This window comes from Pristis pectinata, chromosome 5 (assembly GCF_009764475.1).
Source record: "Pristis pectinata isolate sPriPec2 chromosome 5, sPriPec2.1.pri, whole genome shotgun sequence".
Lineage (NCBI taxonomy): Eukaryota > Metazoa > Chordata > Chondrichthyes > Rhinopristiformes > Pristidae > Pristis > Pristis pectinata.
The window spans coordinates 59,320,819-59,392,907 of NC_067409.1; positions in this window are offsets into that span (position 1 = coordinate 59,320,819).

Here is a 72,089-nt window from a genome sequence, read left to right on the forward strand (position 1 = left end):
GTTGATCTGGGCAGAGGACTCAATAACTGATCTGTGCTGTCCGTGAATCACCAGGCACATTTTTATGAGTGCCCATATCAGCGTCAGAATTGGGTGATGGCATTTGGGTGGTACATTGGCACAGCTAGTGGAGACCCAGGGTTGATCCTGACCTCCGGTGTCATCTGTGTGGGGATTACATGTTCCCCTGTGACCACACTGTTTCCTCCGGATGCTCCAGTTTCCTCCCGCGTTCTAAAAATGTGCAGGTTGGTAAATTGATTGACCACTGTAAATTACCCCTTGTGTGCAGATGAGTGGTAGAATCTAGTAGGGAGCTAATGGGAATGTGAGGAGAATAAAATGGGTTAGGGTACGATTAATGTATATAAATTAGTGCTTGAGGGTCAACATGGTCTCAATGGGCCAAAGGGCCTGCTTCGGTGCTGTATCACTCTATGTCTCAACGAACCCGACAGAATCTTACAAGAAGTCCAGGTATGACCTACAGAAGGCCATCGTAAGAGCGAAAAGGTAATTCCGTGTGAAGTTATAGACACAATTGGATGCACGACAGCTGTGGCAGGGTTTGCGTGCCATTACTTCCTATAGGGCAAAACCAAACAGCATAAATTACAGTGATGCTTCATTCCCCGATGAGCTCAATGCCTTTATGCATGCTTTGATAGGGAGAATAACACTACGCCTGTGCAAATCCCCACAGCATCTGATGACCCTGTGATCTGTCTAGGAGGCCAATGTCAGAACATCCTTCAAGAGGGTGAATCGTTGCAAGGCAACACGCCCCAACGGTGTACCTGGCAGGGTACTGAAAATCTGTGCTGACCAACTGGCTGGAGTGTTCAAGGACATCTTCAACCTCTCACTGCTGCAGTCTGAGGTTCCCACTTGCTTCAAAAGGGCCACAATCATAGCGGTGCCCAAGAAGAGCAGGGTGAGCTGCCTCAACAACTATCACCCTGTAGCACTCATAACTACTGTGATGAAGTGCTTTGAGAGGTTGGTTATGGCTAGAATTAACTCCTGCATGAGCAAGGACCTGGACCCGCTGCATTTTGCCTACTGCCACAACAGGTCTACAGTGGGCATAATCTCACTGGCTCTCCGCTCGGCTTTGGAGCACGTAGACAACTGCAAGACATATGTCAGGCTGCTGCTTATCGATTACAGCTTGGGATTCAACACCATCATCCCCTCAGTATTAATTAACGAGCTTCAAAACCTGGGCCTCTCTTCCTCCCTCTGCAACTGGATCCTCGAATTCCTTATCGAGAGACCACAGTCAGTGCCGATCAGTAATAACATCTCCTCTTCACTGACAATCAACATAGGTGCACCTCAAGGATGCGTGCTTAGCCCACTGCTCTGCTCTCTCTATACTCATGACTGTGTGGCTAGGCACAGCTCGAACACTATATAATTTCGCTGATGACACCACTGTTGTTGGTAGAATCTCAGACGGCGATGAGGAGATGTACAGAAGTGAGATAGATTGGCTAGTTGAGTGGTGTTGCAACAACGACCTCGTGCTCAATGTCAGCAAGAGCAGGGAACTGATTGTAGACTTCAGGAAGGGGAAGTTGGGAGAACACACGCTTGTCATCATTGAGTGGTCAGTAGTGGAAAGGGTGAGCAGTTTCAAGTTCCTGGGTGTCAACATCTCGGAGGATCTGTCCTGGGCCCAACACATTGATACAATCACGAAGGAGGAATGTCAGCGGCTCTACTTTGTTAGGAGTTTGAGGAGATTTGTATGGCACCAAAGACTCTTGCAGATTTCCATAGATGTACGGTGGAGAGCATTCTGACCGGTTGCATCACAGCTTGGTATGGAAGTTCCAATGCACAGGATCACAAGAGGCTGTAGAGGGTTGTAGACTCAGCTAGCTCCTTCATGGGCACAACCCTCCCCCACCGTCGAGGACATCCTCAAGGCAACGGCATCCATCACTAAGGACCCTCACCATCCAGGACATGCCCTCTTCTCATTACTACCATCGGTGAGGAGGTACAGGAGCCTGAAGACCCACACTCAATAATTTTGGAACAGCTTCTTACCCTCCGCCATCGGATTTCTGAATGGTCCATGAATTCATGAACACTATTTCATTATTCCTTTTTTTGCACTCTTTATTTATTCTGTAACTTATAGTAATTTTATGTCTTTGCACTGTACATACCGAGTTTTTTCCAAACCAGGAGCCCTGGAGGAACCAGGACATTCGCAGTCTGCTGAGGCCTAGATCAGTGGTGTTCAAGACTGGCGATCCAGAACCCTACAAGAAATCCAGGTATGACCTAACGAAGGCCATCGTGAGAGCGAAAAGGCAATTCCGTGTGAAGTTATAGACACAATTGGATGCACGACAGCTGTGGCAGGGTTTGCGTGCCATTACTTCCTATAAGGCAAAACCTAACAGCATAAATGGAAGTGATGCTTCACTCCCCGATGAGCTCAACACCTTTATGCACGCTTTGAAAGGGAGAATAACTCTACACCTGTGTGAATCCCCACACCATCCAGAGACCCTGTGACCTCTGTGTCAGAGGCTGATATCAGACCGTCCTTCAAGAGGATGAACCCTCGCAAGGCGTCAGACCCCAACGGTGTACATGGCTGGGTACTGAAAATCTGTGCCGACCAACTGACTGGAGTGTTCAAGGACATCTTCAACCTCTCACTGCTGCAGTCTGAGGTTCCCACCTGCTTCAAAAGGGCAGCAATCATGCTGGTGCCCAAGAAGAGCAGGATGAGCTGCCTCAAAGACTATCGACCAGTAGCACTCACATCTACTCTAATGAAGTGGTTTGAGAGGTTGGTTACGGCTAGAATTAACTCCTGCCTGAGCAAAGACCTGGACCCGCTGCAATTTGCCTACCGCCGCAATAGGTCTACAGCGGACGCAATCTCACTGGCTCTCCACTCTGCTTTGGGGCACCTAGACAACAGCAAAACATACGTCAGGCTGCTGTTTATCGATTACAGCTCAGCGTTCAACACGATCATCCTCTCAGTATTAATCACTAAGCTTCCAAACCTGGGCCTCTGTACCTCCTTCTGCAGTTGGATCCTCGACTTCCTCATCAGGACATCACAGTCAGTACGGATCAGTGATAACATCTCCTCCTCACTGACAATCAACACAGGCACACCTCAAGAATGCTTAGCCCACTGCTCTACTCTCTCTACACTCATGACTGTGTGGCTAGGCACAGCTCAAACACCATTTCGAAATTCTCAGATGACAACACTGTGTTGGTAAAATCTCAGATGGCGATGAGGAGATGTACAGGAGTGAGATAAATCAGCTGGTTGAGTGGTGTCACAACAACAACTTCGCTCTCAAGATTAGCAAGACCAAGGAATTGATTGTGGACTTCAGGAAGGGGAAGTCGGGAGAACACACACCAGTCCTCATTGAGGGGTCAGAAGTGGAAAGGGTGAGCAGTTTTAAGTTCCTGGGTGTCAACATCTTGGAGGATCTGTCCTGGGCCCAACACATTGATGCAATCACGATGAAAGCATGCCAGTAGCTCTACTTCATTAGGAGTTTGAGGAGATTTGGTATGGCACCAAAGACTCTTGCAAATTTCTGTAGATATACGGTGGAGAACATTTTGACTGGTTGCATCACAGCATCACTCCAATGCACAGGATCGCAAGAGGCTGCAGAGGGTTGTAGACTCAGCCAGCTCCATCAAGGGCACAAGCTTCCCCACCATTGAGGACATCTTCAATTGGCGGTGCTTCAAGAAGGCGGTATCCATCACTAAGGACCATCACCATCCAGGACGTGCCCTCTTCTTGTTACTGCCATCAGGGAAGAGGTACAGGAGCCTGAAGACCCACACTCAATGATTCAGAAACAGCTTCTTCCCCTCCGCCATCAGATTTCTGAACGGTCCATGAACCCATAAACACTTACTCATTATTGCTTTTTTTTGCACTATTTAATTATTTTGTAATTTATGGTGATTTTATGCCTTTGCACTGTACTGTTGCCGCAAAACAACAAAATTCGCATCATAAGACAGTGATTATAAATCTGATTCTGAAATCTATATTTCCAGTTTTTCACACACTTTATATGTCTTCTTGAACTTTACTTCTATTTCCTGGTTACCAGTTGTCACAGTTTCTGTGGTTCTTGCTGATGTAACATTATAACAGAAGCAAATTTCCCAGACACCGTGAAGTGCAGTAGTACTTACGTAGAATTTTTAATTTTCTAATTTCTATTGAGGAACCAATACTTTGATACCTCTGGAAGACCACTTCAAAGCTCACAAATGGAAGGGGAAGGATTACTTTTGGGATAGTCTCATGTATATAGGGAGATAGAACCCCTGGAAATAATATGGCAAACTGCCTGTTATGATGCTTCATTAGGACTTTAATATCAAAAGAAAATAGAAAAACAAAAACTTTGAGACAACGATGCAGAAGCTCCTCCCCCCCCGGTCACCATCCCCCTAGCCCTACACCCCCCCCCCCCCCCCCCACACACACACACAAACACACTTTATGTACACAAGGAAGTGTGAGTGTTAAACTCTGGTTAATACAATGGCAGTTAGGCAGCTCTAAGCCATTACCTCATTCTACAAGCATATGTCCTCACAGTACCTTTCCACATCTCAGCAAGGAACAATGCTTAACAAAGGCTGAAATTCAGCTGGGTAGCAATAAGACAATTTTGTACCTTGCTGGGGGTTGACCTTCATTCCACCTCAGAAGGCACTACTAGTGCCTGCAAACATCACTTTACCATTGAATTCTCATGCCAGAGTAAATGTCAGAGGTATATCATCAACGTAACTAGCATGGGTTGGTCAGCAGAGGATCTAGCGGATGATAGATATTTCATCCTCCAGGTTAGCTGAAACATTAAATTCCCTGAGGATACTATTGAGCAATAAGCAAGGGCATTAGGTTGTTATCACCTTGCTGCATTCCCAAACTTCAAGGAGTAATTGATGAGACACCTGTTGCCCTCTTTGGTGCTGCTGAGAGAAGTGTCCTTGATTTGAACATAAAGGAATGTTACTTTATCATTGTCCAGTTGGCATGCTTTTTCTTCTTAGACAGCCCTTTGGGATTGAGGATGAATCATTTCCATTCCGGTGGGAAGTACAGACTTTTCCACAGAAAGGTCGGCTGGGTGTACGGTTTATGAGGTGGTCCATGCCTGTTTGCGCAAAACCTCTCTGTATGTTTTTGATGCATGGCTTTGAAGTTCTCAATACCATTCCAAATGCTCATTCTCCACTCTGAGTGGTGATAGACCAGGCATTCCCAGGAGTCATTTCTTCAAAGAGGCTTTGAACATGTCCTTGAATCTTTTCCTCTGTCTACCTGGTAATCCCTTCCCATGACAGAACTCTAAATTGAGTGCCTGTTTTGAGAATCTGATGTTGGGCATGGGAATAACTTTGTCCAATCTAGCCAATTGAGTGCAACGAGTGTCAGTGTTGGGGATGTTGGCCTGGGAGAGGACAGTGATGTTGGGTTGCTTATCCTTCCAGTGAATTTGAAGGATTTTGCAGAGATAGTGTTGGTGATATTTTTCCAGTGCCTTGAGGTGCCTGCTGTAGTAAGGCCAGGTCTCAGAAGCACATGGGGGGGGGGGGGGGAGGGGTGCAGGAAGCAGGGATCACAGCCAGATAATGAACTTCATGCCAGGTCAATTGTGCTGGTGCATTTAAAACAGGTGAATTATATCATCGATGACTGTCTTGATGCGAGCTCCCTTGATTCTATCCCACATTAGTCTATTTGAACCAGCCTGGTTGCCACTCCTGACCAACAAGATGTAGAGAAGGCCAGTTCCCAGCTCAAAAAATAAATAGGTCTCAAGAGCTGATGGTATTCCTACTGAAATCACAAATGCGCAGTCTCATCACCACAGCTAGAAGTGGAGGTTATTCCAGGGAACTCAGGAATGTTGTGATCTGAGCTGACATGCAACTACGCCATTACTAATGCTGCCAATGTGAGACTCACTGCACCCCTGCAGTGTACATTCTCAACCGATCTACAGCAGGCAGCACCTTGATTCAAAAATGTGCAGAAAGCAGCACATCTCTTGGATCATTATCGTGGCTCAGGTAGGCTTACATCTCCCTGTAGGGCCTTTCCACTGCAGGAAGAAACAGGTTAGTTAAAGTCCAGTCAGCTACACGTTACAGGATTTAATCCCATTGGATACCTCACCCACCCAGGCTGGGAATTCCAATATAATCCTGGTAATGTGACTCATCAGAAAAATAGTGAATTGTAAAGACTAGTGCAGGATTGACCACTGTCTAATTTAATATTGTTTGTAATGAATAGAAATAAGTATCGCAATTTGGCAAATTATATGTTAAGTAAAATACACAAACACACACATATGTTAAGTGACCCATGTTTATATTTTCAAACCCTTACATGACCAAATGAAAATTGTTAATTTTTGTCATTGGCATTCCCTTTTGGTTATTTGATCAAAAATTAGCTTGGGCATTAAATGATCGAAATAAGTAATTAAAACTATCCTGCCTTAAGGAAGCACCAATTCAGTTCCCAATGGCCAATGCCTACAGAATGAAAGTCCCCATCTGATCCCCACTGAAAGTAGACAACCTAATGTGAAACGTGGAAATATTTAGTCTGTGTGGTTTTCTGAGGTTAGCATAAAAGGACACACAGGAGAAGATCTGAGAGAAGCTTGTTATAGATTTAGCTATCATATTGCCTTACCTGGAGGATCTTAGAAATTTATGTTTGATTTTTAGGTTGTTTACTTTCAGTGGGGATCAGATTTTCCATTATGTTGAATTTATATTAATACTGTGGTTAGCAGGCTGTGCTATATATGGCAAAATAGACGTTTATGATTAGCTTAATTATGGGTAAAAAGGAAAAGTGCAGAGGGACTCGGCCTTTTGCCAGTAACAGATATTTGTGAGTTGCATAATTTATTGCTGTCAAATTATATATAGCAGCAATTAATTCAAAAATCTAGTCCCCAAGTGCATTCAGAAAGAAAAGTGTAATAAAATACAAAGAAATTTAAAAGAAGTCTCAATACATACAGGAAGTTTACCAAAACCCTCCCTTGTTCTCTAATATCAAAAATAACAAATAATTTACTTCATGCAAATGAAAATATAATTTCACCTTGACAAATGCTTGAACCATTTGGTGATCAAAATGTATGCAGCAAAACATCTCAAATTTCTAAATTTAATGTTTTGGCCTTTTTCAGCCTAAAATTGAGTATTGTCTTACATACAAAGAAAAAGAGGTAATTACTATCAATCAGTGACTAAGCAACAGATTGAAGTCTTTGAAAGGCTCATTCATACACAGATTTTCTGCAGAGTGCAGCTCTTCTGATTAGAATCTGTAGATTTTAAATTGTGGCTAATTAGGCTGTCATAGGTTCATTACCGGCTCTACTGATTCAGCACTCTCTCACCTGCATGCATATTAAAACTCATTAGCTTTCTTGTCTAAAATACCACCTGCATTAATTGCAACTGATGCTTTGCTCCACTTCACAGGGATCCTCCTGACAACCAGGCTACTCATTTGTTCAGGACTAACCTTCCTTGGTACTGAAGTGCTACCTTCTTGTTAAGTTCACATGTGGAGTCATGGCAGAACCAGGTGGAATGTTACTGACTCTGCATGCTGTTGCTTTTGGGTCACTTGTTCAACCTGCGAAGATGAAAATCATAAACAAAACCTGTGGATACTGCAAATTTGAAATTAAAACAGAGATTCTTGGAAATACTTAACAGCTCAGATAGCCCCCATGGAAAGTGAAAGAAGTGCAGTTGATGAATGTCCTTCTGAATTGTCCAGTTCTGATACATTGTGGATGACACCAAAATTGGTGTATAGTAGACAGTGAAAAAGTTATCTAGATTGCAACAGGGTCTAGATCAATTGGGAAAGTGGGCCAAAGAATGGCAGATGATGTCTAACCTGGTAAGTGTGAAGGGATGCACTTTGGGATGTTAAATCAGGGTAGGACTTCCACAGTAAGTGGCAAGGCCGTGGAGAGTGTTGTAAAACAGGCTTTGGGGTATGAGTACCTAGTTCTCTGAAAGTGATGACACAGATAGACAGGGTGGTGAGGAAGCTGTTTTGCATGCTTGCCTTCATTGGTCAGGGTATTGAGTACAAGAGTTGAAGCATCATGTTACAACTGTACATGTTACAACCCATTTGGAGTATTGTGGTTCTGGTCACCTAACTATGGGAAAGATGCTATTAAATTGGAAATGGTGCAGAAAAGATTAACAAGCATGTTGCCAGGACTGGAGGGCTTGAGTTATAAGGATAGGCTGGGGCTGTTTTCCCTCGGGTGTAGGAGGCTGAGGGTTGACCTTGTATAGGTGTACAAGATCATGTGGGGCATGGATAAGGTGAATGTTCACCATTTTTTTCCCCCAGGGTAGTGGAGTCTAAAACTAGAGGGCATAGGTTTGTGAGAGGGGAAAAACTTAAAGGGACCCTGGGGGACAAGTTTTTGACACAGGGTGGTGGGTATATGGAATAAGCTGCCAGAGGAAGTGGTAAATGTAGATACAATTACAACGTTCAAAAGACATTTAGACAGGTACATGGATAGGAAATGTTTAGAGAGATATACTGCAGGCCAAATGCTGGTAAATGAGACTAACTTGGGTGGGCATCTTGGTTGGTATGGTTGAGTTGGGCCTGTTTTTGCACTATATAACTATGACAAACTGGAAAGGCTGGTTATCAAAAATTGAGTTTTGAGAGTTATAATGTACCTAGTTGGAAGAAGAGATATTAATCTTTGAGGTTGCATTGGATGCTGTTGGAACAGTGTATTAAGCCAAAGACAGAAATGACCGAGAGAGGGATGGAGTATTAAAGTGACAGGCTGCTTGAAGCTCAGGATCACCCTTGGAGATAAACAGAAGTGTCTGGTTTCTGTGTTGTGGAGACCACATTGAGAGCAGTGAATGCAGTTTATTAAATCAAGTAAATTGCTGCTTCCTCTTTAAGGAGTATCTGGGTTCCTACATGGTGGGAAAGGAAGCGGTGAAAGGGCAGGTGTTGCCTCTGTTGTGATTGCATGGTAAAGTTCTGTGAGAAGGGGAATGGGTGTTGGTAGGGACGGCAGAATGACCAAAAGAATGATAAAGGGAATGGTTGCTTCAGAATACAGAATGGGTAGGAATGGGCAAGGTTTGTCTGGTGACGGCATAATGCTGATAGGGATTATGGAAGATGTGAAGAATGATGAGGTGGGTCGTGAGGACAAGACCAACCATACCTGTCCTCTGTATGAGTGGAAAGGGAGTGGGAGCAGAAGTGCAAGAAATAGAACTGACACAGTTCAGAGCCCAATCAGCAATGATGGAAGGAAAGCCATAAATAAGGAAGGCAGAAGCAAAAAGGTCCCCATTCCTAGATCTGATGAAAGATCATTGGCCTGAAATGTTTTCCTTTCTATGTAGACACTGCCTGAACTGCTGAGTGTTTCCAGCATTGCTGTTTTAACTTGAAATTTTAGTGTGCACATTTGTCCAATTTGAACATTATTTAATTTGACAAGAAGGCAGTTCAATTGTTTTAAAAAGCATCAAAAATGATAAGCCAAAATTTAGAGTGAGAGGCAAATGAATGTGTCTCTTCCCACATACTTCCTGAGCTTTGTACCTTGAAGCTGCTGCAAGTCAGAGACTGATACTGTGCAGTCACCTCTAAAAGGCAGCAGGGATCTAACCTGGGCAAGCAAACATTCACCTTCTTAGCCAATAAAATTGAAAAATTTTTAATGAACAGCATAGAGTCTGGGCTGGAGTGTAAGTTAGAGTAATTAATTCAATGTTAAAAGATATAGGAAACACTGGACTGGATTTTAAAATTTACCCATTTGCTTAAAAGCTGAAGGTATGAGACATCAGAATTCTAAAAATTAATGGTTAGTCCAAGAGTGTGATGGTAATTATGTCTTATCATTCCCATTAAGTGGGGCATTTGGGCAGAAATGGATAAGTCCTAATCGTCATACAAAGCAAAATGCTGTGGATGCTGGAAATCTCCTTTTAAAGGAAAGATTCAGCAGGTCAGGCAATAGAGGTCGAGAGAGAAAAGGTGTTTCGGGTTGATGATCTTTCAGAATGTTAGGTAATGGCTTGAAATGCTAACACTTTCTCTGATGATTGATGCTGCCTGACTTGCTAAGTATTTCTAGCATTTTTGTTTTTAACCTTTCGTGGCAAGGCTACTTGAAAACTACACAACATAGTACTGCAACTTCACACTGTTCAGTGCATTTCATTACAGCTGGATGTTTTCTCTGTGATGCTGATGGCTGAGCAATACAGCAGGGACAATTTCCAGAGTTTTGTGTTCAACCTTGTTTCTAGCTTTGTCTGAAGCTATTGAGCAACTTGCACATAATTAATAAGAGATGCCATTGAGTTTTTTTTAAAGAAATCTGTCTCAGTGTTTTACTACTGCAGTGTGGGTTTTGAAGAAGCAGTTTCCTCTTACATTTGGCTTCTGTCGATCCAAAGAAAATCTGTGTTAATGAAGTGAACAGCAGTCTCAAAATATATTTGCACTCTATTTTTGTTCATGTAGTGTGAGATTGAGCTCTGTTTCAAATTAGTACTCTATCTATAGATTCTAGATTTTAAAATAGGTTTGCTCATTTGCATGGGGCCCATGTCATCTCCCGACTGTCCGCTCGCCTGTGATTCTGAACAATCTGGCATTCTGTGCAACATCCATACATACTGAGAGAAAGTACACTAAAACTATAATAATTTGGCACACATACGACTTTGATGCTGGACCAGCAGATTTTCTGAACTATTGAATGTTAATTCTATTAATACTCCTCCAAACATTTAACTGACTTTATTTTACAGGTTGCATGGTATTACAATACATTTTCCAGTGAACCAGTTAAGTTGAAAGGGAGCATGAGAACTGTGGCCTGGTGAGTGGAAATGTAACATGGGAACTGGAGGTCCAGTGAGTGGGAAGAGAGTGCAGCAAACATCACCTGGTGAGTCAGATGCTGAACCATTGAGACGTCCCAATCGTTGGATAGTGGAATATCGAAGTTTTACTGTTTTACTCTTCTAGGGCTATTTGTCATACTAAACCCATCATGGCCCAGAGAACTGAGGGATTCTTGGGTGGGGCGATGTACCCTTAGCTCACCCCTTCATGATTGTGGTCTAGTCGTGGGTGAGGAAGTGAATATTCCCAAACTAAGGATGAGTGACATTGTCTATAGACCCAGCCATTTTTCAAGCTGAAAACTGGGCTTTTGTTGGAACCAGGTTAGGAACTTCAAAGAATGGCTGAAGGAAATCGACCCCCATCTACTTTTAAGATTCAGCATTGCTCCAGTGTTTATGTGCTAAGCTGGAATATATATAGGTTGAAGCTCTCTAGTCTGGCATTTTGTGGTCCAACAACTTCCATGGTTTGGCATGTATTGAATTGTAATACAGATCTATACTTATTGACTAATTCTAACTAAGATATAAAATTAACTAAGACCTATGCTAATCTGTAGCTAATTAAACTACCAGCGCAATTTTTGTGATCACAGCTAAAAGTGATCTCAGCCAACAGTGTTTCCAACTTATGGAAACTTCAGGTCACAGATAGTTAGTAGAACCCTTATGTGATCCCGGTAGTGTCTATACTTAAAAAGAACAGTTCTCCTGCTCAGGGGAAGATAATGGGGGGCATTTTCTGCGGTCTGGCACCAGGCAAGTCCCAAGGGTGCTGGACTAATGAGTTTTAACATGTACAACTCAAATTTCTTTGCTTTCTACAGCCAAAATGAATACAACTTAAATGCACTGTTTACACTGATATTGCATTAAGTTTGAGATGTTTTCATTATTTTACAAAATCTTTTCACATACTCCATTATGAGATTAAAAACAATTGAATCAAACGAAGTTAGATACACTCAAAGACCACATAAAGATTAAAAGAGAATCAAACGCCTGTCCAGATTTCAACAAGCTGAGTGCCTTATTTCCTTTCAAGATTGAGTAAGAGCATTGATTGTGCCATAAAAAAAATTTGGCTAGAAATTGTTAGGTGCCTGCATTTCACAATTGGTTTGTGGTGAAAATCCTCAAAAATAAGGGAAGGCTCTGATTGAGACCAGGGATAGGGGCTATTGCAAGGCACTGCATCTCGGTTGAGGCTCGGGAATCAGGACTCTGATTCGGGAGTGATCGATGGGTAGACAGATCGGGATTGTGATTGGTTGCTGGGGTTGGGGCTAGTAGCTGGAGATAGGATTGGGAGTTGGGTAGATAAGCTTGTTAGTCCTAGGTAAAAATTGGAAGTTATAGGGTGAGGCTGATGGATGAGTACAACCGGTGGTCAAGAGGTTTATGGGTCAGTGATTGGAGGAGAGGTTGGTGGTTGCGTATTTGATGGTTGGGGAATGTATTTGATGGTTGGGTGGCATTGTTGATTAGGAGTTCAGTGGCTTATGGATGGAGGTTGTTGGTAAGTGGTGAGTGTTCGCACTTGGAGGGCGCATTGGCAGTCAGATATAAGTTCAGTGGTCCGGTGGTGGGCAGGTACTGTTGATGGACAGGATGTGCCAAGCTGGGTGCCTAATTCTATAGGTGGGTGGAGTTGTTATTGGGTTGGCGTCGCAAATTTATGGGTCGCAGAGGCTATTGAGTGAGGATTGTGTGTTAGAAGGCTGTTAGTTCCTCCAGGCATGTGGCAGTGGGGGTTGGGGGTGGTGATGTGAAGGGCAGTAAGTGAGCTGGGTAAATATCTACTTTCAAAGGGGACCGATGTGAGCTGAGTTTCCAGCGCTGACTCGGAAACAGTTCAGGTCCCTATGAGTGCCTTTGAGTCTCATTGATGCAGCTTTCATAGGAGCTGTGAAAGCCTCCTTCTAAATGATTGGTCTGTGGATGGTGCAGCCATGTAAGTGTGAACATAAATGGCATCCAGTGTTGTAGAATGCCATTACATGTATCCAGAGTCCTCCATGCAGTAGTACATCAAATTAGAACAAGAATTGCAGACTGCAACTCAATAAAGTCTTGATTTTCAATCATGTTTGATTTTTCATTCAACCTGGGTTTGCACTGCACATCAAAATGCAACCCGACTTCTAGACAATTTTGTAAGAAGAATTGTGCCTCTTTAACTGAGCTGTTTTATTCTTCTGAAATTCTGCTCGGGACCTACTTTAGCAATAGGTTCTGTCTTAGATTAATTACCCTGATCTAATTCATTTAGGATAGGACAGCTGTGGTACGTGGGTTGCCCACTGATGTATTGTGTTAAATGACTGCCATCTGTCATCATAGCATATCAGCATGGATTCAGTGTCAACCACTTCATTGACTCTGCAGAGAAGTGAAGTGCTGGTACAATGTTTACTACCATCGCTAATTTAATATCTACACATCTAATAACCTGATTGCTGTCAGTCCCCGAACAATGATACATGATACATAGCACAAAGCAAGATAGAAGACATTAACCGGACGAGAGTTCAGACCACTCTGTAAAAGCTAATTAGAAATCTGTTCAGCAAACTCATGATCTCAGGCCATCCATGGTCATTCTTTTCTTTTTAAAAAATGGTTGTCATTTTATTACGTCTTCTGACTTTCCACTTTTTTTCAGGGATTGTCTGGGTCAAGGTTTCAGTCACAATTGCCTTCATGAAGGCAGTATCAGTTAGTAAATGGTACTATTGTGTGGTGGGATAAGCCTTTTTATCAATGCAATCCTCTCCCATATCAATAACACATCACTGAGAGTGACATGGATGACACTCTGCAAAGTCTTTATAAGACTAAGAATAACCCAAGAATAAAAAAGGCACAGATGCCGTGACTTCTGAAGTGTAGTGTAGTTCATCCAGTACTTCTCCAACATAAAAACCACTCAGGTTATTTCGTCCATCAATCAACTTTCTTTTGAGCTACTATATTTTATCATATTCCATCTGCTTGAATTTTCCTAACAATAGTTAGGAACATCTAATCAATTGACCTGAAAGCTCTACAGACGAACAAGTCATTTGGCTCTGTAGTGTCATTTGGGCATTAAATTGCCTAATTGATTCTAAACTGGCATCTAATGCATGGACAAATTGGATGTCCTCATATTAGGAAGGGTACCAGCACATGTGATGATCTTACACAGCAGAAGCAGCAGAGTACACTGATTGTGATATCACTCTGTGCCCAGTGCTGATTTAATGTTAGTATTGCTATATTAGTCATCAGATTAGTCATCACCAACATTTAATGTCATGAAGAGAGGATGCAGTACTCACACAGGATCACACAGGAACATTAGAGAAGGTGTAGGCTGTATGGTCATCAACCCTTCTAACAATTTGATGACATCTAGGCAGACCTGTGACCAAACTCCATGTAGCTGACTCTTATAAATACATCCTAACACCTTTGATTCTCAAAGACCTTCCAATCTCTGATGTAAAACTAACAATTGACTCAGTACCAATTGCTCCTCATGGAAGAAAAATATTCTAACTTCCTAACTTCCTAATTTCCGAACTTCATCATTCAGATGAGATGCTAAGTCGATGCTCTCTCAGATGCATGCAAATGATCTCACAATACAAATACACTGAAAAAGACAAGAGTTTTCTGATTATTCTGTTCCATATTTGTTCCTCAATCATTAAAACCAAATCATCTGGTCACAATCATTCTGTTGTTGTGGAAGCTTGGTGTATTGTACTCCCTCAGTTTTGCCTGGGTTGTCAGCTGGTTCATAGCTGGATAACAGTTTCCAATGAAGAAATGCATACTTTTTGCAGCTGCTTTTGAAGCAGAAGATGAGAGGATATAGTCTTGAAGTAATTGTCAAAAGAACCAAAGACAGGATGGGGAGACTTTTGTTTTAATGCAGGATAATGCCACGGTGTGGAGCGTACCGCTTGAAATCACGGTGGATCAAGATTTCATTTTACATTTCAAAAGGGAATTAAGTGCTTGAAGAGGAAGAATTTTCTAGGCAATAGAAAGTGGAATTAATAGGATAGCTCTTTCAAAGAGCTGACATAGCCGTGAAGGTTTGTAGGCTCTTCCATTTTACATCACCTCATGGATGTGGTGCTGGGTTGCTCTACAGTTCTACCAGCAGGGTCTGCAATGTGCATGTAGGATTGGAAGAGTTGCATTGCAGCATAAGGGCTCTCTTGCCTGCACCATCAGCAATCTGCATTACTATGAAGTCTGCAATGCTGCCGCCAGGAGACCTGCATGGCAGACTGTTTCACTTCTTTGGGGTGTTGCATTAAAACTGGCATCATTAGCTTGAATATACAGATAGAACAGGTTGGTGCTGACAGCTTCTAAATCATTCCCAACAACCTACTCTCATCTGTGATATAAAACAGATAGATATACCTCAGATGAACATCTAACTGTACTATCCTATGTCTCAGAAATGTCTTGATAATGTGTTCAAGTTCATTGCAATAGTTGGAAAAGAGCAGCATCTAAAACAAGACTTTCTACAACAGGCATGTCTGTTTTGCCATCACATCAGACCATTGGTCATTGGATTGGGGCTCAAATAAAGTTCTATTCTTAGCTGCATCTCCATCAAAAGATTGTGTGGCATCTGCACCTTCACATTTTTGATTTCAATGAGGATAGAATCCCTAATATTAACAAATGCTGTGCTATAATCATGTTCATTTATTTTCTGGCTTAAGTGTTGGTACATAATTAAGCATCTGCGTTTACCAGTAAAATAAATTAGCTCAATATGTTCAGTTATGTTCTACCTTAGCAAGTCTTTAACATTTTCCTGCAGTTTTGGGGTTGAAATAGTTAATTACTATTAATCACTACCTCAGGCCAGTAAGTCAGTGGGTCAGTCAATATCTGCAGAGAAAACAGATGAACTGACACATCTGACAATGAACTTTTTGCTATAATGAATGGGGAAAAAGATGAGCTGACATTTTAACCTAATTAGAATAAAGGGAAAAGGGAGTTAAAGGGCCTAAGGTGGAAATAAGTGGAGTCACCAACACAGAGTTGGGAAGCAAGAGAGGTGATAAGTGGATGGCCAAGGTGATCTTTATGTCTGACAGATGTATAAGCAGTGAAAATGGAAAAACTTAGAGGAAGAAATATGTCGAGAGAGGCACACCCAAGTGAGAAAAGCCAGTAAAAGCTACATATGCTGGAGGTAGACAGCAGGGCAGGCAGCATCTGTGGAGAGAGAAAGATCACTGATCTGAAACATTAATTCTCTTTGTCTCACAAGATACCCTACCTGGCTTGCTCAGCCTCTGCATAACTTCTTGCTTTTGTAATGCCCAACAGAATGTCTATTTGATGAAGATCAAGTATAATCACTGAATTTTTATCACCAAACACCAGGTTCACCCTATTGGTTTTGTGGAATCCTGATGTGTGCAAAATGAGTTTCACAAATGCCTACTTGACAACCTTGTATGTGAATTGCTTTGAGACATACCTGAGAGATATGATCAGGCACTATATATATATAAAATATTCATTGCTTCATCTGTTGTGTTACAAGGATCATTAATATAAAATTGTCACCAAGAGATTGAAGAGAGAGGGGAGGAGAACTTATTTACATAAATCTTGTCAGAGCATGGAATGCTCTGCCACTTGAAGCAGATGCCATTACATCCACAGAGATATTAAAAATTTAAAGCAGCAGAAGGGAAAGGAAAGCTGGAGTGGTGTGAGTAGTTTTTCATTGCACTGGCAGAAAGCTGGCACAGATATAATGGGCCAAATGGTCTCCCTCTATGATTTAAACACCCACAGTTCTCTGATTTTTGCCAACCCTCAATCTCCAGGGTGCATTTGCATTCACTGATAAAGCAGCACTTTCATTTTATTCATTTGTTCACTATTTTGTCATATTACAAACAAATTGTTTTATATGCAATATATTTCATATGAAACTATTACACACATCAATCCACTGTATTCTCTGGGTTGTGAATTCTATCAGTGTGACTTGCATGAAACTAATTTCAGTTGCATCTTTATGTGGGATACTTGGCAGTGCTGAATGTAGTGTTCCTGCTGTTTGACACATCGGTCTAAAGCACACCCTATGACTAGGCCTTTTGCCCCATTCATATCAAGCAGGTGATCTGCAGCTGGATGTCCTCTGGCACCTATCAAGGGCCTCTGCACCCCTAGCAGTAGCTTCAAGGTAGTACTTGGAGAATGTAAAGAGGAAAGGGAGGTGTGATCAGATGGAAGGGGAGCTGATGAAGGCTGATGTGTGATTGGGTTGGAAGGGTAGTTAGGGGAAGAAATGTGATCTAGTGGAGGGAAATCAGCAGGAAACGTTTAACTAAGACCAGGAGAAAGGGAAATCATAAGGGAGAAGATTTTGACCGGGAGAATGGGGAGGCGAGCATGGTTGTAGAGAGATTGGGTGTAATGTGGCTAACCTGGTAGTGGCTGGGAAAATCAACATCAATTTCAGAAAGATGAGCTCAAATATAACTATCTGAATGTACAATGCATATAAATACTCTTTCAGCTATTGGGCCTCAATCCATCTTTTAATGTCTCCATCACTAAAGTTGCAATAATTTTCCAACCCAGAATGTGAGTCCACACTGTCTTCTGAATTTTAGCACCATCTAACTTCTAGATTTTATTTCCACAGCATGAGTACAACATCTCTAAATGCAATCCGAAATTCAGAGAATGAGATGAAATCAGGGTGTAAAACACTTAAATTGGGTTCACAAGTAAGATCCAGAGTACATACACTCTTGCTTAGGAAGTATATCAAATTCTGTCTTACTAAAGGGATTCTTGGGTACCTGAAATGAAAAAAAAGGCACAAGGTTGGGTTGTTATGGAAGGAGAGGAAAAAAATAAGAAATGCTTGCTTAATCCATCTGTAGTTTCTAAATCAGAAGAGATTGTGGGATGAGTGCAAAGTGGGTTGAAAAGAGGAAGGATTAGGTAAGCAGATACCCAGATGTCCTCATCATTGTTTGCTTCACTCTGCGAGAAGCAATGGCCTCAACGCTGTACTCTCTCGAGCAGTTAAGCCTCACAGCTCAGAGAGACTTCTAACGATAAACATCGCTTCTTACAGAGACTATGTAGCTCTCCTTGAAAAAGTGCCAATTAACATTGTGCATCAATAATTGTACCCTTAAGTGGACTTTGGATACTGCTGGAGTGTTGGTAAATTTTATTTCCAATAACAGTTAAGGGCATAGAAGCTTTAAACAAAGGGTGTTTATTTTAACTGAAACAGTAAGGAAATCTCTACATGTGGTGCTAACATCCTATCCATGTGACGATGCTATTGCATCCTCTGAAAACTTGACTTAGTTATGCGTAATACAGAAATATACCACGCCAGTTGATTCACAAGATCACACAAGACAAGGGAGCAGAATTAGGCCATTTGGCCCATCGAGTCTGCTCCAAAGAAAAGAAAGGGAAAAAGAAAAAGAAATGAGAAATGGGGGAACGTCCATGAGAAAAAAAACTATTCCTTTCTAGCCCCAGTTTCCGGCCTTATCCCCATATCCCTTGATATCTTGACTAATTAGATAACTACCTATCTCCCCCTTAAATGCCTCCAATGATTGGGCCTCCACTGCTGTATGTGGCAAAGAATTCCATAAATTCACTACCCTCTGGCTAAAGAAATTTCTCCTCAACTCTGTTTTAAACCTCTACCCTCTAATTCTAAGATTGTGCCCTCTGGTCCTGGACTCACCCACCAAGGGAAACAGCTTGGCCACATCTACTCTGTCTATTCCTTTCAACATTCTGAATGTCTCTATGAGGTCCCCTCTCATTCTTCTGTACTCCAGTGAGTACAGTCCAAGAGCCGACAAACGTTGATCATATGTAAGCCCTTTCATTCTGGGAATCATCCTCGTAAATCCCCTCTGAACCCTCTCCAACATCGGCACATTCTTCCTAAGATATGGGGCCCAAAACTGTACACAATATTCCAAATGAGGCCTCACTAGTACCCCGTAGAGCCTCATCAACACCTCCCTACTTTTATACACTATACCTCTCGAAATGAATGCCAACATAGCATTTGCTTTCCTTACTGCCGATCCAATCTGGTGGTTAACCTTTAGGGTATCCTGCACGAGAACCCTCAAGTCCCTTTGTAGTTCTGTACTTTGAATTTTCTCCCCTTCTAGATAATAATCTGCCCGTTTATTTCTGTTCCCAAAGTGTAGAATGGCACATTTCTCAACATTGAATCTCATCTGCCATTTCCTTGCCCATTCTCCTAAACTATCTAGATCTCTCTGCAACCTTCCTGTCTCCTCAATGCTCCCTACTCATCCACCTATCTTGGTGTCATCTGCAAACTTAGCCGCAAAGTCATTTACTCCATCATCTAAATCGTTAATGAACAAAGTAAAAAGAAGCGGCCCCAACACTGACCCTTGCGGAACACCACTAATAACCAGTAGCCAACCGGAACAGGATCCTTTTATTCCCACCCTTTGCTTTCTGCCAACCAGCCAATGATCCACCCATTCAAATATCCTACCTGTAATTCCATGACCTCTCATCTTATTAATCAGCCTCTTGTGCGGCACCTTGTCGAAGGCCTTTTGAAAGTCTAAATACACAACATCTACCGCCTCTCCCTTATCCACCCTACCTGAGATTTCCTCAAAAAACTCCAATAGGTTGGTCAGGCAGGATCTTCCCTTCACGAAACCAGGCTGGCTTGGACCTATCTTGCCTTGCACCTCTAGGTATTCCATAACCTCATCCTTGAGGATCCATTCTAATAGCTTTCCCACCACCAATGTCAGACTAATAGGTCTGTAATTTCCTTTATGCTGCCTCCCACCTTTCTTATACAGCGGAACTACATTTGCGACCCTCCAGTCCTCTGGAACCATGTCGAGGTCTATGGATTCCTGGAAAATTATCACCAGTTCTTCCGCAATCTCTAAAGCCGCCTCCTTCAGAACCCTGGGATGCACCTCATCCGGTCCTGGAGACTTATCTGTCTTTAGTCCATTTAGCTTTCCTAGCACCTTCTTTCTAGTAATCTTAACTGAACTCAGTTCCATTCCTTGAGACCCCTGACTATCTGGTATATTGCTGATGTCCTCCACGGTGAAGACCGATGCAAAATACTCATTTAGTTCCTCTGCCATCTCTTTATCATCCATTATAATCTCTCCCGCACCGTTATCGATTGGTCCCATATCAACCCCTGTCTCTCTTTTACTCCTTATATATTTAAAAAAACTCTTAGTATCCTTTCAAATGTTATCTGCCAACTTCCTTTCATAATTTATCTTTTCTTTCCTAATGACCTTCTTAGTTTCTTTCTGCAGGTTTTTAAAAGTTTCCCAGTCTTCTATTTTCCCACTAATTCTTGCTTCCTTGTATGCCCTCCCTTTTACTCTTATTTTAGCCTTAACCTCTCTTGTTATCCACATTTGTGCCTTTTTTCCATTCAAAACCTTCCTTTTTTCTTGGAATATATCTATCCTGCATTTTCCATATTTCTTGTAGAAATTCTATCCATTTCTGCTCTGCCGTCCCTCCAGCTAGCTTACTCTTCCAATCAATCTGCGCCAGTTCCTCTCTCATACCACTGTAATTTCCTTTGTTCCACTGAAATATCGATACACCAGTTATCAGCTTCTCCTTCTCAAACTTGAAACTGAACTCAATCATATTGTGATCACTAGTTCCTAATGGTTCCTTTACCTTTAGTTCCCTAATCACCTCTAGATCGTTACACAGCACCCAATCCAAAACAGCCAATCCCCTGGTGGGCTCATCAACAAGTTGTTCCAAAAAGCCGTCCTGTAGACATTCTACAAGCTCACTCTCCTGAGATCCACTGCCTTGCTGGATTTCCCAATCCCCCTTCATGTTAAAATCCCCCAAAATTATCTTAATGTTGTCACTCTGACACGCTTTTTCTGTTTCTAACTGCAACTTATAGTCCACATCCTGACTGCTATTAGGGGGCCTATATATAACTGCTATTATTTGTCCTTTTACCCTTGCTATTTCTTAGCTCCACCCATAAGGATTCCACCTCTTCTGACCCAATGTCCTTCCTTTCTATTGATTTTATATCATTACTAACCATCATGGCCACACCACCCCCTCTGCCTACCCACCTATCCTTCCTATACACTGTGTACCCCTGGACACTTAGTTCCCAATCACAACCGTCATAAAGCCATGACTTGGTGATTGCCACAATGTCGTATTTATTAATCTGTAGTTGTGCCACGAGGTCATCCACTTTATTCCTAATGCTATGTGATTGTGATATCAAAGCTCCTGGTGCAGCTGGTGAAGAGTGTGGCTCGTGCTGGCTGCATGCAACAATATGTAAAAGGGTAGGTAGCTTCAGTATAATGTGCTGGCTGTCACGTGTCCAGTATCCACACGTATTTTCAGGCTGTAGCTAATTTCTCCCTTCAGGACGCTCCATCAATCCTGAATCAGATTAATTACACATTTGTATTTGTCATTTGTATCATCAAACAAGCATGTTGGCTGCTTCATCATTAAAATAACATTACTGCTCCTATTTTGAAGGTAAATATTAAAATCTATAAAAATGGCATAAAGAAACTACTTCTCACCAAGTTTGTAAGTATACATTGTCATTATTGGATAAGGGTTACTAAATTCCTACTGGTGAATTATGCAAATTGTTTTATTTGTTACAAATACATGCTTATAATTTATTGACTACAAAGACCTAGTTAATGTAAGATTCCTGACTCCAGATCAATAGTAAATAGTTAAAAAGGTAAACAATGATCAGACTCAATTAAGAATCTGACTCAGATAGCCAAAGAGCATCTTGCTTGAGTGAACGCACTGTAAATAATTAATTAATCTCCTGTTCTCTGTAAAATGTTGCAGGTTAGGTTTTACTTTTTTTTGATCTCTAACCACGAGGTGGTAAAGCAGAATCAAAAACACTGGACAGAGCAATTGATTTCTTTGAACAAATCCCTCAGAAATCCACAATTCCCATTTTAATTATTTCCTTCTTTGAAAATTCTTCCTGCAGCAAAACCTGCCTCATCCTCTTCTCATTGTTGCCACTGCCGTATCTTTCTCGCTGCTGCATCAGTTGTGCATCTGGACAGAATTTGGCACTGCAGCGAGCTTGGTGCACCGTACAATCTGCTCAGCTTCTCTTTTGCTAAAACGCTGGCCTGAGATTTGGTGATGGTTGCCTGAAGATGGAAAGGGCATTGAGGGTCTAACAGTTGTCTATTTGACTTCCATAACCAAGGCAAAGCCATCAAACTAATGATATCTAGAAACGAGGAAGGGGAGAATCCTATGCTGCATATCTAGCATCAGGTTCAACACAATTTGTGAATATACACATGGAAACACCAATATTTAGAATGAAGCACAGTGGAAGGCTCAGGGAGGAATAACTTGACGTGGCCTGGACTGTCAGAAGACCAGTAGGTCACCAGTTGTGGAAGTCACCAGGTTGGGGCTAAGAAAGAATTAGCTAACCCCAAAGTGGCTGGGCTGGGGGCTGAGCACCTGCCTGCAGAGAGCTGCAGTAATTTTATGGCCCACTTGTTTGGCTCCTCATCAGCTGACTGAAGTGGCAGAACGTATTCAATGTTAGCTCTGTTGATTTGTTTGTGAAAGCTGCAAGTGAAATCCTGCAGTAAATGAAAATGAACAAAAATGCTGATGCTGGAAATCTAAATTAAAAACAGAAAATGCCAGAAACACTTAACACATCAGGCAGCATCTGTGGAAGGAGAACCAGAGTTAATGTTTTCGGTCTGAGATCCTTCTTCAGAAATGATGTGCTGCATTGGACTGCGATTTACTTATCAAAACAATTTTAACTGTAAAATAATTGGAGCTGCTACTTGTGCATTCAGAGGTAAGCTCTAGCTCCCCCATCCCCCCACAACCACTCTCCCTACCAGCCCTGTAAAAATGGTATCAGGCGGGACTTGGATATCAATGGGGCAGCCAGAGTGCACTGTCTACCAGCCCTAATCATAGCTTTTGAAAAACATATACACCACTCTCACTGCCAGCTCCCACCACCTTCATAGATTCGCAAATCTGATCCTCTGATCTATCTATAGCTTTGTAAACTTGACAGCACCATGTGTTGAAATAGTTAAAATAGAGCTACAAAAATAAAGGGCCATTTGATTTGTATTCAGGAAGCCACATCATCATTCATTCTGGGCATACGAGGTCTGTCCCTTAAGAGATTTATTTTTTGTATTGAAGTGTCACCTCTTTTGTCTGTTTTTGAAAATTGGATTCTGGCTGCCATATCTACTTCAGATATTTATCTTTCTGGGACAAGAGGCTGGTTCTCAGAGAGTGAAGTCTTAAGTGTCTGACAATACTTTATGAATCCTCACACAGCAACATACGTGTTAGTGATTATCTTGCAGAGTGAAAATAGTTCCAAATTATAATATTACAACAATTTGAAATAATATGTACTAGATTCTTATTCACTCATGTTTAATCTTTCTAAGCATTTACCATTCAACACTGTTCCCAGTAATTGCTGTTCAGTCTGTTGTCAGTGTATTTCTAAATGCATAATTGTAGAGCAAAAAAGCTTTTCTGAAATTGGAGTAACATTTGAATAGTCAGAAAATCTGGTTTAAATAATTTTGAAAAATGGGAAGTGCACATGTACAGAGGACAAAATGAACATCAGCCACAGTAAAGGAAAAATTGCCACTGGCCTTGATGGCCAAAGCCATAGCAACGAAGCTAAACCTTTTTTAAAGACTTGTTTTCGTGAAGGCAGGCCATTCCTTTTAGTAGAGTCCATTAGTATTCACAGAAATAGAGAATGCTGCCAATGTCGCATGAAGGAGGAAGGGTTGGACAAATAAATGGGATGAAAATAAGGGGAAGGGAATTAAATAGTTGCATGCTCAAAAATGAAAGTTTTGTTTTATTTGTTCTCAGGATGTGAATGTCACTGGCAAAGTCAGCATTAATTGTCCATCCTTAATTCAGAAGCAGAATCAGAATCAGGTTTACTGTCATTGACATAAGTCGTGAAATTTGTTGTTTTGCAGCAGCAAAACAGGGCAAGACATAAAAATTACTATAAGTTACCAAAAAAAAAGAAAATAAATTAGTGCAAAAGACGAATAACAAGGTAGAGTTCATGGATTCATGGACCGTTCAGAAATCTGATGGTGGAGGGGACAAAGCTGTTCCTGAAACATTGAGTGTGGGTCATCAGGCTCCTGTACCTCCTCCCTGATGGTAGTAATGAGAAGAGGGCATGTCCTAGATGGTGAGGGTCCATAGTGATGGATGCCACCTTCTTGAGGCACCACCTCTTGAAGATGCCTGTGATGGAGCTGGCTGAGTCTACAACCCTCTGCAGCCTCTTTCAATCCTGCACATTGGTGCCTCCATACCAGGCTGTGATGCAACCAGTCAGAATGCTCTCCACTGTACATCTATAGAAATTTGCAAGAGTCTTTCGTGACAGACCAAATCTCCTCAAACTCCTAATGAAGTAGAGCTGTTTGTGCACCTTCTTCATGATTGTATCAATATGTTGGGGCCAGGATAGATCCTCTGAGATGTTGACACCCAGGAACTTGAAGCTGCTCACCCTTTCCAACGCTGACCCCTCAGTGAGGACTGGTGTGTGTTCTCCTGATGTCCCCTTCCTGAAGTCCACAATCAATTCCTTGGTCTTGCTGATGTTGAGTGCAAGTTTGTTGTTGCGACACCACTCAACCAGCCGATTTATCTCACTCCTGTCTTCTCGTTGCCATATGCTTGTTGCCTGAACCAAGTAGCTTGCTAGGCCACTTCAGGGGGCAGATATGAGTCAGCCATGATTTTGGATTTGTAATCATATATAAGCCAGACTTGGTGAGAATGGCAGATGTTTTTCTATGTAGGACATTAGAAAACAAATGGGTTTTTACCACAATCTGGCAGTGTCTGGTCATTATTTTTGATATCAGCCTTTTATTCCAGATTTATTTAATTTCTTGAATTGAAATTCCCTTGCTGTTTGAATTTATGTCCCCAAAACAATGATTCAGGCTTCTGGATCCTCGTCCAGTAAGTCAACCATAATGCTATTGTACCTGTCTGCCAGGGAATAAGGATACATACAACATAGGCTCTGGGCACAATGCTTCAATCCTCTGTGTACATGACAGCAAACATAGACAACTGCAGGACTAAAAGTGCTGCGTCCCTGTTTATAAAAAGAGAAAGATAAAAAATGTAGGCCAGTCAGCTGAATGCCAGAAAAATACCCAATTTGAGGAAAACATTGTGAGATCGTAATCTATATCAAGATTAGTTTTCATGTGGAAAAGCCTGATTTAATGAATGATAGTTAGTATGGATTGGTGAAAAGCAGACTTGACTGAATTCTTTGATGAAATAACATAAATACTTGAAATTAGTGCAGCTAACGTTGTGCATAGGGATTATCCAAGGGCATAGATTTACTCAGCCACAGTCTCAACAATAGCCATAGCCTGCCAGATTGGCTGATCAAATCTGCAACTTACTAGGAATTTTATAATGTTTTGTATCAATGTTTTTGTAAATCAATCCTTTATTCTCGGTCAAATAGGTGCATTTTACAAACTCCTGCAGTGAATTATTTTAACTCAACCAGTTGGCCAGCTAAACCATTCATGTCTGCCTCCATAATATGCAATATCAAGGCACTGGGTGCACAGTCTTGTGCTTTAACAAGCAGGGCCATCTAATGTAATCAACAATCACCTCTCAGCTTTGCACTGCCTAATTATTCATTCGCTTCATTTGAACCATTAAGTTTACTGCAGCCAGAAGAGCTGCACAAGATGTTTAATGTGTCAAAAAGGGTTTTGCTGTCCAAATCAAGAGAGCAGTTCTTGTGGCTGTAAAGATTAATTTTATGAAACAATTACCTACAGACTCAAGTAAGTGATGTTCTTGCTCATTCAATTGAATCAGTCACCCTTCTAAAGTCTCTTTTGGAAATTCAGAAAATCTTGCCTTCTTTTACTATATGTACTTCATTGTAGAAAAATAAAGTGGAACTAATTTTGAGGTGCAAAACAGACCACAAAGGGAATGTTGTAGACAAGCAAAGCTCATCATTGCGCTTATCAATTACCTCACATTGAGACACTTTTTGCACAAGCATATCTATCAGTGACTTACTAGGGGGTAATGTTCGATGATGCTCCAGCTGAGAAAAGAATCAGTCACTGATTTGTACTGCACAGCAGGAAATGATCCGTAGCTGAGCTTGGCGGAATTCAAAGTAAAAACTGGCCTGAGTTCTTATTGCAATAGGCACACCCCAGACAGATGACTAAAGATATTTTCTGTATGAAAGCAGAAAGATCCTCCTTTATTATTTACAGGGAAATTTTAAATATGTACAGAGACAATGTTAGCCTAGAAATTACAAATGATTTTCTTAATTCAACAATTTTTAACCAGTCTTTTGTCTCCCTTTTTGTGGAGATGCAAAGCTATTACGATAAATGTATCCATATTTCCATATACCGGGCAGGCAATCCTGGCCGCTGTCTGTAAGGAGCTTGTACGTTCTCCCTGTGTCTGCGTGGGTTTCCTCTGGGTGCTCTGGTTTCTTTCCACATTCCAAAGGTGTACAGGTTAGGAAGTTGTGGGCATGCTATGTTGGTGCCGGAAACATGGCGGGACTTGCAGGCTGCCCCCAGAACACCCAACGCAAAAGGTGCATTTCGCTGTGTATTTCAATGTATATGTGACTAATAAAGATATCTTATCTTATATTACCTTAAGTAAGGAAATGACATAGAACAAGGCTATTTCGGCCCATTGAATCTATGTCAGTTCATAGAGCAATCCCATCTCCCACTAGCTTTTCCCCATAACGTAATCTCCCATTCCCATCAACTCCCCCCACCAGCCCCCCAGATTCTATCATTTACTGATTAACCTACCAAACCCCTAATCCTTCCTAAGAAATATTTTCTAGTCAGCATTTAAGAAGCTCAAAGTTACTGATATACTAGTTTCCCATTCAACGGGAAACCAGCACATCAGCAGTAAGGGAAGTTTTAATTGAGGCGTACGCTTCAATTATAACTTCCCTAACTTTTGAATATGGTGATGAATCATTTCTCTTAATTATACGATAAAACAGACCCGTCAAATAAACAATAGAAATTGACAGCTAGTAATTGAAAATAGATCCAAGGTTAATTCCAATTCTTTATTGGCAATTGACTTTGGAAATATTTTCCATAGGAAACAAATACTTCTCTAATAAAGCCAAATCTCTTTGATCCTTGCTCTATGTTGTTGTCAGTTGTAATGAATCTCCCCAACTTTACAATCTCAGCATACCTATATGGAGCAGTATCATAAGATGCTAAACTGAAAAGGCACCGGAAAGCTTCATCTTGAGAGCAAAATTAAACAATTAAGTTTTAGTTACTTAGACCACCTCCCCTTTCTTAGACATTTCTTCAGGGCTGAGGATCAATTGATTCCACCTCAGCTCTCAGCCTTCTGAAGTGACTAATTGGTTCTGTGGAGGATCCACAGTCTCTGCCACAGGTTGAACAGCTGGAACTTGGTGAGGCGGGTGGAAAGGTTGTTTGGAATATTGTGCACTTCTGCCATAGTTTGCACATGGCCTCTGCTGGCTCCCATAGGAGAGAACTTCTCGAAGTAGAGCCACCTTAGGCAGAAACAACCCAGAGAATATAAACTGTCGGGGAAGGTATTGTGTGAGGTTTCACTGCAGGTGTTCTGTCAATCTTCTTCTGGAGTGATACAGATTGTGGAGGTGCAACTCATCAGTGTTTTCAGCAACTATCCTGATGTCTGATTTAAAAGCTAGCAACTCTTGTAGTGTTGGCTCTGTCATAATCTTGTATGAGATTGACATTCGAGACATATTTCCTCAGTCTCGTGGGACTGAATGCAGGCATAGAGTATTGGTCCACAAGGCTTTGATCTGTACTGAATCCTTGGCACAAGATATTTCTCTGTGGTTTGTTAAAAGGACTGTAGTAATTCATAACATGGCAGATCCATATTTTATTAATGACTGAGTTCACAAGTGGTGACAAGTAGAACCAACCTTTCTGAGGATTGTTGCAGCAACTATCCAGTTGAATTTTCATGTTTCAGTACCAGTGAGCAGTAATTAGAGTTAATTAGTTGGCTACTGGCAACACACTAGAATTTAGTACCTTTATAAAATACAGCAGATGACAAAGGGGAGGCTCCTACTAAAAAAAATGTCAAAACACCCATTGTCATCCCTCCCCATCCCAACCACTATTTCTCCACAATACCTCAGTTAACCCTCTTCTATCCATCCAATGCTCTCTGGCACCTGCTGCCATTTACCCCTTCTGCCATGTGGCAATAAAGACTCATTGTCACCTGCTCTATGTATTCTTCAGCCTCTGATGGATGACTAGAACTACACTGTTGCCTGCAGCATCTGAAACATATTGCACTGATGTGGCCTTATGTAGTTCAATCCCGTTAAAATGCTAGGATTGCTGCTTGGAGCCACATTATCAACCCATGGTGTTCTTTCTCAGGTTCTGAGAAAAGAAAATCAATAACTCTACTGGGAAAGATTGACTTTGATTTATCATACCCAGGTCTATTATGCACTCTTGCGAAGATGCATAATTAAGGGATTAACAATCACAACATCAGATTACTGAATCTAACCCGACCAAAACAGCAAGTAAATTAAACAGTTAAAACATATAACATTATGTAACAAATAACAACAAATATTTTTGAGTAAACAGTAAATTAAGGAACTATTACTTTCCTATAGTTATATAAAATGTAGGAAATTCATTATGAATCAATGAATGTATTGTCTTTCAAAACTGTACATTTCATGAACAAATTCAGTTTCTGACTTATCCCATTCAAGTAATATTTTTACATAAAGTTTCTGCATTATCACTGTGCATGTTATTATGGCGGCAGCTCAGTTGTTACGTCACCTGGCTAGTAACATAGTGGTCAGGAATAACAATCCAGAAACCTGGGGTCACCCTTCAGAGATCTGAGTTCAAATCCCACTGTGGCTACTGTGGAATTTAAATTCTGATTAATAATCTGATTTTTGAATAAAAGACATAGTCCTCAGTAAGGAAGAGCATGAAACTACTGGATTGTTGTTAAAAAGTATTTGGTTCCCGATTAGTTCATCAGGGAAGGAAATGCATTAGCCTTATCTGCTCTGCCTTATAAGTGACTTCAGATCCAGACCAATGCTTGAACAAGACAATCTGTTCAGAGATAATTAGGGATGGGCAATAACTGCTGGCCTTGGCAAAAATACCCACATCCTGAACATCAAAGAAGAAAATAATATTTTAATCAGGTTACAGCATATATGAAATCACTGAATCAAGAAGTGGAATATAACATTTCAAATGAGAAATGCAATAAAAATATGCAACCTTCATATTATGTGTTGGGGAATGGTAGACCATGTGGGTAGGAGGGGAGATGATTAAATGTATGGGTAATTTGATAGATTTAAAGGATTCTTTAAAGGGAGGTGAAAACTAACAAAAAATTGGGGAGAACATTTTAGAGTACTGTTTTGTTATGGCTGAAAATAAAAAGATGAAATTTGTAGTATTGAGGGAGGTGGGTCAAAGAACATGTGCAGACACGATGCTTACATAAGTGTACATTCAAAGGTCTATCTCAAAGTCATTGTCAACTATTCACTGAAATGTATGAGAGAATGGGCCTTAAATATCTGAAAACAACAGTTCTCTTGTATACTTCTCAGACATGGACTACCAACAGCCAACTCCACAAAGCACTGGAGGGCTACCACCAAAATGGTCATAGCAAAAATCCTCCAAGCCCACTGGCAGGATAAATGAACCAACATCAGCATCTTCTCTCAGACTAGTGTCACCAGCATCAAAGCTCTAATTATGCCCAGCTGACTCCAAATGGCAAGCTCTATTGTTCACATGGCCAACCACCAGAATCTCAAAACTAGCATTCTACTGCAAACTCCATCATGGCAAGAGATTATAAGGACAGAAGAAATTCTTCAAGGAGTTTCCCAAAGCCTTTTTAAAATGTGGAACATCTTCACTGACTCATGGGAATCCCTGTACTGTCTTTTTGTGGGATATGTGAACCCGTCCTTGTTTTGGTCCTATTCAGGACCACATGCCTGACCCAAGGATATTCTCATTCTCTGCCATTGTAACTAGGCAGGGGAAGACAATAGATAATGAGATCAGGGAAGGCATTAGGTGGACATCTCCTGTATTAATACATTGTCAAAGATACCTCCCTGCCACTTAATACACCCTTAAAACATGTCTGTTTTGTCATTTAATATTCTGACTGTTTGTATATTCAGGGAGCTATCCCTCAACACTGCAACAAAAGAGGTAATTCCAATGGAATTATTCCAGGCAAGCTTGTCACCAAACTCCGAGACCTAAGACTCAACATCTCCCTCTGTAACTGGATCCTTGACTTTCTAACAAACAGACTGCAATCAGTGAAGATAGGCAGCAATACCTCTGGCATGATTATTCTTGATACTGGTGCCCCACAAGGCTGCGTCCTCAGCCCTCTACTCTACTCCCTATACACTCACGACAGTGTGGCCAGATTCTGCTCTAACTCCATCTACAAGTTTGCAGATGATACCACCATTGTAGGCCGTATCTCAAACAGTGATGAGTCGGAGTACAGGAAGGAGATAGAGAGCTTAGTGGAATGGTGTCATGACAACAACCTTTCCCTCAATGTCAACAAAACAAAAGAGTTGGTCATTGACTTCAGGAAAGGAGGTGGTGTACATGCATCTGTCTACAGCAATGGTGCTGAGGTCGAGAGGGTTGAGAGCTTCAAGTTCCCGGGAGTGAACATCACTAACAGCCTGTCCTGGTCAAATCATGTAGATGCCACAGCCAAGAAAGGTCACCAGTGCCTCTATTTCCTCAGGAGGCTAAAGAAATTTGGTTTGTCCCCTTTGACTCTCACCAACTTTTACCGATGCACCATAGAAAGCATCCTATCTGGATGTATCACAGCTTGGTACGGCAACTGCTCTGCCTAAGACCGCAAGAAGCTGCAGAGAGTTGTGGACACAGCCCAGCACATTACGGACACCAGCCTCCCCTCCTTGGACTCTGTCTTTATCTCTCGTTGTCTTGGTGTAGCAGCCAGCATAATCAAAGACCCCACTCACCCAGGACATTCTCTCTTCTCTCCTCTTCCATCGGGTAGAGGATACAGGAGTCTGAGGGCACGTACCACCAGACTTAAGGACAGCTTCTACCCCACTGTGATAAGACTATTGAACGGTTCCATTATACAATGAGATGAACTATGACTTCACGATCTACCTTCTTGTGACCTTGCACCTTATTGCACTGTATTTCTCTGTAGCTGTGACACTTTACTCTGTACTGTTATTGTTTTTTACCTGTACTACATCAATGCACTCTGTACTAACTCAATGTGACTGCACTGTGTAATGAATTGACCTGTACGATCGGTTTGTAAGATAAGCTTTTCACTGTACCTCGGTACAAGTGACAATAATAAACCAATACCAATACCAAGGCATATTTTGGGAGTCTGGAGTTTTGTGTTCAGAACCCCTCAGACCAGCTGCAGGTATTTGAATATTCAAGGAGGTTCTGCCAGTCAGGATGTGCTCCCATTGTAACTATGTAATTCTGCAAAGTTACATCCACACTTAAAATGTTAAAGTGTCGAATGTTAAAATGTTAATATTGTTAATTGCTTATTGTTGTCTTTGTGTTTAACAAGTATGAGTGCTGTTGAGTGTGGGGAGAGGAGAAATAGATTCCACAATAGGCCGGTTTGTGATGAATAAAGACCTTTTCTATCTACCAGCTTTAGTGTCTCCAGTGTTCACAGTCACAAGTCCATTTCTGACTCTTCCCTTCTCCTCTGGACCTTTCCCTTCTCCATCTCAGGGGATAGCTAGCCACAAACATCCATTACAAGCTTAAAGACTCCCATAACAATCTTGACTATACTTCTTCCCACTCTGCCTCTTGTAAGGACTTTATTCCACTCTCCCAGTTCCTCTGTTTCCATTGTATTGGCTCCAACGATGAGATACTCTGCACAGGTGCCTCTGAAGTGTCTTCCTTCATCCTGAACCATGGCTTCCCCTCTACGATAGCGGAGAGATGCCTTGACTTCAACTCATCTATTTCCCACCTCCGCTCTCACTCCCAGAGCAAGAACTGAGTTTGCGTGGTCTTCACCTTCCATCTCACCAGTCTCTGCATACAACCGATCATCCTTCACAATTTCCACCAGGTTCCACAAGATTCCACCACCCGACACATATTCCCCTTCCCACCCCCTTTCAGCATTTCGAAAGGATCAACTCCCATCATGACTTGCTGGTTTACTCTTCCATTCCCATTCCATCATTCCCTTTCTTATGACACTTTTGCATGCAACCACAAAGGAGAATTCAATACCTGTCTTTTCACCTCTTCCCTTTCTGCCATCCAAAGACACAAGCTATTTTCCAGGAGAAGCAGTGATTCACTTAAACTTCTTTCAATTTAGTATCCTGCATTTTGTGTTCAAAACGTGGCCTCCACCACATTGGGAAAAAAACAAACACAGACTAGGTAATTGTTTTGCCAAGCACCTGCATTTAGTGAGCAGGACTGACCCTGAGTTTTCAATTGCCTGCTACCTTAATTCATCATTCCCTCCCACTCTGACCTATTGGTCTGTGGCTTCCTGCACTGTTACAGTGAAGCCTAATACAAGCTTGAGGAACAATACCTCATCTTGTGTCAGGACATGTTACAGCCTGTAGGAATCAATATCGAATTCTCCAATTTTAGGTAGCCCACAGTTTATTTCACTGTATCAGAACTGACCATTTCCATCCGTCGTCATTTTGGCTTAGTTTTTCCATTCTAAGTTATAGACTGATCCACTGGGCATGTCCCACAGTCTTGCTATTAGCAGCACATTTCCCAGAAAAAAAATATAACTTCATCCTAACTGCTACACCTACTGCCAGATTAACTCATTTTGTTTCACACCATCAGAGATATTCCGTTTGTTCTAACCATCCATCCATACCCTCTGTCCTACTGAAAACTAACTTGTTTTCTCTCTTTCTCAGGTCTGATGAAGGATCCCAGATCTGAAACATGAACTGCTTCTCTTTTCATAGATGCTGTCTGACCTGCTGAGTGTTTCCTGCACTTTTTGTTTTTATTTCCAATTTCTAGCATCAGCTCTTTTTTTGATTTTCTGTCAACAATCAAAACGGAGAAATGGGAATGGTACCCTGGGAACCTCCTGTCTGCTTCCCTGGAGCACATGACACCTAGTGAACATGACAGAAGAAACATGGTAGTGTAGCAGTTAGCATAACGCTATAACTGCGCCAGCGACCCGGGTTCAATTCCAGCCACTGTCTGTAAGGAGTTTGTACGTTCTCCCCGTGTCTGTGTGGGTTTCCTCCGGGTGCTCCAGTTTCCTCCCACATTCCAAAGACATACGGGTTAGGAAGTTGTGGGCGTGCTATGTTGGCGCTGGAAGCGTGGCGACACTTGCGGGCTGCCCCCAGAACATTCTACACAAAAGGTGCATTTCACTGTTTGTTTTGATGTACATGTGACTAATAAAAAAATCTTATAAAACAAAACGCAGCACCTCCTAAACACAACCTTGCAAACCAAGCCTTGGACGAAGGCCTTTCAATGGCCAGTCCCCACCAATGCGGAGAGTGCAAGTAGCACAGTAAATCAGGAGGGCAATGGATTTGAATTGTGGCATTAGAAAATTAAGCGAAAGGGAGAGAGAATTGGGGGAAGAGTAAAGAGGAGATCTCAAGGGAGAAAGAAGAATATGGGAGGCAGGGGAGTGGAAACAGACAGGATGGAAATCACTGCTGGCAGGGAGTTATTGATTGGGGAGATGATTGGGTGATTATATTACTTAGGTGAAGTAAGGCAAGTGGTGGGGTAGTTGGAGGATTAACCAGGAGATATTGAATGAATAACCCACCCGGAGAAGATGATGTCTTGGACTCCCCACTAGGGCTGTAGGTAAGGCAGAACTTCCTTTAACTAACATCCTTTGTGGCCTCATTGGTGAAGTCCAGTTTAGTGTAAAATGATGTTTAAAATGGATGTTACATGTCTTTCTATATAAAATGTATCTAGATGCCTAAGTGCATATATTTGACTTACGCACTGAGGACACAGAGCAATAAATCTGATGCAGGCTTCTGGCACATGGTCCCCAGTCACACTTAGCAATTGGGTTTTTGATAAAATTCTATCACACTGCACAGTTGAATTTCTAGATGAAAGTCTCACCTTTAAACAAGAGCAGCAAACAACTGAAATGTTATTTCAAATGTGAAGGTCATGTTTATTGTGGCCAGAACCCAAATGAAATTTCTCACAGCTTAAGGATGTGATTGCGAACATACAGACATGCTTTTGGAAAATCTGAAGACTGTTGTGAATGAAGACCTCTCTATGTAAACACAGAATAGCTTTATGATTCCTCTTTTTTTTCTTTCTTTGATTCAGCAAGATACATGACATGGATGAAAATTTCTCGCCATATTTAACAGTCTCATTTTGCTCTGAATCCCTGCTCAGTTTATGGTTGTTTTTTCCCCACTTCCCACCAATCCTCTTTCCCTGCTCACTCCTCAACAGCTCCCACTGACTCCTCCTCTGAGCAGTTGCTACAGAAATGTAATTGTTATTCCTGTTAGCCAGCATAAAAGTCCTAAAATTAATGATCCTATTTTAAGATTTAGGATATCTTTATTAGTCACATGTACATCGAAACACACAGTGAAATGCATCTTTTGCGTAGAATGTTCTGGGGGCAGCCAGCAAGTGTCGCCACGCTTCCGGCACCAACATAGCATGCCCACAACTTCCTAACCAGTATGTCATTGGAATGTGGGAGGAGACCCATGTAGACACGGGGAGAACGTACAAACTCCTTACAGACAGCAGCCGGAATTGAACCTGGGTCGCTGGCACTTAATAGTGTTACGCTAACCGCTACATTACTGTGTTTTTGGAGTGTTTGAGAAGGAATTCGCCTTTGTATCTGAGCACTTTGTATCCGAGCACTTTGTATACTATTCACTATAGTACTCGAGCAGGACAACTTACCCTAGGATGGAACTGACCTAATTTTCATCTCATTTATTTCAGTGAAAATGAAAATTGCACAGTTTCTTCATTAACGGATGTCAACTGTAGCGCAGTTAGTAGCAAACTAGCTTCTGACTTAGAAAGACGTTTCTGTCAGAAAAACTGAAGAGAAAAATTGAGGCTGACACTCCAGTGCATTACTTAAGGAGTTAAGTTGAGACTTTACTTGATCTCTTAGGAGACATGAATTGTCCCATGGCCCCATTCACTGATGAGGAAAGGAGGAGAGATATCAAACATACCTTTGCTCATTGCAGCCAAAAAGTTCCATTTTAACTTCATCAGTCCACAGGACTTGTTTCCAAAACGCATCAGGCTTGTTTAGATGTTCCTTTGCAAATTTCTGACACTGAATTTTGTGGTTAGGATGCAGGAAAGTTTGGAGAAAAAAGGGTAAAGAATTTCATGAAAAGAACACCTCTCCACCTGTTAAGCACGGGGGGGGTGGGGGGGGGGGGGTGGACCGATCATGCTTTGGGCTTGTGTTGCAGCCAGTGGCACGGGGAACATTTTGCTGGTGGAGGGAAGAATGAATTCAATTAAATACCAGCAAATTCTGGAAGCAAACATCACATCGTCTGTAAAAAAGCTGAGGATGAAAAGAGGATGGCTTCTACAACAGGATAACGATCCTAAACACACCTCAAAATCCACAATGGACTACCTCAAGAGGCACAAGCTGAAGGTTTTGCCATGGCCCTCACAGTCCCCTGACCTAAACGTCATCAAAAATCTGTGGATAGACATCAAAAGAGCAGTGCATGCAAGACGGCCCAAGAATCTCACAGAACTAGAAGGCTTGTGCAAGGAAGAATCGGCGAAACTCTCCCAAACAGGAATTGAAAGACTCTTAGCTGGCTGCAGAAAGCGTTTACAAGCTGTGATACTTGCCAAAGGGGGTGTTACTAAGTACTGACCATGCAGGGTGCCCAAACTTTTGCTTCGGGCCCTTTTCCTTTTTTGTTATTTTGAAACTGTAAAAGATGGAAATAGTATACAAAACATTCACAAGTATATTTGCAGTATAATTGTACATGAGATTCATATGATAACTCAACGTGAGAGCTCGTGTTTGCTATTTCTTCCAGAAATAAACAAGTCCTATTTCTAACAGTCTCTCTCAATCTTCCACAATCCTAAGCCATTGTCTTGGTTGGAAGCTTGTGCTAGGTGTGGCTTACTGCTGCAATACCTGAAGAACCATCAAAAGGCATTAAGAGCCAGAAGATCTCCCAAGTTAAACACTGAGATTGAGGTGTTTAGAGGTGACCAAACCAGAGACCAAATAACTCAACCTTCTCCACTTAATTTCTGCTGCAGGCCAGTTTTTAACAGACAGTTTGGGGAGTGTGGATGGTGTGAATGATGGTACAGCAGGAAATTCTGTCAAAAATCTGATCACTCACAGTTGTCCATCTCCTTTCACCTACACTGTCATTTGCTTGTGTTGACCAGAGAGTGTGGGTTGAAAGAAGGTATTATTTAGAGCTGGAATGAATTCAATCCTATGTATCAAATGCTTCCCATTTTTTGAGTGAAATCTGGCTCATTTAGGTGGAATGGGAATCAAAATCTGGCTCTAACTCATCTTTATTGAATCTTGCATTTTTTTAACAATTTTTTAAATTAACATTGCTTTAAGCATTGCAGGCTGGCTTTAAGTAGTGTAAGCTACTCATGATGTTGGAATCTGCAGAGATGTGCAGCCATTCACTAGTTTTCTTAGTGCTGGCTAAACAGAGTAACCATATTAATTATCAGATAACATGTTTGACATTGTTAAGTTCACATTCCCAGTTCTGCACCTACTTTCAGGGATTATTTAATTTAGTAGAAGCACTCAGTGTCACAGTGAGCAGTTAATGTTGCTGCCAGATAGTTTCAGTGACTTGGGTTCAATGGTGACATTTGATGGTCTCTGTGTGGAGTTTGTATGTTCTCCCTTTAACTGTGTTGGTTCCCTCTGGGTTCTCTGGTTTTCTCCACATACCAAAGATGTGCTGGTTGATGGGTTAATTGATTACTATAAATTGCCCTTACTATAGGTCAGTGTCAGGGAGTTGATGGTTGGTGTGGAATGGTGGAGGGGTGGGGAGGCTTCAAAGGACCTGTTACTGTGATGTAGGACTCTCCTTATAAGCAGATTAAGCTGCAGTGCTTTTCATAAATTGTGTTTATGAATCAGAGGATGCTTGGTTCTTTAAGGCATGGCTCTTTTGCTGTCTGGATCAAGAGGAGTCATTGAAATAGACATCTTGGATGAAGGTCTTTAGATTTACAAGAGGACAGGAAATGATGATGAGTTTTATTCCATGAGGAATTTTTCAAGCCTTTACAGAGCATAAATCCTAGGTTTAACGTTATTCTGACATTGTTGAAGTGGAAATAATGAAAAGACTGTGGTTAAATATCTAAACTGTCATACAAAATAATGTTAATGGCTAAATATGGTGCAGTAATGCAATTTAGTTCAATCTCTGGCAGACATTTGTTCTCATGTGGAAGTACATTAGATTAGAAAATAAATGTCATGCAAACAGATGCACAGTGTTTTGTATAAATAAAGTTTGTTTGATGTAATGGATTCAGCCTCAGTAATTTGTCCTTTTGTAGTTTGGTAGACAGCGTAAGTGACCTTTATTCAGCTGCAGAAAAAGAATAAGAACCAAGCCAGAAAGAAATCCAATGCATAAATACTTATAGCCATGGTCATTTTCATAACTGTGATGCGAAAATAGTTGGGGCAGGTTATGGACTTCAGTGAGGATATTCTTAATGAAGTACAAATATCTGAACAGCTTCTGGGAGATTCTGGTTTATGCAGAAGCTGTGAAGTCAGGCACAGTGTCAGCATTTTGAACTCTGAGAAGAGCAAAATGCTTGTACAATACAAGCAATTGACAGCTGAAACCAATAAGCAGCTAGCAAGTACATAGCTGATCATTCTTTTAACTATCCCTGGTGCAGGACCCTCCCAGCTGCTGAATGTACATTCTGTGAAACTAAAAGAGGACAATAATCAAGCTCCAAAATGGCATCAAATCTTCTTTACATGTCAGTCATAAGATGATTTGCCACTCTAATCTCTTCTAGCCAACGGTAGCGATACATGCGCTGACACACTGGCTCAGTTTGGCTCGGTGACTTCCACTACAAGTAAACATGCATGTATTGGTCTGAATTTTGGAACTGAAATGGCATTCAGAGCTCCTGAAAACAGACTAAAGAGAGATGCATTGTGGTTTTTTTAAAATCTTTTTTAAAAGATCACACTTTAACCCAAGAGTCTTTTGTTTAATTCTCATTGGAAGTTTCAATCCTATTCTATTTTCTGAGGTGTAGAATTTTTAATTATTTTCTCCATTCCTTTATCTCCATTAATTCAATGTGATCTACAACAGATACTCTACACCCAGGCTCCCAACATCGCTGCTCGGTATGACTTGGAGTTTTGTATTCTTTTATCTGTGAGTGGCGCTGCAGGTAGGGCCACTGTCTCCCAGCACAAGTGACCTGGCTTCGATTCTGACCTGTGGTGCTGCCTGTCTGAAGTTTGTACATCTTCTCTGTGACAGCATGGGTTTCTCCGAGGTGCTCCAGTTACCTTCCATATGCCAGTGTTGTGCTTGTTGGTAAGCTAATTGGTCTTGTGAATCACCCCTGGTGTAGGTAGGAGGCAGGAGTTGATGGGCATGTAAGAGGGAATGGACTACCAGGAATTAAGTGGTGCAATGGATGATGGAATTGCTCTGAGAGCTGTCATCATGCAGATGGCTGAATAACCTCCCCTGTGCTGTAAGGAAAAATGAACGGCCCCTGCATCCCAGCTCACCCAACCCATCTCCAATAGTAGGCTGTTATTCCACTCTTCCTCTTGTCTTACGTTAACAGATTCATTTATACTCTCCTCTTCATCCAACCTTTGTTATTTTGCAATACGTATATATGAGTTGAGATATGATAACATGTGTTTATATGTTATTACTATTCAGTTTCCATGGAAGAATGGGATTAAGGACCACTAAATAAATGTAGATATTTAATATTTCAAGAATTAAAGCTGTAAATAAAATTCAAGAAGTCAAACCAAGGTTTGTGTGGAGCCAAAGCAGTTTAAGTCAGCATTTGGAAATATGAATGAAAAGTCCTGTAGTTTGAAGGGTGAGCATTCAAGATTTTGTTGTGTATGGTTGCTCCCCCTTCTGTTCACAACGCTGAAAATCCCCTTGTTGCTGCTGACATCTAACGGTACCTACTTATTCCAAACTGACCTATGAAGCCCTTTCACCTGCCTTATCCTTAGTTTCAAATCTATATCTGCATATTGCGTTGAACTGCTTTCTTTAAAGTTCAGTTTTTAAATGGAGTTTGCCAAATTAGAGGAGCAGGGGCAGGGAAGTTCTATTATGCTTAGTTTATACTTTTTCAAAATAAGTTAGTGAAACATGGTTACAACGCTGTTAAAATACTTGAATTTTGCTTTTAAGGAAAAAGCAAATCTGGCAAGTTAGACTTTTAGAGGATACAGACAGGCAGATACATGTGGTAGATGAAGTTCAATAAAAAAAATGTGGTGTTGTATTTCATTAGCAAGAACAAAGACAGGGAATGTAAGCTAGAGGGTAAAATTCTGAAACAGGTGCAGGGATGGAGTGATCAGGGGTATTTGTCCATAAGTCATTGAATGTGGCAATGCAGGTTACAAAAGCAGTTGAAAAAATATAGGATGCAGGGCTTTATAAACAGAAGCATAGAGTAGAAAAGCAAAGCAGTTATGATGAACCTTTCCAAAATGTTAGTCAGCTACAACTTGGGTGTCAGGTCCAGTTCTGGGGCTATAGTTTAGAAAAAGTGCAGAAGTGATTTACTAAAATGATTTCAATGATGAACGACAGACTGGAGGAGATGTGGTTATTGACCTTGATGTTGATAGGGAATCTGATAAAGTCATGAAGGGTCTAGACAGAGAGTAAATGTTCACACTGGCAGAAGGGTCAAGAATAAGGTGTAAGGCAATTGTCATTGGTAAAAGAACCAAGAGTGACATGAGGGTTAGGATCAGGATTGAACTGGCAGGTTCAATAGTGGCAATCAAAGAAAGGGAATTTAGAGAGTACCTGAAAGGGAAAAAAATGCAAGGCTGTGGTAAGTGTCTGGGAGAGTGGTACTAGTTGGATTGATCTTGCATGGAGCTAGCACAGACTGTTGTGCTGTTACTCTGTTACCTTTCTGCAATGTTGTTGAGTTAACAAAGTAGCAAGCAAATAGATGCCATTGCATTGAAATGTGCTTTGGATTTTACTCATTTCTAATTATGGATAGCTTATTGGTGTGTGGGAAGATCCGCTAATGTGGTGCTTTAATCACTGACAGGTAGACTGTGGCTGAAATGGTGTATTGTCCTCCTTGATTAAAATTGTGGTGGCTCTGGTCCAGTTCAAACGTTACAGCACGTCAAAGAGTGAGACTGATTGTGCCAGAAACTTGTAAGAAGCCATAGGTTCCTGGCACAATATTAAATCCTTCCATCAGACAATAGAAGAACTACAAGGCAAAAAACTGAGCATTCAAGATAAAGATAGAGAATGCTGGAAATACTCATCCATTTGGGCAATATCTGTGGAAAGAGAAACAGAGTTAACATTTCAGGTCACCTGCTGAGTACTTCTAGCTTGTCTGCATTTATTTCTGATTTCCAGCTCCTGTAGTATTTTGTTCTTGCATTGCAGCATTTGAGCCTTACCGCAGGAGGACCTAATAGAAAATGTACATCTTTCTGTCAAAAACAATGTCTTGGCAAACTGGATAAATATTAGAGAATTCCACACATGCACCCTTCATGATGTGCAAAATAAATTTGCTGGTCTCGGAAACTTTGTCAACTTGTGTTTGGTTGGAGTCATACCTAAGACAAAGGAAGAGGGAGCACTGCATGACTTCCTCAAAGCCACACCAGGGGGATCTTCCAAAGGTCTGTGGTCAGTTAATGGTGCTGCTGCCTTTTCTCACAGACTTTTCATGTTGCAAGACATGGCAAGAACCATAGAGTCATATACAGTTACATCACGGAAACAGGCCCTTCAGCCCATCCAGTCCACACCGACCACCAACCACCCATTTTACACTAGTGCTGCATTAATCCCAATTTTTATTATCCCCACATTCTCTTCAACTACCCCCCCCCCCAATTTTTACCACTCACATACACACTAGGGGCAATTTCAGTGGCCTACTAACCTACCAACCTGCATGTCCTTGGGATGTGGGAGAAAACCGGAGCACCCGGAGGAAACCTTCGTGGTCACAGGGAGAATGTGCAAACCTCACGCAGATAGCACTGGAGGTCAGGATTGAACCTGGGTCTCTGGCACTGTGAGTAGCTGCACCACTGTGCTGCCCCAAAGGCATCCATTTTCCTGTCTTCTGGCTAAATGGGACCACTGGAACTGTTCAGCAGCTTTTGAATCCTTGCTTTAAATTCCCCTGTGCTTTACATATTTATAATCAACATTCAGGAGATCGAAGTAATTAGCTCTGTTGGTTCTCCATGGAATTATTTTCATTTTAAGCATCAGTTTTATTGGGTTGTACTCGCTATGGCTTTATGCTGCCCCTGGAACATTCTACGCAGTAGGTGTATTTCACTGTGTGTTTCGATGTACATGTGACTCATAAAGATATCTTATCTTATGGGGTGGGGGGAGGGGTGGAGGTGGGCATGGTAAGGCTGTGAGGTATCCTGGCACCCATCAGCACATAGTGACTCAACCTGATGTTTATAGGAAAGGGTAAGTCTGTTAGTTCAGGGGAGCCTTAGCATTGCCAGGAAGTAGACAGCTTTCCTAATTGAATGGCACAGGACCTCATGCTCATACATGGTCAGTGTGAGCCTGTGGTGGGGCCTTGATGGTAAAGAGAGACCTGCTTATAAGAAACAAAGGACTGCAGATGCTGGAATCTAGATGTAAAACACGATGATGCTGGAGGAACTCAGCAGGCCAGGCAGCATCCGTGGAGAAAAGCAAGTAGTCAATGTTTTGGGTTGGGACCCTTCTTCAGGACTGAAGATAGGAAAAGGGGAAGCCCGATATATAGGAGGGAAAAGCAGAGCAGTGATAGGTGGACAAAAGAGAGGAGGCAGGGAGGGCACGGGTGGTGATGGGTAGATGCAGGTAAGAGATAGTGATAGGCAGGTGCGGGGGAGGAGGGGAGAGCAGATCCACGGGGGGATGGGTCAAAGGTAAGGAGAGAGAGGAGAAAAAAGTCTAGGAAAGGGAAGAAGAGGCATGGTGGGGGTTTTGGGAAGGGGGGTGGGGATTACCTAGAGTGGGAGAATTCAATGTTCATGCCATTAGGCTGCAAGGTTCCAAGATGGAAATTGAGGTGCTGTTCCTCCAGTTTGTGCTTGGAATTCTCCTGGCAGTGGAGGAGGCCGAGGACTGACATATCAGTGATAGTGTGGGAGGGGGAGTTGAAGTGACTGGCAATGGGAAGATGCAGGTCGTGGTTACAGGCAGACGCCCACTTTATGGACAATTCTCCTGCTTTAGGTAATCCCGTCCCCCATGACACCCCCCCCACCCCCCCACCATGCTTCTTCTCTTCTTCCCTTTCCTGGCCTTTTTTTCCTTTCCCTTCTTACCTTTGACCTATCCCCTGGTGGATCTGCTCTCCCCTCCTCCCCCGCACCTGCCTATCACTACCCCTCACCTGCATCTACCCATCACCACCTTGTGCCCAGCCCCCTCCTCTCTTTTGTCCACCTATCACTGCTCTGCTTTCCCCTCCTATATATCAGGCTTCCCCTTTTCCTATCTTCAGTCCTGAAGAAAGGTCCTGACCTGAAACGTTGGCCGCCTGCTTTTCTCCACGGATACTGCCTGGCCTGCTGAGTTCCTCCAGCATCATCGTGTTTTTCATCAGAGAGCTGCTTATGATTGGAAGGAAAGTTGCCCAGGTCCTTGCTGATCAGCTGGGTTCCAACCTCCTATTGGGAGACTCCACCTGAGAGCATGCTGCTTGAAACTCAGTGTATTCCCCATCACATGTGACTGGTGTGTTTGGGTGATTTGCTGATCATTGGAGGATCTGCCCCACTGTTCTTCCAATCTGCTTCAAGTGCTTCATCAATGAATTTCCCTTCGTGAGTCTGAGTCTGCAGTCAGCAAAATCTGGGTGACGTTTGGACATCGGCTGATTAATGGCCAATCTGAACATAGAGAGTTAGAACAACTCTCTATGATGTTCAAAGGCACCATCATCAATTCTGCTATCAACACATCTTAGCATTGACATTATTCATAAACCTAACTGGATTATTGCCATAAATACAAAAAGAGCAGTTGCAGCCTGTGTATTTATTCTCTCCATTCAAAGTGAACTCCCAAGGCACATCATCTCCTGGCTCTCTAAATCTTTTCTATCATCTATGATGCACAATTCAGGAGTGTGGTGGAGTACCCTTCACCAGGCTGTACAGATGCAGCTCCAACACTTAAGTAGCTCACCATCCAAGACCAAGTCTACCCTATTGGTAACCCATTTACCATCTTAAAAGGTACTACCTCCCTCAACAACCAGCACTGTGCCCCTCCAGTAGCACTCCAAGGCTTCTTCAATGACAAGCTGTATCACTAGGAGGACAATGGCAGCAGATGTAAGGGAAGGATATCATCTGTGGGATCCCCTCCAAGCCACACCCTCTTCCGAATTGAAAATATGTCACCACTCCTTCAGCATCCCTGGGTCTAACTCCTGGAATTCTACTCAATAACATTAGATGAGTTCAAGAAGACAGCACACTGGGACCAGTACTTCTCAAAGACTATTAAGAATGGACAAAAATTAGTGTGGTGGCTTGCCAATGATATTTACATACTATGGATGGATAATAAAAAGCATGCTTCAAGAGGAGTTTTGTTTTTAGCAAATATGTCCACAACAGTCATCATCATATAAATTAATACCACATAAGAAAATCTGCTCAAGGCTTGCAATATTACCAAAGGGCACTCCAGTATTTTATTCTACAATTACTCCACTGTTTCATCAAATTGATATTTCACATAATATTAAACAGAATTATGTTTCTTATTTTCCTGATCATTTTCCCACCTAATAAAGCATTAGAAGAATTACTTTGAATGTTGCGCCATAAGACTTTTCATACCTTCCATGCCTTCTGTTACGTACCAGCAACAACAGAAAAACGACGAGCCATGTATAAATGTTAGAATCTATTTATTAATAACTACTTGTAATAATAAGAGAAATAAAAACGTTAGATATTAAACATTCACCCCAAAAATAAACTTGAAGTGTGTGTGTGGCAAATTCCCAAACCCCAAGTCTAGGAATAGTTCTCAAAGTTCAGTTCAGCAAGTCATTAGGTAGAACGATGAGCAAAGGCTTTTGAAAACCACAGTAGATTGTAGAGAGAATGTAGAGAGGAAATTTACGAAATCCATAAGTTCCACGATGGAACCCATATGACACCTCAATCACCAATGATCTCCATTGCTCTGTTCTGAATTATCTGCCACACTGAGGGCACTCGATTCGTGGCCGCCCACAGATATACCCACTTTCCAGTACAGGTTAACGACTAATGTTGCTCCACAAATACCAAGTATTCACCAAGTAGCAACCAGGCTCGTAACACTTCTCCAATTGTTCCTTCTAATTTTCACTTACTGATTCTCTAAGTGCTTCCTTCTGGAAATTATATACTCAACTCATCTAGACACGTTGTGCTGGAGCCTCCCAGTATTGGAGAAAGTGACATCAATTGCTCTGAAATGATCAATCGGGTAAGCAGTTGTTTCTGTCATTCTGTCATTTTCTGAGGGCATCCCTCAGAAGCAGGATGTCAGATATCAGATCACTTTAGATATCATGGAAACATAAAGTGGACATTGTGCCCTCAAGCCTGTTCTAATGTTTTGGTTTGATCAAATATTATTACAGAAAATCAGATGTTACTTTAGTCAAAACTTGCATGACATATTCCACATGCATCCAACAATACCATGGAGCACTGTGTGTGTGTGTGTGTGTGTGTGTGTGTGTGAATGTAAAGCTGGAGAATTTAACAGCAAATGACTCTACTAGTTTGTGGAAGATTAGAGGATAAAGGTTTTCCTTCAATGTTATTGTCTCCAAACCTAAAAACTGAACTATTCTCTCCTCTTAAGGAATCAAAGGGTTCTAGGGTGTGGGAAGAGCTTATTATTGTGAAATGCTTCACAAAAATAGAAACGTTGGAATGAAGGTGTGAATGACTATCAGTGCAGAAAAAGGGCAGACCTTACACTGGCAACAACCCTGACTCCGAAACTGAAGAGGGGCAGTGACAGCCTACTTGTGTGGAAACCATACAGAGCATGGTGCTGAGGTAGGGGTGTGACAAACTGCCCCAGGAAAATTACTTTTACTTTTTCGGGCTCCACAAACTGAAGTAGTTTCCTTCAATACTATTTCTGAAGCATGTTGCACCTTAGTAAGAACTGAACTTTTTAAAATATGGATTGTTATGGCTATTTTGATCATTTCCTCATTGTTATTCATTGAGAAAAACCAGAGTATTTAGCTGCGAGGGGATGATTGCATATTGCAACCAAAAGGTTCAAGAACATTTCTTGTGGTGGTGTCATTTAAAATTATCATTATTAATGATAGGAATGAATATTTATTAAGAAAAGATGATCAGAGATTCATTTATGGATTCAAAGGTAGCCTGAGGAAATCCCCCCATTGATACAAATAAAGAGCCCCTATTAAGCTTTGAACCAAATTTCAAATAAACTACCAAGGCAATCTAAATTGGGTCAGGTTAGGTAATGTAAAAAAAGTGTCTGTTATTGGATCTAATCTGATGACTTGGCTTTTATTAAAAATGTCGCATTTTGCATACTCATTGGTAGTTTGTCAGTTATTGTGTTCTTTACTGTAAAGTACCGGATGGAGTCTGGTTCCTGTTGTAGGCAGTTGCATGTTCTTTGACTTCACCCCATTGCTAAGCTTCATTTTACAAAACCATGTTTTTTGTGCAAGTGGGTGCTTGTGCCTTTGCTCTCAATGATTTTAAAATGACCTGAATTCTGCAGTTGCATTGATGATGAAACTGATAGAAAATTCAGGACTTTGGTGTGTGCATTAACATGGGGTCCTGAAGGTGCCATAAATGAATTAGCATTCCTTCACAGCTATCATTATGGGCAGACTTCTTCAGCATAATCAATGGATATTTTTTTGAATTGATGAAGTTTCATGTAAAATACATTGAAAATATTTCACTTGGTTGCATAAGGTGTAAGTGATTCTTTTTTAATGGCCTTATAAAACTAGATTAGGTATGTCAGAGAGTTATGTGGAAACAGGCCCTTCAGCCCACTGTGTTTTTATTGGCTATCAAGTACCTATCTATGTTAATACATATATATTTGTTAGATTTTAATTTTGTGAGTTGTAAAATGTTTACAATAATTACTAAAATTGAAGCTTTTTTGGTTTGCAGTTTGTGACAATTCTTTATTGTGATTGGTTGCTCAGCAAGGGTACTAGATGCCAGAAATCCATTAAATTGAACCAGCATAAGGGAAGGCAGACTCAGTGGTATTGTAACACTGGGCTAGCTGACATTGATGACCCGTAGAGAACAACTGGCACATTCCAGAATTGCATGCCTGCATGCTGGTGTCACATCTGACTTCTTGCTCTATTCCTAGATTTAATTCCCATTCCAGGAGCATTTGTCATTACCTGAACCGAGGAGCCAAATGCACTTCATACTTGGCTGCTTAGATATATGCCAGGCAAAAATGGCACATCTAGCATGGCCCCTTTCATTTGAATGGGATCACGGTAAGTTTCTTTTACTTTATTTTAATTAATATTAATGATCCATAATTTAACTTTATTTTTGAAACATCTTTGATCAGAACGTCTGTGAGTGGAGCCTCAGTTTACAACCTAGTCATTGCTTCATGTAATGAACACAGCAACAGTGCAGTGCTTTTGGAACTGTGTGGCTTCAAAAGGTTAGTGCAGCTCCTGGGTTTGCAACTGGGGAATCGGATGGTGGTTTGTGGGGGGGCTTTGATTAGTGGGTCCAGCGCAACTTGACTCAATGTGCGTTCGTTCCACTAATTTCCTATTTAAAAACAGTGAGTATCTCAGGTATGGCAATAAAGAAAAACAGCAATGGTTTTACATCATACTTAAGAGTGAGTCTGCATAATTAATCACAGATACAAGGGTTTAACACTCACCATTTACAATCCCCACATCACAGGGGTCACTGCATCTTTCTGAGCGTCTTTCTCTGAGGTCATTGGCAAGTGCTCGTCATTTCATTGCTGAGTCATTAAATTTATGATATGTGCAGCTCAGTCCTGGTCTGGTGTAAGCATTTTGTGACAGCTGCAGTTGCACACTTCTCCCCTGCCATGGTGTGTATGCTGCAGAAACTACGTCACTGCTGAACTTCCTTTCTCCTCCCTCTGTGGGCATTTCCTATTGAGACCCATTCCCATTTTCTCATAGGCTAGGCCCAGTGATGGTAGTTTTCACTGGCCCTAACTATTGCCTGGTTTTGGGTTTGGTGGGAAGTTAAGATTTAAAACATTTCAAACCAAATCCAACCTAATGTGCCTTACACCTTCACACAATGGAGACAGGGTGTGGGGTAGGCAACTAATAAGCCGCCAGGAGGTGGGTGACTCACTTAATTATTTTAAAGAGGCTTCCTTGGAAAGTGAGTGATTGAAGGGAAATGAAGATTGCTGGATGAAACCAGCAGTGCCTTTCCAGCATTGCTTACAAGCTGGGTGGAATGGAAAAGTTTTCCCTGTGATTCACTGAGCTACCCTGTTAATCCTTCTGTTGAGTGAATCCCCCCATCTCACTTCCCACTCCTCCCCTCAATCTGATGCTCTCCTAATTTCCTCCCTGGCCTCCCTGGTGCCATTGGGAATCTCCTCAATAGTCTCTCCCACTGTGGTCAGCTTTACAGTTATAAACATAGTTTTCTGAATATTATTGCTGCATCAGATTTGTAGATTGTTGACATATATTTTACACAGATTGCCTCAGCTCTGGTTTTTCATTTGCTGCATTCTCTTCTTGGCCATCATCCCCAAATTGGTCTTCACTCTCAACTTGGTCTCCAATATGTCTGCAATATTCTACCCCTCCATCCCACACTGCAGCAGTGTTGCCCATGTCCCACAGGATTGATCTTCCTTTATCCTCTCCCAGCTGCAGTGTAGTGCTGCAGGGCTACCCATTCAGCACTGTGTTTACGTAAAGTAATAGATGCTGTCCTGGATGTAAATGTATCCATACATAGTCATGCAAAATTAAAAAGAATGCATATAAAATTACACAGTTAAGCTACAAAGTCCTTTTTAGACATTTTTTTGTATTTCCTGCAAGTCATGTTTTAATATTCTTGGCAGAATTTGGGTGGAATACAAAAGGATTTGAACACTTGGGGCACTTAACTATTAATGTTCATCCTTCAGAAAGATTCTTTCAGTTAAGGTTAGCAGGATGTGCGGGAATGCGATGTTTATAGGTTTTGCTACTGCTAAGTATTGCTCCCCGTCCAGCCCTCTCCCTGTCTCCCTGTGAATATTGGGTTCTTTGAACTTAGCATGGGATTGTTCTGCTAAAAGAAAGGATCACATGGCCATACCTCATAATTACGGGAGGAGTCATTACAAATCTGACACGGTGGCTTAAAGCAAAATTTATTCATTGTGACATAAAGTCAGTCTGATGGCTTTTCTGTGCACTCAGATTTTCCCCAGAATTGCTCTAACAATTCCACTGGGGTTAGCCTAATTAGCTGAATTTTCTGCAATCTGAGGTTCCCACATTCCTGGGCCATGTTTGGGTGGAACTAATTACTTCGGACATAAAACCTTGGCGGGTATGGCAGGCTGGAGGGAAGCAGCATGTTCCTATCTTCTGGACATTTTACAATAGCAGGGGATATCTTGCCTAATCTTTCAGACATGTGAATGTACCACTGAAAGAGAGCTTTATACATGAATTCCATGTAAACACTGCACATTTTTAAATTGCTCAATGCTCTTTCTCTTTTTGGTCAGCAACATCAGTGCAGTTCATCAACAAAAATACAGCATGATAACTTTTAATTTAAGACCCTTTATCAGTACAGGAGAAGGGTCTCTGACCTGAAATGTCAAGCTTGTTTCTCTTTCAACATGCTGCCTGACCTGTTGAGCATTTCCAGAAATATGGTGAAGTTCATTCATTCACCAAAAGGCAAGGAGTCACACAGAATGGAAATGGGCCCTTCCTCCCACCACGTCTGTCTCTACCTTCTAGAATCTGTCTATACTAATCCCGATTTCCAACCTTCGATGCCTTAGTGTTTCAAACAATCATCTAAATACTTCTGAGGTGTGAGAGTATCTGCCTCCACCATCCACTCAGGCAGTGCTTTCCAGATTTCAACCACCCCCCGGCTTAAAAAGTTCTTTCTCAATTCCTCTTTAAGCCTCCTGTCCCTTACCTTAAACCTAAACCCTCTGGTTATAAGCATCTCCACTGGGGGAGAAAGCTTCTCACTGTCCACCATATAGATACACTGAAGGAAGGTTGTCAGTGGCTGGACAGGTTAAGATGTGTATCACTGATGTGTTATTACCCTGCCATGGTGTCCTCAAGCATGATTGTCTGCTACAGCTCAATCACCCAGAGAAATCTGAGCTTTATTTTGCTACAGATATCTGAATCAGTTTCTACAGGAAAAAAAACTTATACTTGCCTTCACATTATGTAGTTTAATCTAGAAAATAGTTCTCGTGTAAAAACAAAAATAGTGGTGAAAATTTGTCATAAAACATCTCTGATTTTCTTTTAAAATAATAGAACAAAGTAGAAGCTCAGCCTGCATTGATGTGTCATGAAGCAGTAGAAAACCACAGTAGGCTAAATGGATGCAATTTGTTACATATTAGTATCCATGCCCTGGGTAGTCTGATAAATTATTCATTCAGAGCATTGTCACCTGACCCCATTTTGTCAGCAGTTGCCAGCAAGTTATCTGCCACATTGTCCAGATTAGAAGTCTTTTCCCCATGTAGATGAAGCTCATCATCTTCTTGAAGCCTACCAGTTCCACACCATTAATTTCCTCTTGATTCTATAGCAGAAAATACAAGAAAAGTAATTAAGAAGGATGCGGGAAACTATTGTGTGGAATTAAAAGAAAATCAGCACTCTCATTTAATGACCAAAAAACAAATTACATCATTACAAGAGAACAGACTCCCTACCTGCTTGTTTTCTTCCATTTAATGTATTAACATAGAATTTAAGACAAGAACAAGATTTCTCTGATCATTATTTGACATAAACTGTTGATGATTGACAGGAAAAATGGAAGTTAGAACATAAAATATGCTCCATTAGGGTAATGTGTATATTAAATGAATTAACAGAGGAACTGTCAATACCTCATGTTACTTGAAATGTTGAAGGACCCCATGAAGGTTGCAATGCATCATCTAAAAAACCTTATCAATCACCAAGCTTCAAGAGCTAGAGAAGCAAATTATTCAGCTTAAATAGCAAATGGATTTTAATATATAACAGTTGGTTATGTACTTTGGAAGGAAAAGAAGAAACATCGACTAGACCTGAGGAAATAAACTGAGTGGGGTAGAAGTGGAGCTGATCTGTCTGAACCCAAACCTGACACGGTCAATTTCAGGTCAGCTTGGGTGTACATTCTGATAAGCCATTCGGGTTGGATGATGTCTATGTTATTCACCTCCATATTTCATTCAGATTGAGATGATTTGTTACTGTCCTCTGTTCTTGATTAATATTTGATGTTTCGTCCTCTGACAGATCAATAACACTATTTACAACAGTGGTTAGGTTGGGTAAAATTGGTTATGAAATTTATAAGTTTCGTCCTCTGTCAGATCAATAACACTATTTACAACAGTGGTTAGGTTGGGTAAAATTGGTTATGAAATTTATAAGTAGTTGGGCTCAGGTCAGACTTGCATTATCTGTGGTTGGATCAGATTTAGAGTTTTAATTTTATAACCAAGCAGAATTCTTGGTAGAAGAGCAAGGGGCTCAAAGGATGCAGGTGAGCAGATCATCAAAAGCAACACTAATAGCAGAAAATACTCACTGGTTTATCATCAACTGAGATTTTATCTCCCTTTTGCTCTCCATTGATTCTGGCTGATTTGCTGAGTATTTCCAGCATTTTCACTTTTATTTCAGATTTCTGATCTCAGCAACATTTTAGTTTTGCATTAAAAGCAACATTACAGGTTAGTGAAGCAATTCAAAATGCAAAGAAAGGACTGAGATTTAGTTGTAATTGTAGAATTCAAAAGAATTGTAAGTTATGTTGAATGGTATGGACTCTGGTCAAGCAGCAAGTATCGTGTGCTGGTCTGACCTCCGTAAGTTAAAATAAAAAAAAACTCTGGAGAATATTTACAAACATGGTACCAGAACTGAAAGATGACAGTTATTGGAAAATATTGAACAATTTGGAGGTTTCATTATTTAGAAATGTGAAAGAGACTTTTAACATTATGAATTATAGACAAACAGGTATGAAGAATTCAAAACCAAAGCCATTGATAACTGGCACTTACGAATTAACATACTGGCAAAATGGGATAAATTTTCCTACACAAGAGCATGTGGGCATAGATAGGGTGAATATACATAGTCTTTTTCCCAAGGAAAGTAAATCACAAACTAAAGCGCATAAGTTTAAGGTGAGAGGGGAAAGATTTAAAAGGGACCTGAGGGGTAACTTCTTCACACAGTGGGTGCTGCGTATATGGAATGACCTACCAGAGGAAGTGGTTGAGGCAGGTACAATGTCAACATTCATTTAAAAGACACTTGAAAAGGAAAAGTTTAGAGGCCCAAATATAGGCAAATGGGACTAGCTTAGATGGGCATCTTGGTTAGTATGGACCGGTTGGACTGAAGGGCCTGTTTGCATGCTGTATTACTCTAAGACCCTATAACTCTCTCTATGACTCTTAGTAGAAGGTGGGATTCTACCACAAGAAGTGTGATTCTGTGATTCTATGTTGAGGTGAATAGCTTAGATTCTTTCAAAAAGCAAGTAGATGAGAGGGAAAGGAATAGGAAAAAAAGCTGAAAGCAGAGAGGAAATAATAGGAGACTTTATAAAGTATAAACACCACCACAGATTGGCCAAATTGCCTGATTCCATTCATACCACATTCTAAAATGAAATATTATTTTGAGGAGAAGGAAAATTGGACTTGTAGCAGAGGAATGAATTCCAGCCTGCTGGAGAAACTTAATGTTTATTAAAATCTATAAAAACTCTGCAGAATTTTCATGAATACAGAAAAAAAATTGAAAGAATGTCATTTTTTGGAGATGAATCTATGCCTTTTCATCATTATTTGCTTATTATCTTTTAGCATCTCAATGTTGTCCCTCATGAGAGGCTAAAAGTGCAGCCAGATGACATGCCACCAAGATATTTTCTATGGTTACACTGACACTGACCACCAGGAGAATTGCAAGAATCCTTTAATTTTTCTTTACAGCCTGTGGGGATGTTCTTGGAGCTTGCTCAAAATTTTTTTACATTGTTGCTGCTGAGATCGACATCTTTGCAGATTGCAATGGATAAGGTTGGAGGAATGTGTCTCCTATGCCTCATTACAGCTCACTTGGAAGGGCTGTTTAGATCCCTGGATAGAGGTGAGGGAGTAGGTCTTGTGTTTCCATCTTACTGCTTCACTGCAAAATCTCGTCTCGGTACGTCCACTTTTAAGAAGTTTTCCTCCTCTCTTTGAAGGGGGTTCTGTGAGTCCCTCTCTCACTGTTCCCCCTCTGTGTGTTCTTCTGCTCTTCTGTTCTTCGACCATGGTCTTACACCTATCGCCAGTCAGCCCTTGTCTCACCGCTCCCTGTCACGTCTTTATATGGGCTATCTCCCCTCTACACTCTCAGTCCTGGTGCAGGGTCTTGACCCGAAACATTGACCATCCTTCTGCCTCCACAGATGCTGCTTGACCTGGTGAATTCCTCCAGTATTTTTTTGCTCCAGATTCCAGCATCTGACAGTGAATAAGGTTATCTATGACTACAATAGGATCTAGATCAAGGGAAAGGATTGGCAGATAGAACTTAACTCAGGCGAGTGCAAAGTGTTGCATTTTGGGAAGTTAAACCAGGGCAGGACTTGCACAGTAAATGGCAGTGCCCTAGAGACTGTTGTAGAACAGAGCGACCTAGGAGTGCAAGTAAATAGTTCCCTGAAAGTGACGACACAGGTAGACAGGGTGGTGAAGAGGGTATCTGGCATGTTTGCCTTTATCTGTCAGGGCATTGAGTACAAGAGTTGGGATGTCATGTTACAAGACATTGGTGAGACCACACTTGGAGTATTGTGTGCAGTTCTAGTTGCCTGAGTGCAGCAAGGATGTCATTAAGTTGGAAAGGGTGCAGAAGAGATTTTCAAGGATGTAACCAGGACTGGAGGGCTTGAATTATAAGGCTGGGTTTTTTCCCCCTGGAGGATAGAAGGCTGAGGGGTGACCTTACAGAGGTATACAAAATCATGAGGGGCATAGAAAAGGTGAATGTTCACAGTATTTTTCCCAGGATAGTGGAATCTAAAACTAGAGGGCATAGTTTTAAGATGAGAGGGGAAAGACTTAAAGGGGACCTTGGGGGGAAATCTTTCATACAGAGGTGGTGGGTATGTGGAATGAGCTGCCAGAGGAACCGATAGAGGCAGGTACAGTTACAACGTTTAAAATATATGTGGACAGGCACATCAATAGAGAAGGTTTAGAGGGACAAGAGTCAAACACAGGCAAATGGGACTAGCTCAGGTAGGCAACATGATCGGCACGGATGAGATAGGCTGAAGGGCCTGTTTCCATACTGTTTAGGTCTACGACTCTATCTGCCATCTTTTGTGTCTCCATTTCACAAAGGATATTTTTACACAACCATGCCCCTTCATGGTGGCTGACCTGCAGGCAACGGCAAAACAGAGGTGAAATTTAACATCATCAAATTCTCATGGAAAGAATCTCCAGCCCCACAAGAGAAGGCTTTCAAGGATGCAGAACACTAAAGGAGGTAACTATATGGACATCTGACTTGTGGATTCTAGTTAGTCCCTTGCTTCATATCATCTGTTTACTTTGCCTGTACTATCACCACCACTTGCAGCTCACTAATTGTATCCTCTGGGATATTTACAACCATGTGGTGCTAGCAAACTTTACTGAGTGGGACACAGAATATTTTGCAAGGCTGCCTTGCTCTGGGTCCCTGACAGTACTGTCCAGCTGCTGCTGCAGATCAATGATGGAACAGAAACATACCTTGTAGGCCTGTCTCCTAGACAGGCTTTCAAACAGACCTTGTTGTTATGTTTTTAGGATTTTGAATATATATTTCACTTGGTTTTAGCATTTCAGACTATTGCCATAAGTGAGACTATGCCCTCTACAACTGGAGTGTATCTTCAGCCACCCAGTATCTGAGAAATTTGAAACTATGCTGAGAGGGGACGGAACTGGAACCTTCATGACCTTTCCTTTCATATGATGTCCTTTCACATGGCTTTCCCGACCAAAGAAACTCAGAAGATAAATGCCCTAAAAATCACACGAGCTTTAAACTCCCAAACAGACTTATTACACAGTATCCAGATAAGTGAGCAGAAACACTCTTGGTAGACTTAGAACTGCTGCAGACTTCAGCGTAACTTCCCAGATTCAATAGGAAAATAACAACTCAACTAAACTGCAACATTGCTTAGATGAGTTGTAAGTGTTCGCTGCTGGAGGCTGGAGGTGGTTTAAACAGAGACTCGGAGGTGGAAGAGGAGAAACTTCATCAGACAGTGCATTTGAGTATAGGAGTTGGGACATTATCTTGCAGGTTGTACAAGGTGTTGGTGAGGCTGCACCTGGAGTATTATGTACAGTTTTAGTTACAGGAAAGATATCATTAAGCTGGGAAGAGTGCAAAGAAGATTTACGAGAATGTTGCTGGGACTCGAGGACCTGAGTTATAGCCAGAGGTTGGGCATATTCCTTGGAGTGGAGGAGGCAGAGACGTGACCATATAGAGGTTTACAAAATCATAAGGGGCATAGATGGGGTGATTGCACGCAGTCTTTTTCCCAGGGAATGGGAATCAAAAACTAGAGGGCATAGGTTTAAGGTGAGAGGGGAAAGATTCAAGAAATAACTTCACACAGAGGGTGGTGTGGAATGAGCTGCTGAGAAAGTGGTTGAGGCAGATACAATAACAACACTTAGAAGACATTTGGACAGGTGCATGGTTAACAAATGTTTAGAAGGATATGGACCAAATGTGGGCAAATGGGACTAGCTTGGATGGGCATCTTGGTCGGCATGGGCCAGTTGGGTGAAGGGTCTGTTTCTGCACTGTATTATTCTATGACTCTAAATCCTGAATCACAGAGATGCGAACTTTTCTTGGGTTCACAAGCCCTTTGAAGATGCATAAGATTTTTTTTTACTCTTTCTTTTTAGATGGGGTTTTCTTGCTGGAACCTGGGCTTGCATGAACCTTTGTACCAGCTATGGTTAATTGTTTAGTTTATTTCCAGTACCATTACAGACATCAGTGGGTTCCTCAAGGCAGATCTTTCATGTTGATGTCTTTGTTAGATGAGAAGAAGCTATGTCAGGAATCACGGTAGATCGAGCTGTAATGGAGATGTGTTGCCTCCCTGCTGGTGTTTCCATCACCTGCATCTGTGTTGTGATTGCCTTGCTTTAATAGAGGAGGTGTTGAAAGAATCTATTCTTCTCAAAAGAGCAAACTGCATTAGTCATTGCAAAGGTTTGCAAATACATCACTAACCATCAGAAAGCATGCTCATAAGCACCCTGATGTCACACCTTCAATGACATTGCATGAAATAAATCATACCATTGTGATCACAAGTTGGCACCTTGTCTCTGATCACTGAGACACTCACTTGAAAATGACCACAGGCAACTAATTGTTTGAGTCATGAACCAGTATATCACTTAGCAAAAGGCCAGATATCACTAGAGACCAAAGACAATGGCCTGAAATTAGGAACATGAGCCTGGGCTGTTTAGTGCCCTTCTTAGCCTGGGAGTAGTGAAATCACTTCCAGCTACCACCGTCAACTCACTCAGCCAAGGCTGACTCAGGAGCCTGGGCTATCCCTGACACATAGGATTTGATTACGTGAGTTCATATGACATTTTAATGTTACTTAATTCATTTGGGGCATTGATTCAGATGAGCCAGGATTTCATTAGAAGACTGTGCTCAGAATATGCTGGAAAAAACAATGTACGGTATTACGCCACTAGCAAGCTCTGAAAAATTGTTGGTCTTCAGAAGATCCGGCCCAATGTAGCAGAAGTGTGGAATAGACTTCTATCAGAAGCTGTTAATCCTCTGTTAATTAAATCTTTTAGAAAGGGCTGCATAAATATCTGATTGAGAACAAGACTGAAGGTTTTAAGGATAAGTATGGACATAGATGATCAAAGGCTCAGTGGAATACTATGGTTCTTGCACTGATGGGCCCATTGAAGTGGCATTTATAGAACGCAGCTGGTCATGGATGAACAGTGCAGCAAGGTTCAATCAATAATCTGAAGGTTTTACTCAATTACATTCAGGACTCAAGACAATTTGCTGACTTTCCCTTAACTTGCCTACCTCAAGCGATTAAATAAGTTTGAGAGAGTTTGTGGTGTACAAATCATGTCCTGCCCTTTGAAGTTAGTCAATGGACAAAATATTCTTTCTGAGCATCTATGCTTTCAAATGTTATTAGGGATTGTTCAATTACAATTACCTACTCAAGCCTATACAACAATTGAATGATAAAGTAAAATTTGCAGATTTCTACAAAATTACATTGAATAATAAAGTAATGTAAAGTTTGCAAATTTCTAAAAAAGGAATAACAACTACTTGAAAAGAGAACATTAAAAATATTCAAAACCTATATGACCAATTGTTTTATGTACATCAAACGTCTATGAAACAAATTGATGGCCTAGATCACTAACCATAATCTCCCCGTGCACACTTGTTGTTGGCGAATGTGAGCTTTGCCACATTTCTTTCATTATAAATAAACACACTCTCTGATTTACCTGGATTGCAAACTTGAGATGTGCTGGTTCTGCAGGAATTTAATGAGCACATTTCTATTGGGATAGCTTGGAAATTTAGACACATTCATGGATGAAGGTGAATGTTCACTGGTGAATACACAGTGTTTAATTCTATATTAAGCTCTTGGTGGTGAAGCACTTCATGCCTATGTGGACCAAGACCTGGTCAGTATTCTGGTTTGCACTGTGAGGTGGCAGGTAACAATTATACTCACATTGCCAAACAAGGCACGGTAGTGAAGCGGTTAGCATAATGCTTTACAGCACCAGCAACCCGGGTTCAATTCCCACCGCTGTCTGTAACGAGTTTGTACATTCTCCCTGTATCTGCATGGGTTTCCTCCCACATTCCAAAGACGTACAGGTTAGGAAGTTGTGGGCATGCTATGTTGGTGCTGGAAGCGTGGCGACACATTCGGACTGCCCCCCAGAACACTACGCAAAAAATGCATTTCACTGTGTGTTTCGATGTACATGTGACTAATAAAGATCTTATCTTATCTTAACAAGACCCCAAAACCTTTCACCATCAAAAAGGCACAAGTCATGAGTGTGAAGGAACACCCTCCTCTTGCCTGGTTTAGTGTAATTCCAAAAACACTTAACCATCTTGACAATATAAATACTTGCCACCTGCTTCCCTGACTATAATGAGTGCCATCGACAAAGCCATCTCCTACCTTAATTTTATGCCACAGGGCATCCATATTTCTCTATACTCTGCTAATCCCACTTTTTCCTGTATTTGCTAGTGTGAAAAAAAATTGTCTCTCAAGTATGTTACTACTGAAAAATCCGTCCTAGTTGATGGCACCAAATGCATAATATGGGAACGTCAGTGCATTGTATTCTCGCTCGGAAATTCAGGTTGATTTATTCAATGGAATGAATTTTAGATGCAGAATATAACATGGTGATTCAACTCTATAGTAGAAGTGAAGACTGGGAGTAAACTTTAAGGCATACCAATCTAATTTTAAAATGGCAGATGTCTAGTATTGTTTCCTCCCCAGCTTCCTCCCCACTCCACTTCATGTAGTCTCCACCTTTACTCCCTGAACTGCAAAGGGTCCAGATTAAGTGTGCTGGTGCACAAATGGCTACATACCGGCCTGAGTGGTGTTAGTGGAGGATGATAACAGATGTTGGTCAATAGGTTTGTTTTTCAAATGTTCCTGCTAATAACGTTGTAATGTAAAAAATAATATTGTAATGTAAAAAAGCTCTTGATGTAAAATTGGCTGCAGCCACCTTTTTGTTTGCAAACAATATTCATCAATGAACAAAGCTTATACCATCTTTAAAAAAACAGCAAAAGATGTCCCACATCCCCATAAAAATTTTAATCCTGCTTCTGAATCAACAACACAAATTCACCTAAAAATAAATTTCCTACTTCAGTGCCAGGTTGAGGGAACAAATATCTATCATTTACTTAAATTTACTTTATTGTCTATCTGCTAAGGAGTCTCAAGCAATATATTAGAAAAATGCATTATTAATATACATGCATTTTTAGTTGATTATTTCATTCAAAAGTATTCACCTTTGGGTTACAACTAAATGAAGCCCTGAACTGCACTTGATGCTTCACAAATACATGGCTTTGAGCAGGCTAATCAACGTTTCATGAAATTTCATATTAAGTGTAATCACATGAGCCCAGCTGAGGCCAGGCAGTCCATATATTCAAACAGTAGTAAATTGCATTGTACCTGGACTGAATTTCAATTAAACGTCCTTTAAGATGCTTCTCAGCTTAAATGCATGACAAGAGTTTACTTGTGCATATGAGACAGGTTCGTAATATTTCCTCCAAAATCTTATCATTACTCTTATCCATTGATGTTAAACAACTAAATTATAGTGAATGCACGCCTGTGAAAGATTTCAGAAGAAGTCAGTTTTTCCCACAGTCTGCTGTCCTGAATGGCAAAACATTTCAGGGCCTTTTGAGAAAGATGGCAAGGATGGTGGAGAATTGGCACATGAACAGACCTAAATTCTTTCAAGTCAAGTCGAGTTTATTTTCATATGTACAAGTACAGTGAGGTACAGGTAAAATGAAAAACTTGCTTGCAGCGGCATCACGGACACATAAATTCGGACAACAAAGCCAAAGTCGAGTTTATTGTCATATGTACAAGTACATGTACACACAGGTGTGAAAAATTTACTTGCAGCAGCATCACAGGCGCATAGCATCAGATAAGTAGCATTCACAAGTAAAACTTAAATTAAATATAAATTATACATAATTTTTACAAGAAAGAACACAATTAGAAAAAAAAAGTATTTTAGTGCAAAGTGATCAAAGTGGTCATGCTGTTGCTAAACTGTTGTGATTAGGGTTGTGCCAGTTGGTTCAAGAACCGAATGGTTGAAGGGAAGTAGCTGTTCTTGAACCTGGTGGGGTGGGACTTCAGGCTTCCGTACTTCCTGCCCGATGGTAGCTTCAAGAAGATAGCATGGCCCAGATGGTGGGGATCTTTGACGATGGATGTTGCCATCTAGAGGCAGCGCCTCCTGTAAATACTACCAATGATGGGGAGGGATGTGCCCGTGATATATTGGGCAGAGTCCACTACTCTCTGCAGCTTCTTGCATTCCTGCTCATTTGAATTGCTGTACCAGACCATGATGCAACCGGTCAGGATACACACAGATCATAAGTTATCCATAAATTATACATAAGTTATACAAAACAGTGAAGGAAAAAAGACATAAGCGCAAAAATAAACACAATCAGAGACAAGTCCGTGGTAGTGCAACAGGTGATCTGTAGTGTTCTGTTGCTGAGGTAGGACTCGGGTTGTGCACGTCGGTTCAAGACCTTGATGGTTGGAGAAAAGTAGCCAAGTGCAATTCTGGTAGTAAATGGCAATGGTATGTCAGGACAGTGAAGTCTGAAGACCTAACTAAACTCATTTTTGAGACTCATCAAATTAATTCTGATTAAATAATATGATCCTTCTCCTTCAAATGGGGTAAGGATAAAAACCAAAGGAAACGGGAATCTCTACATTTGAAGAAATTGCAGGCAGGTTCTAAAAATGTCAATATCTGCAGAGCCTGTGGAACTTGGGTAAAACATCCAATGGCTGCTGCTGCTTAGGCAGCTGGATGTCAATAGCAGGGGTAGGAAATGTTGGTAGCTCTGTAGGAAAAACCCAGGTTCTGAATGGAAATGGCAGCATTTCCACATACCTAATGAAATTTTCCTTTGTAACTGTGATCAGCTGCAGGATGTATGTACCAAAATTGCAGTTGACGTTTTACAGTTGTTTTCTCAACTTCAATCCTTTTTCTGGATTCCTCTTGGGAGTCCAGGGAGGAAGCTCGATGTTGCAGACACTTCCAGCACTCATTGTGAGGATTCCACACAAACATCCTGATCCATGTTGGACCTGGCGCAAGGAATGCACTCTCTCCAGTGTAGAGGGACAGCTGCCAAGGTATTGGTAAGAATTAGACAATAAAGAATTTTGGGACACAAGAGACTGCAGATGCTGGAATCTGAAACAAAATCAAATTGCTGGAGGAACTTAGTGGGTTGAGGCAGCATCTGTGGGTGGAAAGGAATTGTTGATGTTTCAAGTGAAGATATAAGATTTTTGCATATTTTCTAATGTTTTTTGGATGTCAGCATTTTCTTTCTCATTTTTTTGCTGATTATTAGAAGTATTAATAGTGCTTCAATGTGGGTATCAATCAGAAACATTCAGAGCTTTTGATAACATTGACATTTTCAGCTGACTCATTGGTTTAGTCAGCTGTCAATGTTTTTCATGATTTTCTGGGTGAAGGTTGTTCTGCCATCACCCCTCTCCCACTATTAGGTGATCAAATTACATCAGGGAAGATCCTTTTAATGCACAGGTCCTTGTTGGGGGAGGAAGATGTTGGAGAGGAGTGGGATGTATCAGACTGCAGGGTAGATGCACAGGTCCAACCAGCTCTCCCCTTCAATGTATAGCTGTCTGGATCACTCAAAGTAAATTTCATCTTTATTCATGGGCCAGCAACTTGACATTAACAATGAATCTTGATCCAATGTAACACAACAAGTTTCAGTCATAAAAAGGAAATAAAGGAGCAAATAGAGAAAACTGTGGGCCAAAAAAGTGATTTAAAGTGTTAGTAAATAAAATACCATTTGTTGAGTAACTAAATCATCTCAGTGTAAACATATTTCTCATTTTCCCTTACAACATCCAAAGAGACCATTTAGCCCATTGAGTCTTGGCTAGCTCTCAGAGGATTTTCATTAATCCCATTCCCTATTACCTCTCACCTGCCCATCAACTCCCCCCCCCCCCCCCATTTTCCTGCCACCCGCCTGCCCGCCTGCACTAGGGATCATCTACATTAGTCAATTAACTCACCAACTAGCACGACCTTGGAATGTGGAAAGAAACCAGAGCACCCGGCAGAAATCCACCTGGTCAGAGGGAGGGAGGAAGTGCAACCTCCACACCGATAGCATCACAAGTCAGGATTGAACTTGGGTGGCATGGAGCTGTGAGGCAACAGCGCTAACCGTGTTGCCCCTTTTGTTTATGTGCACAGGGTATGTTAATTGTACAGTCTTATTTTGACTTACCATTTTTTTTAAAGTATGTAGTTAACTTTAAGCGAAGTTTCTCATGCACTGGTGCTGATATTTTATACTGCTAAAAGATAAACAAATATTTTGAAGTATTTTCAATTTTTACAATATATGCAGTGAATGGTGTGCACCATTAGAGGAATGATTAGGAAATGGGCTTCTAAGTAATATCAGTACAGAATGATCTCTGGATTCTTGATGGCACAGTGATAAACTATTTCCCGCTGAGGCGTTCTCGGCCACATCCCAGTATGGTTTGTATGCTGAGACTACTTCGAAAGGGTTTAATGAAGTAAATAGTAAGTGCAGCATTGACCCTTAAATACAGCCAGCAGCTTCTGTACTGCAACCTTAACCTTCGTATCAGATAGTTATATACCTCATTACATTTGCTATGGTATAAAATGGACATGTTCTCAAATGAGCCCTGTTGTCTCCCTTGGGCATTTGTGGTGTTTATGCTTGCTAAGACCAACAACAGAGCTTGGAGGACATTAAAATTTGAGAACATCTCTGTTCATTGCCAAATCAAATAAATTGTAGTTGCATTTTATGCTTCTCTTTATCTCACACAGTGCTTATTTTAAGGGCAGAGGCTTTTCATTCTTCCCAGGGATTCACCTATTATTAGCATTAATATAAAACTCTCTGCAGGTTAGTAAACAGTTGCTATTTAAGGGATAATAACTTGAAGGACAAGTTCTATTCTTTCTCTGTAATCTGGTATACTGCATTGATTTATTTAATTGCATGCCCTGGATTAAAAGTATAACACATATTCGGCATGCACTGGCTAGTTCAATGTGTATTAAACAGTCATGTGTGACATGTAAATTAGACTTTAAAGCATGTCAATAATGAGCATAGTGCAATAAAAAGCAATAGCCAGCTGTTCAACCTCACAGCAAAAGGCAGTTAAGGATAGCTAGCTCCAGAACCAAGTATAGTTGAGGCGGTACGATACGTAACAAATGCCAGGCAGGAATGCATTTTGCTGGGGATCTTAAGAAGAAGCAAACAATGCTAAAGCCTGTAAGAAATAGGCTACCTATTCACATTTTACATTTGTGACCCTGAGTGATGAGTGGAGAGACAAACAGAGAGGCTCATGTGAAAAACTACCAAGGCCTGGGGGACTTAATACTATACTACATGAGATGATAACATATCCAAGAGACCTTTTCATGCTTAGCAGAGCCTTGCCTGCTGGGAGAGAGATTTCATCAATTTCCTAATATTGTAGAACAGATGCCACCACGAGAAAAATAATTTTGGACTTGGGCTATCAGAAGCAGTCTGAAATATAAAGCTAGAAATTATTGTTGGCAGTATATCCGGAAAAATGCTTAGCATGATTGCATGACTTTCAGCTCTCGATTGTAGGCTGAATGGCCTTTTGTTCCTTTGTAGAAATAGAGTCATCATTTCATTTCAAATACATTGATTATTGTTTCTGGACTGGGGCCAGTGGAATCAATTATTATTGTGCTTTTTATTGTCAAAAGTAAATTTCTGACCTATAATTTGTATTCAGCAATTTTCGTGTTGGGCTTATAACATTATTATTTTTTTTGAACATGTGACTTAAAAAGAATTCATCCTCAGAACTGAAGGGATATGATTAAATCCTATTGATTATGATAGCCATTACTCACTCAATTAACTCAACTGCTGTTCAGTTATGCACCTGCTTTTTTCAGACTTCATTCATAGTTTGGATTGTGGGCTTCTCTGATTTATTTGCCATCTCCACCACATGAATGAACACAGCATCCACAGACTATGCAAGAGACTGGCGCTCTATAATAATTTTCTCTTGGCATCTGGGTTCCTGAGTTCAGGTGCTTATACTCCACACTGAGGAACAGTTGTCTTTCCCTGCTCAGATGTAGCATGACCAGGTCATTCTTTCCTTCTAATTTGTCCTGTTCGATGAAATCTTGCCATGTTCCCTATGACTCACAAGCAACGTGTTCCTCAGGGATTGTATGTGTATGTTTATTCCCAGTGCCTAAAATGTATAATGGGATTGTGAGTGTAATGAGGGAAACTGTTACTCCAGACATTTCAGTGACCAATTATTGGGACCAGATACCATCTTAACTTAAAACGTTATAAGAATATTACTTCAGGATGGATTAGCACTCCACTGAAGAAGAAACTGAGTAATATTCACAGACCTTATAATTAAGGTAAACATCTGGAGATAGAACAATTCACTCTTTTGATACCAGCTTGCACCTCGGAACTCACCTTCAACTCCTTCAACTTCCACCGATGTCTCCTGAGGAGCTGAAGCCCTTCCTCTTGATGATTGCTGTTTTTGTAGTTAAATAGTTGTAACTGATTCACATTGACCTTCACCAGCCATGGAGCTTCCTTGTCATTGATTGATGGGAATACTTCCCTCTTCAGTATGTTTACAGGTGGAGAAAGAAAGCTGAATGACACAAGATATAATTTCACTAAGACGTCAGTAGACATTTCATATTCACAATGATTCAGACACAGGTTATTAAGTGATCTCTCTTCAGTTCAATATTCCACTCTTGTTCTGAAGCAATAGTTAATGTACAGTGTGAGAGAAGAGTGCAGAAGTGTGATGTTCGTTGTGCTGCCTGTTAGCTGGTGGGTCTGTACAGCACCATTATTTAACGGCAGCCTGTTCCAGACTTCAATGCCTGAACTGTGCAGCAGAAGCAGGAAGTCAGGTGCACACATATCTGAATTCTCCCTCCGCCCCCGGATGCAGCATTGTATCCAGGGCATTCTGCGAGCAGCCAACACACTTCATAATTGGCCTGTTAGCTTTACATCATCCATAGCAGTGCACCTGATGCTGCCCCATTTATTTGAGTGGGATCATCATCCTTTAATTAATAATAAATTTAGATATATTTTGATGTTTTCTTTATTTTTGTATATATTCATGTTTTAATTAATTAGTTTTGAAGTATATAATTATTATTAAAAGGTTGTTTCAAAATGCTACTTAATTATTTTAACTCTTTGCAACTATTTCTGATCATCTGAGACATTTGGAAGCAGTGAAAAGGCCTTTGCAGGCAATGCTGGAAGGACCATTAGAGTCATGTGGACACAGAAATGAGTGCAGTGACAGTGTTAGGAGGGAGGTAAGAATTTTGCTGCTTCCATTGTGAAATTATGGTGAGTATGGAACTGGGTCATGCTATTGTTCCCTCAGAATACATTCACATACTCACGAGGAAGCCTGTGCCATCTTAAATGGCATACTCTTTAATTCTACAAGTCATCAGTTCAGAGATGTAGCCTGCCACCACCCAAGCACATTGGGAACACCATCATTTCCTTTAAGGTGATTCTTTGAATGCTCCCCTCTTGTTGCTGCCCAATGAGTGGCAACCCAGTGTGGATCTAAATTGATGAGGAAAGCCTGGAGCTGCAAACAAAATGAGCATGAGTGCATTGAACATAAAACCAAAGCATGCACTATTGGCAGTAAAAAAAACAGTTCAAAACATTGGCACTTTGCATCTTTTTAATCAAATTGCTATTTTGCTGCCTAACATCGCAGCTTAGCTCATTTACATACATCATGTGGTGCTTCATATGTGCCAATTTGGAATGCAAAGCTGACTCAAAAATACTAAATAATACAAATATGTTAACATGCTGAGGTATAAATTTGAACCTGCCAGAGTAATGCATTCAAAAGTTAAAAATAAATATCATGGCAAGGCATCTGGCACTGGCATGAATCCAGCTGACCTGCTGGGTACATTTTCCTATGATTATTGGAGTAGGTGAAGCTAAAGCAAAGAACATTTGTTGAGCATGAAATAGATCGTTCTTAATTGGAATATTGTCCATTAACAATGAACAGAGCAAACTTACTCAATCAGACTTGTCCTTGGTGGGTGTTAGAACATAAGTATGTGTTTGAAATGTAATTGAGATGCAATTGAAATTCTTTTCATCTTTCAAGTATAATATTTTGCTTTCTTATGCCAGGTTTAAAAAGCTGTGAACATCCATCCACAGCATGTAAAGTAACAAAGATATGACAATAGTTAGTAAATTAGCAAATTACACAGGTGCTGTGATCTTGCCATAAATCATCTGTGTAACTGCTGTACTATGGAACAATGATACCCTAATGTTATTCAAGACACCCAACAGCTTCACTTTCTTAATATCAACATGCTCTAAAGTATCAACTTACCCCTTCCTGATCTCACTATCATCCATGTTCTTCTTCTTGGAGAAAACTGATAAGAAATATTCATTTAGGACCTCACCCACTTCCTCTGGCTCCACACATAAATTCCCTCCTTTGTCCTTGAGTGGACCTATCCTTTCTCTTGCTCCTAATATACATATAAAATGCCTTGGGATTCTTCTTTATCCTACTTGCCAAGGACATTTCATTGCCCCTTTCAGCCTCCTAATTCCTTTTTGCTTCATTATTTACCTGGGAGATAGATCAGATTGACATTAGAAATTGTATAATCACTCTCAAAACTGAGGAAAAATATTAAATAAACCAGCCAAATTCCAAACATATTACCCTGACACATTGCATCCATACCACTTAAAGAAATCTAGACAAGAGACAGTGGAGGAAGTACTATGCACACTCAATAATTAATTAGACAAGTTGTAGTGCCAGAGATTTGGTGAATAGCTAACACAGTACCTGTATTTCTGAAGGATAATGGAACATGTTTTGGGACTATAAACTGGGCAGCTTAATTTCAGTGGTAAGAAAAAAGAAGGAAGCACTACTGGAGAGAACTGAAAAACATTTAAAATCCCAAAATATGGTAATAAGCAAAAAGTATTGCTAGTCCAATCACAGTAAATATGTAATGGAGGGATGAGACAAGGGTAAGGTAAAAGATGTAATTTATGTAGATTTCTAAAAAAACTTCTCAGAGCAGATTCATGAGTAAAGTATGAACCTGCAGAGTCAGTTCCTTATTGTAGCAGGAAAACAATGTTCCTTATAATAGCAGAATGCATTGCTGTGGCAAGACAGAATGTAGAGCTGGGGCAATGAGTAGTGTGGGGAACTGCAACAAACTAAAAGAGGCATAAATAAACCTACAAAGAAGTAAACAATCGTGAAATAGTTTTCAATGCAAATATAATATATTACAAAAGCAAAACATTGTGAACATTTTAAATTAAAATACTGGATTTGCTGATCATCTTAAATGGTTGAATTGGCAGCCATTAATCTCCCCCAGCAACAGATCACCAGATTGGTTAATGCACCAGTTCAAGCTGGTTACCCCTTTTTCCTCAGTCCTAAGAAGCACCTGCTGGTGGCACAGTGTCTCAGTCTGCATTGTGTGAGCCAGCTCTAAATGTTAAATCCCAGTTTTGCCACTATGGTCAGAAATTAAGCTCTTCTTCCTCAATGTAGCAACCCACTTCTCACGAAAGCCATTGCACTTGGATGCACTTGACTTTCTAGGCCAATAACTTTAACCTGTGGCACTGCTCCCAGTAAGTCAGCAGATGATACAGGTAGATGCAAGAGATTACAGATGCTGGAATCTGGAGCCACAATCAATCTGCTGGAGAAACTCAGTGGGTCAAGCAACATTCATAAGGAGAAAGGAATTCTCAATGTTTCAGGTCAAAACCCTGCATCAGGACAGGATACATGTAGATGGCTGTAGGCTAATGAAGCCCAAAGCAAGGTCACTTATCCATTATTCTTGTACTGGTGTGAAAAGGACAGAGTTGAAAGTGGAATCTGTTCTCAGACCATCCTCTCATGTGAGAGATGAACTGTGCACTCAAATTAACCTGATTATCAGAGCTAAAAAAAGGTAATTGTTGTCAAGCCATGTAATAACAGCAGGATAAAACACATTCATCTCTTGGAGGGATGCTTGCCTCTGCAGAGGGAAAGTACCTTTAGGCCATGGATGATCCGGGAAATTACAGACCAAGCGTAAAAATGTTAGATCTTCAGATCTCCAGAAAGGAACCAATTAAAGGAAATGCTTCACTTCATCAGTTTCCAGTCAGATCTTGGGCAAAAGTTATGTAGCATTTTTTTCTCTTAGGTTGTGAAATGTATGTCGTGACAATTGATTATTTTCAAAGTTTTGGGAAATAGACTGATTAGAAAATACCCACTCTGAGACAGTCATCTGCAGGTTAAATGATAGTTCACTAGATATGTCCTACCTGGGATGTGGAACACAGATAGTGGGCCAGAGTTCACAGCAGACTTTGAGGTTCTCAAAGGGCCAGTGTTTAGATTGTCAAAAGCGTCACCTCACATTGCACAGTACAATGGAAAGGCTGAGAGTCCTAAGAGGGTGGCCACAGAACTGTTGAAGAAAATCGAGTTATCACAGGCAGACCCTTATCCGAGCTTCCCTGACTTCCATTTACCCAGCCCACAGGATGATGAGCAGTCCTTTGCGGAGATTGCTGTAGAGATACAGAAAGTAAAGGTGACTCAATATTCATTACAGCCCAGATAATATGGGGTCATTCCATATTAGAGAAACAGGTGCCATCTCAAAAAGACCACAAGAAAGGCTTGGTTGACTGAAGCAGACTGAAATCCTGGATGATGCATGACTAACACTGCAGAGTGGGAAAACCCTCGACAGCAGGCTCTGGGAAACCACAACCAGTACAGACCAGATCAACAAGGATGATGTATTATTGAGTCATAGAGTAATAGAGCATGGAAACAGACCCTTCAGACCAACTGGTCCATGCTGACCACAGCATCCTCCCTACTAGTCCCAGTTGCCCCTGTTAGGCCCATGACCCTCCAAGCCCCTCCTTTCCATGTACATATCCAAATGCTTTTTAAATGTTACAGTTGTACCCACCTTGACCACTTCCTCTGGCAGCTAATTCAAGGGACTCACAACCTTCTGTGTAAGGAAGTTACCTCTCAGGTCTCTTTTAAATCTTTAGTTATGGACTCTCCAACCCTGGGGAAAAGGCTATGACTGTCCACCTTATCCATATCCCTCATGATTTTATAAACTTCTGAGGTCACCCCTCATTCTACACTTCAAAGAATAAAGATCCAGTGTGGCCAACCTCTCCCTATAACTCAGGCCCTCTAGTCCAAGCAGCATCCTTGTAAATCTCTTCTGCAGCCTCTCCAGCTTGACAATGTCTTTCCTGTAACATGGTGGCCAAAACTGTGCACAATACCCCAAGTGCGGTCTCACCAATGACTTATATAACTGCAACATAATGTCCCTACTCCTAAACTCAGTGCCCTGACTGAGGAAGGCCAGTATGCTAAATGCCTTCTTCACCACCCTGTCTACTTGTGTGGCTGCTTTCAGCGAACTATGCACTTGTACTCCTAGATCCCTCTGTTCCACAATACTTGTCAGTGCCCTGCCATTCACTGTATAAGTCCTGCTCTGGTTTGACTGTCCAAAATGCATCACCTCACACTTATCTAAGTTGAAATCCATTTGCCATTCCTCAGCCCATCTCCCTAACTGATCAAGATCTCTTTGCAATTCATTGTAACCTGCTTCACTATCAACAAGACCCCCTAATTTAGTATCATCAGCAAACTTGCTAATCATGCCATGTACATTCATATCCAAATCATTTACATAAATAACAACTAACAGAGGTCCCAACACTGACCCCTGCGGCACCCTACTAGTCACAGGCCTCCAGCTGGACAATCGACCTTCAACCATTACTCTCTGCTTCCTATTATCGAGCCAATTCTGAATCCACCTCACTAGCTCCCCCTGAATCCCATGTGACCTAACCTTCTAGATCAGTCTGCCATGTGGGACCTTGTGAAAGGCCTTATTGACCCAATTATCTTGATGAATTTGTGTCAAAGGAAAACAAAAAGATACTGGACAGCTATTTGGATGTTTTGTTTATTTTCTTCTCTGTTTCATAATTAAAGTTGGTTTATGATATATGCATCATATGGCAGAAATTGCTTTAAAGCCATCTCTCCTTTCAGGATTATGCCATCTGACTAAACGCTTTCCACTTCAATAAGGAACGTTCCAGAAGTTTGCTGTTTAAAAGAAAGCAACCATAGGAATTCTAAATAGCTCTGTAAGCTGGTTCATTAATAAAGTGTCTTTATTGATAGATTAAAATAGACTATTTCCAGTATCTTGGAAAATGAGCAAGGGAGATACTGAGATTTACATTTTCTAAGAAAAGAGTTATTCAGTGATGAAAAACTTACAATGCACTTTCAAAGCAATGGCTTTGTTAATATGTTGTTCTCAAAGATTTAGAGTTTTTGCTGATTCCTAAATACTTTTCTCTTGGTTGGAAAAAAAATCCGTTGCAGATTTAGCGATATGCAAATTTAATATATTCGACAATAATGTGGAAAATTACAACTAATTACTTGGAACAGTTGAATTAATTAGTGCCTTCTGCACAGAATATTCAGAACAGAAAAAAATCATTTGGCCCAAAAGTTGAAGCCTGGCATTTATGTTCCACAGAAATTTCCACCCACTTCCTGTCCATCTTACTTCCAACATATTCCCTTCTCCATCATTTGCTTGGCTCACTTCAATTTAAAAGACATCTACACTATTTGCCTCAGTAATAATAGCAAATTCTAGAATTTCAACACTCTTGCACACTATCTGAATTCCTTAAATACAGGCTTGGTCTTGAAGAATCAGGTAGATGAGAGCAGCAGTCTTTTGGAATTGCTGTGCAAGTTATTATGACACTGAAGGAGTGAGGCACTGCTAAACCAGTGCTAGCATGTCAGTGATTTTACTGTTGAGGTACTTGGTGAAATGTATTTGAAAATGATTCACTGGCCCTTTGTTATTCTTAAAATGTGTCAGGAGTCACACACATAGATTACCAGGTTTTTGCTACATTTAGTAAGTTTTTGTTATAGGGTCTTAGATTAAGGACTGCTGTACTAACATTGTCTGGCTGAAACTTCTTGTTTCTAAAACAAAATAATACCTTTGTTGATTAACTGTATGATAACATGAATCATCCTGGAGCCTTTTGTGTCCCTTACCCATTCAGGTGGTGCCCTGTGGATAGAGGCATGAATTGATTTCCCATTTTTGTGTTTTGACAGTTGTATAATTTTGCTGAAACCTAATCTTTGTGTTTGCCATATTACCCCTGACATTTCCCATGATGTATTATTATGTCCCATTAACCACTTTACTGCTGAGGCCATTAAGATTTCATTACATTTATTACTTTCATTTTAAAGCATTCATTAGTTGCTTGTGTTTTCTCTCTCACCATTTTCTATCCCTGTAGGCTACTCATCACTACCCTTGACACATTCTGCTTTGATGGTGGGAGATCTGGTTAACAGACAGCTGCCATCAATGGTACTTCAAGATCAGGCATAATTTAACTTGGCAGAGCGAAATCAGATCAAGTTTTCTGACATTCTACTCTTCAGTAATCTTTAAATAATATCCCTGCTGAAATTTGCACCAGATTCTAGAACAGAGGCTCTCCTTACCTTCGTTAAGGAAAAGTAACCAGTTAACTGTGTGATGTTCACTAAAGCCCATCTTATTATCTTTTTTGCCATATACCACTAAGCAAAGCACAATTCCAAGAAACTTGAGGTGATTCACTTAAACACTTTGCAGGCAAAAGAGGCTTTGTTGTCAATACTGGGGTGAAAAGAAGATCGATGCATTAAAGGAACAGAACATTTGGAAGTGGTGTTGATTAGCAGATGGGGAGAGCAGAGGTGAGCATTTTGGGGTGAGGGAGCAGATCTAAAGCAGATAGTATTCAGTAAAGTGTATGAGCCTTACAATTCTCATTTAATCTGTGCTCAGTTGCTGTAATGCAAGCAACACAGCATCTTCATGCTGTCTGCACAGTTACACGATCCCTGTCTACAGGAAGTGCTTAACTGCTCTTTTGATAAGTGGCATGTATCAACAGGCAACCCCAAACTCTAATTTGTAAGAATTACTTAAAGCCAGCCTGAAAGAT